This window comes from Myxine glutinosa, chromosome 6 (genome assembly GCF_964187855.1).
Source record: "Myxine glutinosa chromosome 6, kmMyxGlut1.1, whole genome shotgun sequence".
Classification (NCBI taxonomy): Eukaryota; Metazoa; Chordata; class Myxini; order Myxiniformes; family Myxinidae; genus Myxine; species Myxine glutinosa.
Genome location: NC_136266.1, coordinates 124,713,398 through 124,785,486, shown reverse-complemented (window position 1 = coordinate 124,785,486; position 72,089 = coordinate 124,713,398). Strand labels below are relative to the sequence as shown.

At 43.0% G+C, this 72,089-nt stretch overlaps 1 protein-coding gene across 5 annotated transcripts; it reads right to left on the bottom strand.

Annotated features, from left to right (window-relative positions):
• Positions 1-34,169: 34,169 nt before the first annotated feature.
• Positions 34,170-63,893, bottom strand: LOC137430259 (transformer-2 protein homolog beta). 5 transcript variants are annotated; one of them, XM_078780473.1, is made up of 5 exons: positions 63,840-63,893; positions 63,628-63,721; positions 41,347-41,532; positions 36,239-36,354; positions 34,170-36,085 (listed from the first exon to the last, which is right to left on the bottom strand). In XM_078780473.1, exons 2-5 carry the CDS (start codon positions 63,679-63,681, stop codon positions 35,722-35,724), a joined length of 720 nt encoding a protein of 239 aa, XP_078636599.1. In that variant the 5' UTR covers positions 63,682-63,721; positions 63,840-63,893; the 3' UTR covers positions 34,170-35,721. The 5 variants fall into 5 exon arrangements, with proteins under 5 accessions (XP_078636599.1, XP_078636602.1, XP_078636601.1 ...); XM_078780476.1 differs by having other exon boundaries at positions 63,550-63,721; positions 63,840-63,892; XM_078780475.1 differs by having other exon boundaries at positions 63,550-63,882.
• Between the last annotated feature and the right edge of the window lie 8,196 nt (positions 63,894-72,089).

The window sequence follows — 72,089 nt, the reverse complement described above, 5'->3', positions numbered from 1 at the left end:
GATAATGGTGTTATGATTAATATCACATAGGTTTTTTCTCATAAATAAATGGTTGGGGTATATGTTAATCAAATCAATCTTAATAAATTAACATCTTGTATTCAAAATCAAAAGCCTTGTATTATTAATGTTAATACAATTCAAAGAAAAGGAGCTGTATGAATTGATGTTTTACTCACACACACACAAGCAAAAACACTAAATGATGTTGGATCTCTTAAAATTAAAATGACGAAACCTATGTTAAAGAAATATTCAATAGACGAGTCAAGAGGAGTAGTGGGGCGGCTTAGCCCAAATATTCAAAAGAATTGTGCATTTTGTGATACAAGCACCAAATTTGGCACAAATGTACATTAATATGTTGCGAACATTTTCAGATATTGGGCCACTTGAAATTCCGTAATTTTTTTTTTCAAATTTCGTAATTTCAAATTTTTCGGGTGACACCGTCACAATTTCGGTCTTCGAGGCCGGCCGATAGGCAAAGTGTGACCGGAAGGGACGAGGTTCTCCTGACCACGTGGCCCTCGATCTGGGAAGCGAGAGGCGTTCCATTAGTGGACGCGCCCCTCACGCCCAACTTTTGGGCGGGCCCGGCAGGCCGTTTGTTTTGACGTTCCGTGACAGGCCCCGCACCCCCACCTCCGGGCCGACCGGAAGCTTGTGCTGAGTACATCATACCTGAACAACTCAGTGAGGCAGAACACAGCAGTGCACACCAGGGTGACCCCTTCAGTGCATAAACCAATTAACCTGTCCACTGCAGGGCATATAGAAATGAAGTTATTTTCTGCATATAATAATAATATAAGTTCAGTTCTATATAACAATTTCTGTTATCACCACTACCACTACAACTACCACTACTACAAGCTTTGTCTGGAATTTTGTGGACTAACAGACAAACAGACATACAGACAAGCTGGGATCAAAACATTACCTCCTTCCACCATTGAGTGTAGAGGTAAACATCATGGAAATTATATCATGCCCTAGATTTAATTCATGCTTACCCGTGTATTTGCTTCACTGGTTCACAAGGTCTTTTGCATACATGTAATTCAGACTCTCGTCTTCATTGCTGACCACACAATGTTCGCAACATATTAATGTACATTTGTGCCAAATTTGGTGCTTGTATCACAAAATGCACAATTCTTTTGAATATTTGGGCTAAGCCGCCCCACTATATCGGCTGGCCTCGAAGACCGAAATTGTGACGGTGTCACCCGAAAAATTTTAAATTACGAAATTTGAAAAAATTTGAAAAGAAAAATTACGGAATTTCAAGTGGCCCAATATCTGAAAATGTTCGCAACATATTAATGTACATTTGTGCCAAATTTGGTGCTTGTATCACAAAATGCACAACAGGTTTGCTATGCTGCTACACTAGAGGATTTCTCCCGTTTCTAATTCCTTTATTTGCTGGTTTAAGTGTGGCGGGAGCATTGACTGGTGGTATTTCAGCAGCGGTAAAAACTGCTAACGAAAGGAAGGCACAACTAAAAGCTCAAAAAGAATTGGAAAGACATAACAAGGAGTTGGAGAAACAAATTAGTGGAAGTGGTGTAATTGTAGATTTTGCTCAAAAACTTGAAAGTCTACCTGATAAAGCTAGATTGTTGGTTGGAGATATGCTTTCCTCTATCGCTCAAGCGGGTGTTAAACTAACTAAACGGGGTAATGGATTGTATCTTTCTCATAAATAAGTGGATAAATGGTTTAAACAATTTGGAAAGAATACAACGTCAAATATAGAACTAGCTAAGTATTGTAAAACACTAAAAATTGATAATGTGGTTATTTGTATGAGAGATGAATTAATACATATAAATAAGAATACAAAGAATATTATTATGAATTTAGACACACAGAATGGTTCTCATTGGGTTTGTATTCATAATAGTCAGGATAAATATTATTTTGATAGTTATGGTATGCCACCACCTGTTGAAGTAATACAATTCTTACAGAATGGTGTTTATCAAACATTTCAAGTTCAAGAAATTAATTCTAAATGTTGTGGTCAATTATGTTTATATGTATTATTTCAACTCAACAATAATGAAAATTTTTATGATATCATTTTTAATCTAATATAAATGACTTATGTTGGAAAAGATGGTTCTATCTTTGGAAAATCCTCTCAGGATATTGATTTATCAAATTATTATACAAAGGCACAGGCTGAACGACAAAAATATAGTGTAAGTAAAAATATTAATATGAAGAATACTTATAAATTAATCAATCATCCAAACCCTACAGATGCGAATGACTTAATTAGATTAAGTGATTTATCACAATATATATTTTTAAAGAAAACAGCACGTTTTGTTAAACAAGTAAAATTTACAACCACAACACCTGGTTATACTGACCATACACCTTTCCTCATTGAATTTAACTACCTGCTTACAATTGAATTTTATAAAGAAGGACATATAGTTAATATGCGAATTAATAAATGGGGGTATGATATGCCTGATTTAGGGTATAATTGGTCTTTTTCAATAAACATAGAAGACCTACATGATTTTAATCAGTCTCGTAAAGAAGAATATTATCCACTTGGTGAGGATAAGGATTTATGTGGAAGTACAATTAATAAACAACAAATACATGGTTTTAAGAAAAGAAAAATATATGATAGTATAGCGATGGTTAGCATGACAAAGAAGGAAGGTCATGAGATAAGGATAGAAAGCCAAGGAATACAAACCAATTTGGTAGTGGGAAGATGGGGTGGTATTACCTGTCATAATATTAATCTCACATATATTTCTGATACATAAATGGCAGGAAGAAGACTACAAGAGAATTATAATTTTTGTATTCAAGGATACCTACAAGAAAAGGGTGCTCGGTATTACATACCTTATGATTTGGAGCATATACATGGGAATTTTGTCATTAAAAACTGGCCTTATACTGATATTGTTAAACCCACAAATAGAGACTTGTTTAAAATATTAAATAAAAATGAACTTCTCAAAGTTATGAAATATAAAACTCTTTTAGAAATCGTCAACAAATCTTATTGGTATCCTATTATGAGAAAAATAATTATAGATACAAGAATATCTCAAAATCCAGATGAGTATATGTATAATATTCTTTGGGGTTCAAACTCAAGGGTAGCAAGGGATGAGGAAGGAGTTGAAGAAGAGAAGGAGGAAAGAAAGAAAAAGGAGAAGAAGTCTTTGTCTTTGTCTTTCCCTCGCGGTCCCCATGTGCTGTTTTTGTCTTTCCCTCGCGGTCCCCATGTACTGTCTTTGTCTTTCCCTCGCGGTCCCTATGTGCTGTCTTTGTCTTTCCCTCGCGGTCCCCATGTGCTGTCTTTGTCTTTCCCTCGTGGTCCCCATGTACTGTCTTTGTCTTTCCCTCGCGGTCCCCATGTGCTGTTTTTGTCTTTCCCTCGCGGTCCCCATGTACTGTCTTTCCCTCGCGGTCCCCATGTACTGTCTTTCCCTCGCGGTCCCCATGTACTGTCTTTCCCTCGCGGTCCCCATGTACTGTCTTTCCCTCGTGGTCCCCATGTACTGTCTTTGTCTTTCCCTCGCGGTCCCCATGTACTGTCTTTCCCTCGCGGTCCCCATGTGCTGTTTTTGTCTTTCCCTCGCGGTCCCCATGTACTGTCTTTCCCTCGCGGTCCCCATGTGCTGTTTTTGTCTTTCCCTCGCGGTCCCCATGTACTGTCTTTCCCTCGCGGTCCCCATGTACTGTCTTTGTCTTTCCCTCGCGGTCCCCATGTACTGTCTTTGTCTTTCCCTCGTGGTCCCCATGTACTGTCTTTACCTCGCGGTCCCCATGTGCTTTTTTTGTCTTTCCCTCGCGGTCCCCATGTACTGTCTTTCCCTCGCGGTCCCCATGTGCTGTTTTTGTCTTTCCCTCGCGGTCCCCATGTACTGTCTTTGTCTTTCCCTTGCGGTCCCTATGTGCTGTCTTTGTCTTTCCCTCGCGGTCCCCATGTGCTGTTTTTGTCTTTCCCTCGCGGTCCCCATGTACTGTCTTTCCCTCGCGGTCCCCATGTACTGTCTTTGTCTTTCCCTCGCGGTTGTCAGCTCTTTCACGAGCCTCGATTCAGTATAGAAAAAAAAAAAAGAAAAGGGAGAGGGAGGAGAAGGAGGAGAGGGAGATGGAAATCAGAGCGATTCAAAAAAGAGTGGATGTATTACAGCAAGAAGATCAATCTCAACTCACCGAAGAGGAAAATAAAGAAAGAATGAATGCTGTGAAAATATTGATATCAAAAATTGCTAAGATAAATGAGGAAGGAGTTAAAGAAGAGAAGGAGGAAAGAGAGAAAAAGGAGAAGGAGGAAAGGGAGAAAAAGGAGGAGGAGAGGGAGAAAAAGGAGAAGGAGGAGAGGGAGGAAAGGGAGCAAAGAGAGAGGGAGGAAAAATATAAAAAGATGGAAATCAGTGAGATTCGTAAAAGATTGAGTGTATTACAGCAAATAAATCAATCTCAACGCACCGAAGAGGAAATTAAAGAATTAACAACTCTTATGAAGATAATGGTTTCAAAAATAACGTCAATGTCTTCAATTTCAGGGAGGAGATTTAAACGAGAAAGTGGTGAAGAAGAAGAAGAAGAAGGAAAATATTATGTGATTGATGATGTTGGTGTCATTGACTTTAGTTAGTTTTTATTTGTAAATAAATGGAGGAGAGAGTGAAGGCATTCCTTAGGATTCTTTATGTTTTAAAAATTAAGATAGAAATGTATCTATCTATAATTCCAGTAATCTCTGTGTGTTTGTTTGTACGTTTGTACGTTTGTCTGTGACCGCTGTTTCTCGACAACCACGGGTCCGATATACTTTAAACTTGCCAGGTATATTGCTGGGGACCCGAGGATGTGCCTTTTCAAGGTTTGAAATTAATCGGACAAGTACTTACCGAGCTATGGCGATTTAGCCGTTCGCCGTTCGCTTTGGCGTTGCGAATGGACCAAACCATTGCATGTAAATAAAGGGGGGGGTTCTGTGGTCGTTGCGAATGGACCAAACCATTCATGTAAATAGAGGGGGGGGGGTTCTGTGGTCGTTACTGCCACGTGGTTTCAAAGTTTTTTTTTGTTGTTGTTGTTTGCACGCATGTTTTTTTGCACCCACGTACGGGCACGCCCTAGGATGTTTACACACACACACCCCTACACAAATTTTTTTTTTTTTTTTTTTTGGCAAGGAACGGGCACCCACGTACGGGCACGTCCTAGCTTATATATAGTACGGGCATGCCCTAGTATGTTAAAAACCAAAAAGGTTTTGATACTCTGTCGGAATTTTTCTGATAAATAAATATGAGTTATTGTCTCAAATGTAAAAAGAAAACTAAATCTAAAAATATCTCTTATGTTAAAGCTAAAAATAATAGAGTTTATCAAAAAGGAATATGTCAAGTGTGTGGCTCTAAAAAGTGCCAATTCATCTCACCTAAAAGAGGAGGAGATATACAAAAGTTTCTGTCAGGAAGTAAATTTACAACAACTGGAATTCCAGGGGAATTACACCTTCCAGGGTATTCTTTCTGTGGTCCAGGAACAAACCTGGATAAAAGATTAGATGAGGCTGACAATCCTAAATCTTGGTCTAAACCTACAAATAGGGTTGACGAAGTGTGTATGAAGCATGATATTGCTTATGGGAAAACCACTACGTTGACTGAAAAACATAAAGCCGACAGCGAAATGTTGTATAATTTGTCTTTGATACAAAATCCAACGTTGAGAGAGAAAGTTGATAGGTTTATTGTGAGAAATTTGATAAATGCTAAATTGAAACTTGGTCTTGGTTATTCCTCAAAAAACTATTAGGCTCTAATGATGTCATCAAGACTGAGGAGCTTTTGGCTGAAGAATTACACAAACCTATAATCACAAAGTTTAAAAGAAGGAAGGTTTATTCTAAATACACCGACCACATATGGTCCGCTGATTTAATTGAATTGAATAATGACAGGGGATACAGGTATGCTTTAACCGTTATTGATTTGAGGAGTAGATTTGCCTGGGTTGTCCCTTTAAAAAATAAAAGGGGTGATACTTTAATGTTAGCCTTTAAGCTAATATTTGATCGGGATAAAAGGAAACCAAAGAAGTTATGGACTGATGAGGGAACAGAGTTCTATAACAAAATATTCATGAAATTTCTTAAGGGGAAGGGTATTAAATTATACAGCACCTTTAATGAAGGAAAGGCAGTTGTTATTGAGCGTTTTAATCGTACTTTAAAAGAGAAATTATATAAAAAATTCACACAACTCGGTTCTCAAAAATGGGTGTATTTAATTCAGGATATTGTAGATAATTACAATAATACAGTTCATTCATCAACAAAATCAAAACCATCAGAAACATTTACAAAATTAGAATATGAAAAGGATATTAATTTGAGAAAGCCCAAGTTTAAAGTTGGTGATATTGTAAGAATATACAAATGGAAAAGTCATTTTGAGAAAGGTTATACACAAAAATGGACTCGTGAATTATTTAAAATCATTGATGTAATGGATACAGTCCCTTGGACCTACAAATTATATGATTTAAATGGAGAAGAAATCTTGGGTTCATTTTACTCGCAAGAATTACAAAAAACACAAGTAAGCAGTTAATACCCTTGAAAATAATAAATAAATAAATAAAATGTAATGGGGATACGTTTTTAAATCTGTGAACCCCAAACACAGAATCCCACAACTTTTTAGTTGGGGCTTAACTTTTGTGTGTGTATAATGGGGATACGTTTTTAAATCTGTGAACCCCAAACACAGAATCCCACAACTTTTTAGTTGGGGCTTAACTTTTGTGTGTGTGTGTATGTGTGAGTGAGTCATAATAATATACAAACCCTAACCCAACCCCAACCCTAACCCAACCCCATCCCTAACCCAAACCCATCCCTAACCCAACCCCATCCCTAACCCAACCCATCCCTAACCCAACCCCATCCCTAACCCAACCCCATCCCTAACCCAACCCCAACCTTAACCCTCACATTCAAAATCCCAACCCTAACCCAACCCCATCCCTAACCCTCACATTCAAAATCCCACCCAAACCCTAACATAATCTTTCTTTTCTTCTTTTTTTAAATACGTATTTCTTTTCTTTTTTTTTCCTCTTCCCTCCAATTCTGTCTTTCAAGGCTTTCAAGTTTGAAGAAGTAGAAATGGGAAGAAAGAATTTTCCAGCATTTTCTTCCTCGAACTTTCTTGATATTGCTTAAATCAAGCGTCATTAAACAAAGAACATTGTTCATTGCTTTAGAATGCAAAGAGTCTACCAGATGGACGGACCCCACAGGTAGAGTCTCCAAAATAAAACCAACTTTCCAAGTTCCCAAGGTATAACCACATTCCTGTTGAGCCTCCAAGATAGGTATCACATTCCGAGTCATCAAAACAAAACCCCCATTCCGAGTCTCCAAAAATAAAACCATCTTTCCAAGTCCCCAAGGTAGAACCACATTTTTCAGAAATATTGGGGGTTTCCGTGATAAGTCTCACATAGTATAACTGCGGACCATCAGGGAAAACTTCCCTTTCCCAATTTTTTAGGGTTTCTATGATGTGTCTCACATAGTATAACTGCGGACCATCAGGGAGAACTCTCCTTGCCCAATTTTTTAGGGTTTCTATGATGTGTCTCACATAGTATAACTGCGGACCATCAGGAAGAACTCCCCTTTCCCAATTTTCAGAAATTTGTGGGTCTCCAATGTATGACTTGTATTCTGGCTCATAAAGGTAGAACTTGTTCAGTGGGTTTTGTTTTGATAACTCACAACAAGTATCATCATGGTAAAACTCTTTTTCAGGATTTTGTGGATCTCCAAGGTATAACTCTTTGGCTGTGTCATCAAGGTAGAACTCGTTCTGGGGGTCTTGGTTGTTCAAAATGTCTTCAAACAAAAAAATAACTTCATCCCAAGTTGTGTTAAAAGCAGAATTTTCATTTCATATCTCAGATACAATTTCCTGTGAAAGAAAATAACAATGTATTAATTTAATACAATATTTTTATTTGTATAAATCAAGCTCTATGAATATTAAAATAAACTTTGTTAACTCTTACACGAGTCTCATCTAAAAAAAAAAATAAAAAAAATAAATTAAATTAAAATAAATAATTAAATAATTAATTAATTAAATAAATAAATAAATAAATAAAGAAACAAACTTACCTCCATTGATAAGAGGTTCGAGTCCAGTTCATCAATCTGAAGGTTGAGTTCTACACAAGTAGTAGGACTCCAAGGAATAGCAAAGTTATCCCATTCCATTTCGGCATAGTAGTCCATTCTCAAGTGAAGCAGAAAGCGTGTTTGAAAAAGCCTGTGTGGTCGGTGCCTTTTATAAGGACTGGGTGTGTCATTTCCTGTGGAAATTCCCTGGGCGTGTCTTAACTGGAAATGATGTGATGGGAATTCCCTGAAAATGATGTAATGTATTACCTGGAAATGATACAATGCTAAAGAGTTTATAAAGTGGGTGGGGCTTAGCAAAAGTGGGCGGTGCTTCACAAAAAGTGGGTGGGGCTTAGCAAAAGGGGGCGGGGCTTACCAAAAAGTGGACGGAGCTTAACAAAAGGTGGACAGAGCCTACCAAAAAGTGTGTGGCACTAGAGGCGCTCAAACAAGAACATTGAGGGAGGTTTACCATTTTATCTTAGCTCAGTTAAAATATCTTCATAAAGAACCAAACTCAAACATATTTTTTGTTAATATATTAGATGGTGAAGAGAGTGGCAAGAGAATTAAATTATTTCCCACGCATAAACAAATATTTGTAGGATCGATGTTTGAGTGGGTCAAAGATGATTCACCAGATGATATTAAGAGTAAAAGGTTAAAAGGTCCATAAGGTCAGAAGGATCACAGGTTCACACAGAAGGACCATTGTTTAAGTGGTCTAATGAATAAGGATAACATGTCAAAAGGTTAGAAGGTTCGTAAAGAACAGGGTGAGAGAAATAGAGGTGTTTAGGGGCAATGAGGGAGGGGAAAAATTAACATGTAAGTCAATGTGAAAATGAGTGTCCCAGAAGCAACATATATACACTACTCCTGCCCTATATGAAAAACAAACTTTGTTGATCACCATCAGTTGGGTCTTCACCACACAGGTTTGTGTAGGCGTGCCATGCCCCGATCAAAAGAGATGTCTGAGGACCACAGAAAAAGAGTTGTTGATTCTCATCGGTCTGGAAAGGGTTACAAAACCATTTCTAAAAATGTTGGGCTCCACCAATCCACTGTCAGGCAGATAGTGTACAAATGGCGAAAATTCAACGCCATTGTTACTCTTTCCAGGAGCGGTTGTCCAAAGAAAATCACTCTAAGAGCAAGGCCGACAATAATCCAGGTCACAAAGAATCCCAGGGTAACATCTAAGAATTTGTCGTCCTCTCTTGTATTAACTGTCAGTGTTCATGAGTCCACCACCAGGAAAACACTGAACAAGAATGGTGTGCATGGGAGGATAACAAGATGGAAACCACCACGCTCCAAGAATAACATTGCCGCCCGTCTCAAGTTTGCCAAAGACCACCTGGATGATCCAGAAGGCTATTGGAAGAATATTCTTCAGACAGATGAGTCGAAAGCAGAACTTTTTGGCTTAAATGAGAAACATTATGTTTGGTGAATACCAAGCACTGCATTCCAACATAAGAACCTCATCCCAACCGTGAAGCATGGTGGTGGGAGTATCACGGTTTGGGGCTGCTTTGCTGCCTCAAGACCTGGACAGCTTGCCTTCATTGACGGAAATATGAATTCTGGATTGTTCCAGCAATTTCTACAGGGCATCCGTCAGTGAGCTGGACTTTAACAAAGTGGGTCGTGCAGCAAGACAACGATCCTAAGCACACAAATAAATCGACAACAGGATGGCTGAAGCGGCAGAGATTTTCCGTTTTGGAATGGCCACATCAAACTCCAGACCTTGACACAATTGAAATGTTGTGGCAGAACCTGAAGCGAGCAGGTCATGCAAGAAAGCCCACAAATATCACCGAGTTGAAGCAGTTCTGTAAGGAGGAATGGGTCACAATTCCTCCAAGCCGATGTGCAGGACTGATCAGGAGTTACAGGAAACGTTTGGTTGAAGTTATTGCTCCTCAAGGGGGTGCCACCAGTTACTGAATGTAAAGGTTCACATACTTTTTCTGACAAAGATATCGAATATTTGATCATTTTGCCCAATAAAGAATTGAAAAAGTAGATTTTTTCTTGTGTGCTATTTGTTTAATCAGGTTCTCTTTATCTATTATTGGGACTTGTATGAAGATCTGATCACATTTTAGGTCAAATCTATGCAAAAATACATAAAAATCTAAAAGGTTCACAAACTTTTTCTCACCACTGTATGTTATATATTAAAATTGCTCTCAGTGTAGACACGTACACACACTGACACAGACTGATTACAATAGACTCCATCCCATCGGGAACGGGCGAGGCTCGCAATTATTTCATAACTCATCCACGGGTTGATGGTGCGCTTTTAGACCTGCCTACCTTTACATAAAGTGCACATTCTGTTTGCATAAAATATTATTTGTACTTCAATCCGCGACTTTGTATAAAGGCAAGAAAGTTGCAAAGTTGAACAAACATTATAATTTTGGACTTGTCGCATTTGATTTTCAAAAGGATAATTCCAGGAGATGTCAAAAAGCATGTTTTATTTCCCATCTGAGCTAAAAGGTTTTCCCCGGTGTGTACCCCGGTTTAGAATAGGTACACTGTATCCTTGCGTGTCGTAAGAGGCGACGAAAAGGGTTGGCGTCAGGAAGGGCATCCGGCCAGAAAACATTGCCTCAAAAAGAGAACCATGACAATTACAACCACATATGGGCAGGGTACAGCCCGAAGTACCCCTGGGGGACCCCACTCCCTCTCGTCAAAACTCAAGGTGTGGAACCCGATCGAAGCAACGGTGGAAATCATTCCATTTATGACGACGAAACATCTGATGCCCGACGTGGAGATCGGTTTCTGAGGTTTGGGACATGGAATGTAGGGACAATGACAGGGAGATCAGGAGAAGTGGTAGAAGTATTGGTCAGAAGAAGAGTGGACATATGTTGTGTGCAGGAGACGAGATGGAAGGGAAGTGGTGTGAGAATGGTGAAGGGTAGGCAGGGACAGAAATACAAGTTTGTGTGTCAAGGGTGCCCGGAGGGCGTGCATGGCGTTGGTGTCCTATTTTCTGAGGAGTTTGTAGACAGTGTGGTGAGTGTGACTAGAGTGAGTGATAGGTTGATGATGGTGAAAATGATGATTGGAAAGCTCTTGGTGAACGTCATCTCGGGATATGCTCGCAGGTTGGTGGGAGTGATGAAGAGAAGGACAAGTGCTGGTGTGCAATAGAGAAGCTAATGGAAAATGTGAAAGATGAGGAAGTTGTTGTGGTAGGAGGAGACCTAAATGGACATGTGGGAAGGAGTATGGACGGTTTTGAGGCAGTTCATGGGGGTTACGTATATGGTGTGAGAAATGGAGAAGGTGAAAGGATTTTGGAGTTTGCTAATGGAGCTGATTTGTTGATTTGTAATACTCAGTTCCAGAAAGAGGATAATAAGCTTGTTACATACATGTCAGGTGGGTCGACGACAACCGTTGACTACCTGATGGTGCGTAGGCGAAATAGGGGGCATCTCCGGGACACAAAGGTGATCCCGGGGGAAGAGGCTGTTTCACAGCACCACTTGGTTGTCTGCAACATAAGGGTGAAAGATGCGAGGAGAGCTCGGCGGGTGAGGTACGAACCGAGAATGAAGGTGTGGAGGTTGAAAGAGGTGACAGTAATGGAGGCATTAAAAGAAAGGCTGAGTAGGGTAGAGGCTGATGTGGTGGAGCTTGAAAGTGGTTGGATGTCAATGAAAGATAGTCGGTTGGGAGCCGTTGGTGAAGTATGTGGATGGACAAAAGGACCACCGGGGTGTGAAGAGAATGACAGAGATCTGTAATGTGGTGGTGAAAGAAGGCCGCAGTCCAGTGGATTGGGAACTGAGTATCCTCGTCCCTCTATACAAGGGGAAAGGTGACCCTCTGGACTGTGGCTCGTATCGAGCGATAAAGTTATTGGAGCATGGAATGAAGGTATTGGAAAGGGTGTTGGAGAGGAGGATTAGGAAGAAAGTGAAGATCGACAAAATGCAGTTTGGATTTATGCCAGGAAGAGGAACGACAGACGCGCTTTTTATTGTAAGGCAGTTGCAGGAGAAGTACATGGAGAAGGGGAAGAAGTTGTTTCTTGGGTTTGTTGATCTGGAGAAAGCATTCGATAGGGTTCCACGCGAAGTATGACATGGGAATTGAGGAAGTTAGGAATGCAGGAATGGTTGATCAGAGTAGTGATGGCAATGTACAAAAGAGCGTGCACAGCTGTAAGGATGAAGGACGGGAACAGTGGTGAGTTTGAGGTGAAGGTGGGAGTGCATCAGTGGTCGGTACTAAGTCCACTACTATTTGTAGCTGTGATGGAGGTGCTGGCTCAGAACGTAAAGGAGGGTTTACCGTGGGAGTTGTTGTATGCAGATGATCTGGTGTTGATTGCGGAAAGTATGGATGGACTGAAGGAAAAGATGAACAAGTGGAAGGAATGTATGGAGACAAAAGGTCTGAAGGTGAATATCGGAAAGACGAAGGTGATGGCAAGTGGTAAAGCATGTGGTGAGGTGGAAAGAACTGGGAAGTGGCCGTGTGCTGTGTGCAGGAAGGGTGTCGGAGTGAACTCCATTCAATGTACAATGTGCACTGAGTGGGTTCATCAAAAATGTAGTGGTCTGAGAGGGTGGCAGCTAGTGTGGCAGCTACATTCAAATGTAAGGTGTACACAGAGGGAGCTTCAGATGGAGGAAATGTTGAGCTAGATCTTGGAGACGGCGTGAAGGTGGAAGGTGTGAAAACATTTTGCTGAAGGAATTGGAGAGGGATGGTAGGGGGGGGGGAGATTTGAAGGGGAGGGGTTGGGGGGGAGATTTGAAGGGGAGGGGTGAGGGGGGAGTTTAGGAGGGGAGGGGAAAGGGGGGGGGAGATTTGGAAGGGAGGGGCAAGGAAGGAGTTTAGAAAGTGGATGATTAATGAAAGACGAACATTTATAACAAATTGGGTTGATTGTGATTTTCAAGTTTGCTATCCGTTTAAGAATGATAGAGGAGGGGTGGAATGAATGTGAATATAGAGCATGTTGTGAGGAAGAATTAAAAGATTGAATTTTTTTTTGAAGTGGTATGAGTTGAAGAGGAAATTGAAAAGAGCCTTTTAAATAGGAAGAAAAACAGCGTGTTGTAATAAACCACTGAATAAATCACTGCAGGGAAAAGTTTAAACATATTTAAACAGAACTGTGAAGAACAATCTTATATTCACAAAAATACCAACGGGGAGAGGGAGCCGAGAGGGACAACCACGAGTCACGTGAACAGGGCAAAAGGTGGAAGGCAAGGAGATAATGGGGGCGGGGCGATACAGCGCACGTGGACAGAAGCACACGATGAGACAACAGCACACGTGGAGAAAGGGAAATAAATGTTTTGTTTTTTACCTTCGCAAAAGCGGAAGGTTATGTTTTGATCGCTGTGTATTTATTTGTATGTCTGTGTGTGTGTGTGTATGTTATTCGCATAACTCAAAAAGTATTCAACCGATTCGCATGAAATTTGGTGGGATGATAGGTTATTATCCGGGAACCATTTGATTAGATTTTGGAATCGATCGGGTCAAAGGTCAAGGTCAAGGTCATGAAAAGGTCAAAATCGTCTTTTTACCATAGCGCGGTCAATTTGTGTCCAATTTGTATGAAACTAATGCCAAAATGTTCAGAATTCAATGCCCAATCTTGTGATATGCGACATGACACTCTGACGTCATAACCCTTGTTAGCGGTTGGGGGCCAAAGGTCAGGGGGGTCACGCCCTTGCAAAATGTGCGTTTTTTGTCATAACTCGGTCAATTCTTATCCGATTTGCATGAAATCAGCACCAAACTGTTCACTGTTCTGTTCCCTACACTCCCATGCCAAGTACAGAACAGTAGCTGCGGCGAAGGTATGCGCTCTACCGAGTGCCCGTTCTAGTTTTTTGTTTGTTTTTTTTTGGGTGGGGGGGGGGGGGGGGTTTAAACGTTAGACAAAGAGTGGATGTTCGGGGAGGTTCGGGGGAGAAGGGAAAAATCTAAGAACCAAGCAAAAACAGCGAAGGAAGGAACTTCCGAAATGTAGGAAAAGGCATGTAGGAAAATGTTCGGAGAACGCTTGGATTTGGAAGAGGGTCAGAGAGCAGTATTCAGGATTGCAAAGCAGATAGCGAAAGAGAGGTGTGGCATGATGGGAGTGAGTTGCTTGAAGGACGAAGTGGGACAAATCGTTATGGACCCAGATGGAATTAAAGGAAGATGGAAGAGATATATGGAAATGCTGTTGAATGCAGAGAATGAATGGGGTGGCAACATAGAGAGTAACCCAGTTTTAGGACCGGCAGAGAAGATAACTGAGAAGGAAGTTGAGGAAGCGATAAAAACGATGAAGAGTAGAAAAGCGGGAAGGCCGACGGGAGTTGTGGGAGATATGTTGAAGGCAGCAGGAAGTTGGGGTGTGAAGAGAATGACAGAGATCTGTAATGTGGTGGTGAAAGAAGGCCGCAGTCCAGTGAATTGGGAACTGAGTATCCTCGTCCCTCTATACAAGGGGAAAGGTGACCCTCTGGACTGTGGCTCGTATCGAGCAATAAAGTTATTGGAGCATGGAATGAAGGTATTGGAAAGGGTGTTGGAGAGGAGGATTAGGAAGAAAGTGAAGATCGACAAAATGCAGTTTGGATTTATGCCAGGAAGAGGAACGACAGACGCGCTTTTTATTGTAAGGCAGTTGCAGGAGAAGTACATGGAGAAGAGGAAGAAGTTGTTTCTTGGGTTTGTTGATCTGGAGAAAGCATTCGATAGGGTTCCACGCGAAGTATGACATGGGAATTGAGGAAGTTAGGAATGCAGGAATGGTTGATCAGAGTAGTGATGGCAATGTACAAAAGAGCGTGCACAGCTGTAAGGATGAAGGACGGGAACAGTGGTGAGTTTGAGGTGAAGGTGGGAGTGCATCAGTGGTCGGTACTAAGTCCACTACTATTTGTAGCTGTGATGGAGGTGCTGGCTCAGAACGTAAAGGAGGGTTTACCGTGGGAGTTGTTGTATGCAGATGATCTGGTGTTGATTGCGGAAAGTATGGATGGACTGAAGGAAAAGATGAACAAGTGGAAGGAATGTATGGAGACAAAAGGTCTGAAGGTGAATATCGGAAAGACGAAGGTGATGGCAAGTGGTAAAGCATGTGGTGAGGTGGAAAGAACTGGGAAGTGGCCGTGTGCTGTGTGCAGGAAGGGTGTCGGAGTGAACTCCATTCAATGTACAATGTGCACTGAGTGGGTTCATCAAAAATGTAGTGGTCTGAGAGGGTGGCAGCTAGTGTGGCAGCTACATTCAAATGTAAGGTGTACACAGAGGGAGCTTCAGATGGAGGAAATGTTGAGCTAGATCTTGGAGACGGCGTGAAGGTGGAAGGTGTGAAAACATTTTGCTGAAGGAATTGGAGAGGGATGGTAGGGGGGGGGGAGATTTGAAGGGGAGGGGTTGGGGGGGAGATTTGAAGGGGAGGGGTGAGGGGGGAGTTTAGGAGGGGAGGGGAAAGGGGGGGGGGGAGATTTGGAAGGGAGGGGCAAGGAAGGAGTTTAGAAAGTGGATGATTAATGAAAGACGAACATTTATAACAAATTGGGTTGATTGTGATTTTCAAGTTTGCTATCCGTTTAAGAATGATAGAGGAGGGGTGGAATGAATGTGAATATAGAGCATGTTGTGAGGAAGAATTAAAAGATTGAATTTTTTTTTGAAGTGGTATGAGTTGAAGAGGAAATTGAAAAGAGCCTTTTAAATAGGAAGAAAAACAGCGTGTTGTAATAAACCACTGAATAAATCACTGCAGGGAAAAGTTTAAACATATTTAAACAGAACTGTGAAGAACAATCTTATATTCACAAAAATACCAACGGGGAGAGGGAGCCGAGAGGGACAACCACGAGTCACGTGAACAGGGCAAAAGGTGGAAGGCAAGGAGATAATGGGGGCGGGGCGATACAGCGCACGTGGACAGAAGCACACGATGAGACAACAGCACACGTGGAGAAAGGGAAATAAATGTTTTGTTTTTTTTTTGTTTGTTTTTTTTGGGTGGGGGGGGGGGGGGGGGTTTAAACGTTAGACAAAGAGTGGATGTTCGGGGAGGTTCGGGGGAGAAGGGAAAAATCTAAGAACCAAGCAAAAACAGCGAAGGAAGGAACTTAAGTGAACAAACTTCGACGGGGGAAGCCTCAAGCGACAAGGCTACAAGACCGTGCACGCGGAACAAACAGAAAACGATTAATATATTACGAGTTACAGGAAATTCAAACCAAAACGAACTAGAAACAAACAATAACGCATGGATGATAAAATAACGAGTGGAAAGTTGACAAACACACGAATGGAAAAATAACTTAACTTTGGATGCCCGGAGTGAACTAAAGTCGCCACCTCGATGGAGAAACCGGAAGCAGAAGTCCCCAGTGTCTGTATTGTCACTCAAATACTGCCTCAAATCTTTGTTTCCTTGGTTGTGAAGTGTTTTTAATAACATTGTTGGTGAGGTGTTTTAAATTACGTGGTGGTGAGGCGTTTTGAATTACGTGGTGGTGAGGGTGTTTTGAATTACGTGGCGGTGAGTTGTTTTGAATTACGTGGTGGTGAGGTTTTTTGAATTACGTGGTGGTGAGGTGTTTTGAATTACGTGGTGGTGAGGTTTTTTGAATTCCGTGGTGGTGAGGTGTTTTGAATTTCGTGGTGGTGAGGTGTTTTGAATTATGTGGTGGTGAGGTGTTTTGAATTTCGTGGTGGTGAGGTGTTTTGAATTATGTGGTGGTGAGTTGTTTTGAATTTCGTGGTGGTGAGGTGTTTTGAATTTCGTGGTGGTGAGGTATTTTGAATTTCGTGGTGGTGAGGTGTAATCGTCCTAAACTTCCAGTCTGCACCTACCCCCACCCCCCCCCCCCCCCCCATATGTATGTGCCGAGGGGTTCTTTTTTAATTTATTTTAATTTTTTCAACTTAATTCTTCAACCTAAATTGCTTATAAAAATGTAATGTCACAAACACTGCAAATAAATTTGTGCAAAATAATTGTTTGTATCATGATTGGTGTAAATCATGACAATACAGCAACTCAGGTACAGTCATTATCCGCAGCTAAACCAAGCCCGTTCTTCTGGAACGACGCGTGGTGAGGCGAGCGCAGCGAGCCGAGCCAAGCTAGTATGGTATATTGTGTCAGGGTTTTGAGTCAAGGGGAGGAGGCGTGGGGAGCGAGAGGGGGGCGGGGGAAGGGCACATACACTTTAAACATGTATTTACAGTCACGTGAAAAAGTAAGTACATTAGTACACCCCATGTAAAGTTTTGACTTTTTCAACATATTTCAACATACAGCTATTTGATCTTCATTTCAACAATATTGATAGATAAAGGTGATATAATAGAACAAATATCATGAAACATTTACATTTTGTAGTCCATTGTATAATTTAAATAAACAAAAATGCAAATTTCGCGTGTGGAAAAAGTAAGTACACCCTTGGCTCTAATAGGTGGTATTGCCCCCTTTGGCAGAAACAACCTCAAGTAGGCATTTCTTATAACTGTCTACCAGTCTCTGACATCGACTGGGAGGAATTTTTGCCCACTCCTCCATTCAGAATTCTTTCAGCTGTGCGATGTTTGAGGGTTTCTTGCATGCACAGCTCGTTTCAAAATCCCCCACAACATCTCGATGGGATTTAGATCCGGGCTTTGACTTGGCCATTCGAGAACCCTCCATTTCTTTCTTTTCAGCCATTCCTTGGTGGATTTACTGGTATGTTTAGGGTCATTGTCATGTTGCAAGGTCCACCTTCGGTTGAGCTTCAACTTTCCGACAGATGGCCTCACATTATCCTCAAGCACCCTCTGGTACAATGAAGAATTCATAGTGGATTCTATGATGGTGAGCTGCCCAAGCCCTGATGCAGCAAAGCTGCCCCAAACCATAATATTTCCACCACCATGCTTTACAGTTGGTATCAGGTTCTTGTGGTCAAATGCTCTCTTTTGTTTTCACCAAACATGTCTTTGGGTACTGTGGCTAAATAGCTCTACCTTTGACTCATCTGTCCAGAGCACATTGTTCCAGAAGTGCTGGTCTTTGCCGAGGTGTTCATTGGCAAACTTTAGTCTGATGTTCTTTCTGGACAGCAAAGGTTTCCTCCTGGCACACCTCCCATGTAGATCAAATTTGTGCAGCCTCTTTCTAATGGTGGACCCGTGCACTTTGACATCAACAGTGGGAAGAGCTCCCTGTAGGTCCCGTGGTGACATTCTGGGGTTCTTCGAGACTTCTTTCAGCATCTGGCGGTCTGCTTTCAGGCTGAACTTGCTGGGGTGGCCTGGCCTGAACAAGTTGGCAGTTGTTTGGAATCTTCTCCACTTGTAGATGATCTTCCGGACAGTCGAATGATTGATTTCAAATTGTTTGGAGATCTTTTAAAATCCCTTCCCAGACTCGTAGGCATCTATAACCTTCTTTCTGAAGGCCTCAGAGATCTCTTTTGATCCAGGCATGGTGACGCCACACACTTCAACAACAAAGAGCAAACCAAACGAAATGTCTGAGGTTTAAACAAGACAGGTTCCTCCAAGATCCTCTCTAACGATGTTCTAATCATTTGCACCTGAGCTGGTGCACCTGATCCTAATTTTAGGTATTTGAAATAGTGATAAATGTAGGGGTGTACTTACTTTTTCCACATGCGAAATTTGCATTTATGTTTATTTAAATTATACAATGGACTACAAAATTTAAATGTTTCATGATATTTGTTATATTATATCACCTTTATCTATCAATATTGTTGAAATGAAGATCAAATAGCTGTATGTTGAAATATGTTGAAAAAGTCAAAACTTTACATGGGGTGTACTTACTTTTTCATGTGACTGTATGACTCCATGGTAAGATCTCCAACCTTTAATTGAATAAACAATGACTCAATGTTTCGATTAACAACATGTGACAAAGCCACACGCCTCCGTTAATCTTCCTCAAAGAGTGATAAAATCATCTCAACATCCCCTTATATGCAAAGTGGGCGGGGTATATGCAAATTGGGGTGGGCAAAGCTGGACAGCCAATTGAACCGTATCACACCGCTCTCGTGAACGGAGACGTTACTGACCAAATTCAAAAATCAACCACATATTAACGGCTCAAAATAATCCTGTAAGCAATACTGGATTATAACTCAAGTGTTTAGAAAATCAGGAACAATCATTACATTTAATTAGAAGTTAAACTTGTAAATAATTAAATTGTAAATTAAATTAAATCTATAAGTATATTAAAGCAAAAATTTTAAAGATAAAATAAAATTGCCATAATTTCAAGATCATCACATGTGGCCCTATGCGGTGAAGGGAAATGCGGGAAGGGGGGGGGGGTGTTATAGGGGGGGCTAAAAATGGGGGGGACCAGAGGGGGGGCGGAAGCGGATGGGGGGTTTGGGAGAGGCGTGTTTGGTGGGGGGAGGGGGAAAGGGGGAGGGGGCAAATTGTCCGAATAAAAACCTTGTGACATATTATGTGGACTCGTTCAAAGTACGGAATGCCTGCTTCGTTTACACAAGAGTGGGTCAAACGCTACCGGTAAGTCAACTACCTCTTGTGTGATCGAGGTAACAGTTTCTTCTGTGTGCCAAGCCTCCAAAACACGTCTTCTGTTTCTGTTGGGTGTGGAGCCCAAAATATCAACCCTGTCCCATAAAGGTGTGTGGTCTTCCTTAAGGCCGTGTTTGGCAATAGCAGATCTGCTGGGATAATTACATTCAAATGCTTTTTGGTGTTCAGCAATACGTTGACCTAAGGTCCTCCCGGTTTCACCCACATACTCAGCTCCACAACCACAGGGCACTACGTATACCACCCCTGACCTATCCTTCCTCGGAAGCTTGTCCTTGACCCTCATAAGAGCTTGGCGAAGGGTGAAAACCGGTGTGAAACTCACCCTCACTCCTGCCGATTTCAAAATTCTGCCGACCCTCTGTGAAACCCCCGGTACAAAAGGGAGAACACACCAACCCTTTGGTTGTTCTCTCGGTCTCAGCCTGTTGTGTGGGGAAGCCCTTATCGTTTTCCTGTTGGCTAGCAAGCTGTCAGGATAACCATTTGCCCTTAACACATTTTGAAGATGGTCCACCTCACTCATCTTGTCTTCAAAGGTAGATGGTAACTCACGTGCTCTTTTTGAGAGGGTGTGCACCACCGATCTTTTGTGTTCCATTGGATGGCAAGAATTGAAATCAAGGTAGCGATCAGTGTGTGTTGGTTTTCTGTACACCGTTACCTTTAAGGCTCCTTTGGGATCCCTTGCGACGAGTGTATCCAGGAAGGGAAGGGCTCCATTTTTCTCCTCTTCAATGGTGAAATTAATGGAGGAAAAAGTTTTATTTATGGTCTCATGTATGATGCCCACTTCATCAGAGTGACAGATGACAAATGTGTCATCCACGTACCGGAACCAAACACGCGGTTGCACTAACAGGGCTGGAATGGTGCGTTCCTCCAAATCCTCCATCACCATGTTGGCAATCACAGCCGATACCGGGGAACCCATGGCGGTGCCATAAACCTGCTTGTAATATACCTCATTAAATACAAAGTAGGTGGAAGAGAGGCAGGTAGAAAGCATGTCACAGACGTCCATCGGGCTTAAAGCTCCCGCAGTCTCTTTCCATCGATCATCTTCCATCAAACGCCGGTTTGCCACCTCAATCGCCAGGGCTATGGGCACGTTGGTAAATATAGACACAACATCAAACGAAACCATGGTCTCGTGTGCTTCGATGGTGAGCTGCTTCACTCTTTCAGCAAATGCTGTGCTATTGTGCACGGTTCGCTCTGTTGTCCCCACCAAATGCTTCAAAATGTTTGCCAAAAACTTAGAGCATATGACGGACCATTAATAGAGGAAACGATTAACCGTAGCGGAAAACCCTCTTTTTGCACTTTCGGTAGCCCGTAGGCCCTGGGAGCCACGCCCTTACTGCTGCACAGACGTTTGTACGCCGCAGCTGATAGTCTTCCAGTCGCTTTTAATCTGGCAAGCATTGAGTTTAACCTTAGTTCCTCCTTCTTAGTTGGATCTGCGGTTAACCGTTCATAAGTACTTTGGTCCGCCAACATATGCTGCATTTTGTTGGTGTATACAAGACGATCCATGAGCACCGTTGCCCATCCTTTGTCCCCTGGTAAGAACACCACATCATCCATGTTGCGTAACTTTCGTAATGCTTGTTGTTCTTTCGGGTCCAAATTGAAATTGTTGCGTGAAAATTTGGACCAAAGTACTTATCTCCCCCCCTGTTATGGCTGGAGTTCCCCAAGGTAGTGTTCTGAGCCCTGTGCTTTTTCTGGTCTTCATCAATGATCTCTCCGACTCTCTGGAAAATCATCTCTTTCTCTTTGCTGATGACTCCACTCTCTGCCGCTCCATTCCTCATCCCTCAGATCGGCAGTCTGCAGCCTCCTCACTCTCTGCAGACCTGGACAAAATCACAGACTGGTCAAACAAGTGGAACACGTCTTTCAATCCTGACAAATCTCACAATCTCACTATGTCTCTCCGAAAAGACCGACTGGACAACCCTCCCATCGACTTTCTCAACAATCCTCTCCAAGAAGTTCTGTCGCTCAAGCTTTTGGTTCCAAGCATTTCCAAGCTGGCCTCCAAAGCCAGTCACCGACTGGGCATCCTCCGTCGTGCGAAGTCCTTCCTTGGCACACCTGAGCTCCTCACCACATACAAGGCTTTCATCCGCAGCTCAATGGAGTACTGTTCCCTCCTCTGGGCTGGTGCTCCTGTCTCACACCTAGCACGGCTTCACGCTGTTGAAACCAACTTAATAGTCCGTCATTACTTGGCAAGAATTTTTTTTTTTACAAGTATGTTGATCACTCCTGGGTATGCGGGTGTCTTCTGATGCCTCAGGGAGATGGATGCCACTGCCTTGCATAATCCCAGGTCACCTGTGGACAAGGTGTCGTACCTGTCAGCCCCCCTTAGGGTAACGGTCCGCAGCCATGCGGTTTAAATGACAGATGGCTCTGCACATCTGGTGGATGAGAGTCCAGTCGACCCCAACAGCACGAGCAGAAGGAGGTGAATTCCCCAAAGGCCAACAGAGGGACGGAGATGAGTGGTAACCCCACGTTTATACCACACACACACCCATGTGTACCAGCCATAGAAAAGCAATATGATGGCAAACACCATCATTGCCCGAGGAGACTCGGCATCCTGATCACTCCTGTTTGTATGTTTGTCTGTCCGCTCACTTATACTTGCCTGCAGGTCACAATTTTAAACTGATCTTCACGACACTTCACCAAATGATCGAGTTGGTGGTCCGGCAGATTTTTGTGGTCAAAAGGTCAATATAGGCCAAAGGTCAACCATTTTATTCAGATTTCTAAAATCCTCAATTTTTCATTCGATTGACTTGCAATTTGAATAGGATTTACATATCAGCTAACTGAATTAAGCCACCAACTATTTTTAAGATCAGCATAGGCCAAAAGGTCAACAACAAAAGGTTTTCAGCTCTTTCACGAGCCTCGATTCAGTATACAAAAAAAAAAAAAAAAAAAAACCTTTTCATATCTCTAAAATCCTCAATTTCATCCCATTTTCTTAAAATATGAAGAGGATTTACATACATATCAGGTCAATGAATTCAGCCACCAACTATTTTTTAAGATCAAAATTGGCCAAAAGGTCAACATCGGCCAAATTCCTAGAATTGTCAATTTTGAGCCGATTAACTTGAAATTTAAATAGGATTTTCATATCAGCAAAACTGAATTCAACCAACAACTATTTTTGAGGTCACCATAGGTCCCAAGGTCAACATAGGCCAAAGGTCAACCACTTTGTTTCAAGTTTCTAAAATCCTCGATTTTCATCCGATTGACTTGAAATTTGAAGAGGATTTTGCATATCAGCAAACTGAATTCAACCACCAACTATTTTTGAGATCAGAATAGGCCAAAAGGTCAACTTAGGCCAAAGGTCAACAACAATTTCAAATTTCTAAAATCCTTAATTTTCATCCGATTCACTTGAAACTTGAAGAGGATTTACACATCAGCTAACTGAATTCAACCACCAACTATTTTGAGATCAGCATAGGCCAAAAGGTGAACAACCTTTTCATATTTCTAAAATCCTCAATTTTCATCCAACTTACTTAAAATTTGAAGAGGATTTACATATCAGGTCACTGAATTCAGCCACCAACTATTTTTTGAGATCAACATTGGCCAAAAGGTCAACATAGGCCAAATTCCTAGAATTGTCAATTTTGATCTGATTAACTTGAAATTTAAATAGGATTTTCATATCAGCAAAACTGAATTCAACCAACAACTATTTTTGAGGTCAACATAGGTCACAAGGTCAACATAGGCCAAAGGTCAACCACTTTTTCAAGTTTCTAAAATCCTCGATTTTCATCCGATTAACTTAAAGATTTGAAGAGGATTTTGCATATCAGCTAAGTGAAATCAACCACCAACTATTTTTGAGATCAGCATTGGCCAAAAGGTCAACATAGGCCAAAGATCAACAACCTTTTCAAATTTCTAAAATTCTCAATTTTCATCCGATTGACTTGACATTTGAAGAGGACTTGCATATCAGCTGACTAAATTCAACCACCAACTATTTTTGAGATCAACATAGGCCAAAGGTCAACGACTTTTTACAAATTTCAAAGATCCTCAATTAACATCCGATTGACTTGAAATTTGAATAGGATTTACATATCAGCTAACTGAATTCAACCACCAACTATTTTTGAGATCACAGACACTGAAATCACCGAGAAGGTCACCGACAACCCAACCATGCAACAGTTAGCACTGGTTTACATGTTACCAGTGGCAATCGCAAAAGACTGACCTCACCAGAAATTCCAGAAAAAACTGAAATGAGCTTTGTTTTGGCCTACTCAACACGCTTTGCTTTGGAAGAGGCCGCAATGGTTTCTGCACGATTAAGGACTCAAAATCTATTTTTTTTTTCACTTTCCTCACACATCGAATGACTGATCATCATACCTATGAATCGCTGTGTACATCGCTTTTGTCGGTGCAATAGTTTTCATATTAGGAGCATTGGAGTGATTTTTTGTCTCATATTATGTGCTTTTCCACGATGACCTCTCACGGATTAATTAAAGTATATACTCGAAAACTCTTTTCTTATTTGAGGATGGAAGCTGGTGTACTAAAATATAACTGTCGAAATGTGGAGTGAAATTTGCAACTTTTAACAAACAATTCTTATAACTAAGTGTAAAAGTGTATTTATCTATGGAAGGCTGTGCTCCCACCTTCTCCATATTCAGCGATTCTCCATATGGCGGATGTACCAAGTCATAGTGACTCAGGGGTCTTCCCCAAGAATGAAGAAAAAATTTGATTGCCGGAGATGGCATTTCCTGCATTCTTGGCAGTTTCTGCAGTTCCTTCCGTTCTTCCTTGTCCCAACAGTTCAGCAGATTTGGTGCAAGTTTGCAGATGGATCCATTCACGTTCATCTGCAAATAAGCACGTCCCCACTTCACATAATTATGACCTGCCCTTCAAATATTTGGAAGTATTTTGAAATATTTTGAACTTCAAACTTCAAATTCACAAATATTTTGAATGGATCAAAACATCTCAACAGCCACTGCCTTTCAGACTCGGAGTTTCGTCGACAATATTAAGCGCGACGTCTATTGCACGTCCTCCCCACATTGGTTCAATCTTCAGGCTTATATACGGAACATCGTTAAATGGCGGTCTCACAGACGCGCTTTGACAGCTGTGTAATGTTTACAATGTAAATAAGCATTTTTTTATGTTGCTATGTGCTGTTACTTTCCCAGCAAATGAATTCGCTATCGCAGTTTTTGCTTGGACGTTTTGTTTGTGTGATAGTGGATATGGCGGTGTTAGTCGCGAACCTAAGTCGGCTACCGTGGTATAATATTTAAAAGGTAATAAAATTTCCAGTGAAGTTTTTCACCTCATGTTATTATTACAATATACTAGCAACAGTACCCGCCCGAAGGGCGGGGCTTCAATTGGGAGGCGCAAATGATTATTTAAACGATTTATATAAACATCCGTTAAATATCACACGCAAATCATCAAAATCTAAACAGTATTTTTAGAATTTCAATTTAAACAAGTGTTACGCCTAGGTCCCCCGTCGGTGAAGTGATGCGAGTTGACAAAGTGGAAGACGCAAGGCGGCCATCTTCGATTTTGACGTGGCGACCCAATTTTCAATAGCCTTCTTCCTTATGCCGAGATACACCCACACACCAGATTAGAAGTTGGTACTTCGGTTATTTTTCAAGATATTCCGCACACAAGGTTCAGACATACATGGCGGCGGCCATCTTTGATTTTGACGTGGCGACCCAATTTTCAATATGGTTCTTCCTTATGCCTAGATACACCCACACACCAGATTATAAGTTGGTACTTCGCTTATTTTTCAAGATATTCAGCTCACAAGGTTCAGACACACATGGCATCAGACATACATGGCGGCGGCCATCTTGGATTTTGACGTGGGTTGCACCCACACACCAAATTCGAATGCGGTCCTTCGCTTACGCACGCACGCACAGACGGACGGACGGACACACGGACGGAGGGGAAAACCATAGTCCCCCTTTCGCTCCGCGGTGCGACGGGGGACACAAAACGACATCACTGTTCATATCGGTAAATATTATTCCATCGTGTTTCAAATCGTGATATCAACTGTACGCTTTTCTTTAGGAAAAAAAAATGGAATGATTTTGTACCTCTTCTTCAGCTTAGAACTTCAGGATAGACGACATTGCTGATAAAAGTTCCTTTTCTCTCTTTGAAGTTCTTGGCAAACATTTTTATATTGTCACTGCTGCCAACGCGATGCCATGGCATTATTCATTCATTCATTTAATGATCATTAAACATTATTCTTCCGCTCATTATACGTTCATTAAACGATTACGAAAATAAAAACGAAAAATATTACGAAATTACGTTCACACCGTCACGTCAAACACGACCGTGAACACAAACATCGTCACAACATCGTCCAAATGAAAACATCGTCACAAACGTTACGTTACGTAATTCAAACCGTGATCACATCGAATATTGGAGAGCCCATTGCCCAAACGATTTATTTTCTCTGGTACGTTTATCAAGTAATCAGATGTACGTACACGTTAATCTTACGGCCACCATGTTGGTGCTCGCCGTCACTGCGAAGCGAACATTATGCGGGAGTCCAAACCTGAAAATGCTGGAGGCCAAAGCTGAAATTGGAAAAACAACATAGCCATAGGAAAACATAGGAAAAGGGGATCCCAAAACATAGGAAAAGCAACATTTTAGTCTAGGGGATCCCAAGATTACCCACCCAAAATATCGTTGCGATCGGTGCAGCTGTTTGTGCGGCACCCAGGAAAATATCGTTATGCGGGAGTTCAAACCTGGAAATGCTGGAGGCCAAAGCTGGAATTGGAAAAACAATATAGCCTATGTTACTCAAGGGGATCCCAGGATTAGCCACCCAAAATATCGTTGCGATCGGTGCAGCTGTTTTTGCGGTACCTTCGAACGGACGGACAGACAGACAGACGGACATTTGGTGAATTATAGTAAGATTAAATGATTTTTTTTTCACTCGAGCTCTTCTCAACATTCGTCCACGTAGTCAGGTTCACTATGTTTTTTCGTTCAAAATCATGGTAGTTTAGCAAACCTATACATTTTTGGAAACGTTATTACATGGAAAATCTGAAAATCAATGTTTACATTTGCCAATTCCGACCAATTCGATTCGACCAATTCGACCAATTCCATTCGACCAATTCGACCAATCGTTTCGATCGACCATTCGACCATTCGACCAATTCGATTTGCCAATCAATTTGACCGACCTTTGCTTGTGTGGAACGGACTGTGAAAACGATGCGGACTATATTGTCGGATACGACACACAGGACAGTGATGAACTCTAAATGGCATATTCTGTAATCGTGTATGTTTGATGCCATTGACTGCCTGTGTATATTTTGTCATTGACTGCCTGGGTAGATGTGAAGTTATACTGACTGCATGTGTATATATGATTTTGCTGACTGCCTGTGTATGTTTGGTGATATGAATATTGTGACACATTTTGATGTTATTAACTGCCTGTACAAAATGATAACATGTATTTGATTATGCAACTTATCGCGAATATAAAGACAGTATTTTGCAATTCAAAACCTTTGATTCGTGTCTTACCATTCCCCATAGCACTAATTTGATACTTTCATTGGATTCCTTGTCCCTGAAAATATAGGTTTAGTATATTTTAAAAAGTTTTTAGGGTAATTAGAGGCAGAAATAGAACAAAATATGTATTTTACAGTGGGCATTTTGAAAATCCAAAATGGCCGCCATACAGGTATCTCTCCAAATGTAAACATTGATTTTTAGTTTCCTTATGCCATAACCTTTCCAAAAATGTATAGGTTTGCTAATCTACCATGATTTTGAACGAAATATAATTTATTGACATAGTGAACCTGACTAACGGTTCGATCGCCCGTCATGCGGTTTGGGGCTCTCATCTCTTGCACTGTTACTGTATCGTGCATACCGTAGTCCTTGTTTTGGGTACAAAGTAAATCATGAACCATTGTACCAACACCAGGTGTTTGAAACACCGACTTGCGGCTTTGATTCAGTTCGAGATTATTCCTTCGGTTTATAATGGGGGGTTGGGGAGGGGTAACACTTCAAAGGTAAACTCGAACGTGATGACGCAATACGATGGTATTGCTTTGTCCTGTCCAAGTGATGTGGAGCATTGCATCATGATGAGTTTATGGGTTTGCACATTTGTTTTTGATGAGCAAGTAGTCTTAAAGGTCTTTGGGCGCTTTTGGGTTTTTAATGGGCTTGGGGGTGGTCTGAAAGGGTCTTCAATGGTCCAAGGGGTCTCAGCAGTCTGAATGGTCAAAAGGTTTAAAAGGTACATTCTAATAGTACGTAATAAATAGACACGGCTTCACCGGCTGCTTGTTGTATCGAAAGGTACTCCAAGAATGAGGAATTCAACAATCTTCAACGTTTTTATTCAACCCAACATCGGAAGGCACGTTCTGCACAAATCCTTTCCAGTCTCTGTCCTCTCACCCAGAAACCCCTTCACTTCCCCTCGCCCCCTCCAGCAACCAGTCTATGCACAACATCACATATCCCTTTCACGTAAACAAGATTTTCAAACCTCTATTTTTTATCAAAACTTTTTCATCAATCCGGACTCGGTGTTGTAATGGCCAAAGCATCCACTCTGAGTCTGGGACGTCAACAGTTCAAACCCTGGCTGAGTCATACCAAATACCTTTGTTAAAAGGAAGCTGCTTCCAAAGACATTTGCTTCCTTGCTTCCCATTCAGCATTCACATTAATTAAGACCACAGACAATCCCCATAGACTGCCATCCATGGGGAGGGGGAAATTCCTCCTGAGGAATTCCCCCATCCTCCCCCTCCCCCCTGAGAGTGGTGAGAAAGGTGGGGCCATTGTAAACTGCTCTCTCTCTCTCTCATGCACATATTTATCCCATCTCGTCTTCAGTTGTCATACCCTTCCTCCCGTCCATGGTACACTGAAGTTTGGGGTGAGGCAGTTGCCATGAGACAATTTGCCTTCTCCTCATGGAAGGCAAATCCAATGGAAGGCAATCTCATTTCCTTTCACAAACCTCGGAACAAGTGTGTCTTCGGAGTGCCAGGAAGCATGATCTCTCCACTCTCAAACCTGTCTCCCTCCTCTAAATCCTGGTGGCGTCTGGTCAAATCTGTTTCTGGTGCTTGTTCCCTCTCCATCACCTCCCTTACCTCAAACGGCCACACAGCTGTCACCGCACATGAAAAAGCCGAATGCCTTATCTCTGTGTTTGCCTCAAAATCTTGTGTTCCGAACCCATCTCTCTCTGTACCCACATTACCCAGTCATACCCAGCTGTTCCTGGACTCTGTGTCCTTCTCTCCTGACAAGGTGGAGAAATTTCTGTCAAACCTCGACTCTAATTCTGCAACTGGACCAGAAGGCATCAGCCCAAGGGTCCTAAAATCCTGCTCTGCCGCTCTTTCACCCCCTCTCTCTGTTCTCTTCACCCTCTCTTTTGCTCAAGGTCATCTACCATCAGTTTGGAAATCAGCAAACATTACCGCTTTACACAAAAAAGATGCTAAAACAGATCCATGCAATAACAGACCAATCAGCCTACTCCCAATCATCAGCAAGGTCATGGAATCAATCATCGCATCTGACATCAAATCCTTCCTCTTCTCCAATGGCTTGACCTCGGATCATCAATTTGGATTCAGACCAGGTAATTCTACTCTGGACATGCTGCTTCTGCCGTCTCAACCATGGATGGAGGTCCTCAATGTCAAACAGGAAATCAGACCTGTCTCCCTTGACATATCACATGCCTTCGATACGGTCTGTCACCCCACCCTGCTCACCAAACTCCCCTCCTATGGTATGAATGGAAATCTCCACGCATGGCTTGCAGACTTCCTCTCTGGTCATAGTCAACGTGTGGCCCTGAATGGATTTCTCTCATCTCCCCTTCCTGTTCAGGCTGGAGTTCCCCAAGGAAGTGTTCTGGGCCCTGTGCTTTTTCTGGTCTTCATCAATGATCTCTCCAACTCTCTGGAAAATTCTCTCTATCTCTTTGCTGATGACACCACTCTCTGCCGCTCCATACCTCATCCCTCAGATTGGCAGTCTGCAGCCTCCTCACTCTCTGCAGACCTGGACGAAATCACAGACTGGTCGAACAAGTGGAACATGTCTTTCAATCCTGACAAATCTCACACTCTCACTATGACTCTCTGAAAAGACCGACTGGACAACCCTCCCATCTCCTTTCTCAATAATCATCTCCAAGAAGTTCTGTCACTCAAGCTTTTGGGTCTCACTATCTGCCATGGCCTTTCCTGGGAAAACCACATTTCCAAGCTGGTCTCCAAAGCCAGTCGCCGACTGGGCATCCTCCATCGTGCAAAGTCCTTCCTTGGTACACATGAGCTCCTCACCACTTACAAGGCTTTCATCCGCAGCTCAATGGAATACTGCTCTCCCCTCTGGGCTGGTGCTCCTGCCTTTCACGCTGTTGAAACCAAAGCTTTCAGGATCATTGGTATCTCCCGCGATGAAGCTAACTCCGAGGGCCTTTCACTCACTCACCACAGGCAGGTTGGTGGTTTGTCTGTCTTCTACAGACTCCTCTGCTGCCTTGCCCCCCCCCCCCACCCCCAGCTCTCTCTGTGCTCTGCCCCAAAATATACCTACAGGTCGCGCAAGATCTGCCAGCAACCCTCTTATGGTTAAACTGCCAAAATCAAGACCCTCTATTCACCTTCAGTCTTTCAGTCTTCTTTACTCCCACCTCTGGAACAAGCCCCATCACTCTCTTCAATTCCACTCCTCCCTCCAGGTCTTTAAAACAGCTGTTCACTACCATCTCTTATCTTCCCCCATCTAAAACCTTGATCTCTTCTACCCCCATTAATTCACCCAGGATCCACTTTGTTGAAATACCGACTTCTTTCTTGGAAGTCCTAGCAGTGTCCATGTGTTTAATACCTCTCCCACCCCCCCCCCCCCCATTACCATTCCTCCTCCCCTCAAGCCCTCTCTCTCCCATAGATCTCCCGATGTCCCTGTTCTCTCCTGTTGTACTTGTGTGCTTCCCTCTCTCTCTCCCCCCATCTTGTCTCCCGCTCCCTTTATTATCTGTTTCATGTGTCCATTTGTTTTTTTTTGTGATTAATGTTAGCTCGTACAGGAGCCTCGATCTTGTATATAAACTGTACATTGTTGTGACGTCGCTCGTACCCAGAGTACCTCGGGAAGTGTCATCACTTCCCCTAAGCTCAGTGGCCGTGTTTGTCTCATCTAACAGTCCTGTGTTGTGTCTCGTTTATTCTTCTCTATGTCCATGGGTCTGAGGTGTGTGTGGCAGCTTCTCTACGAGCCTTTTTTCCTGTTAAATTTTCTGTTTCAAAGAACTATCCTTTGGCGGAGTGGAAATGTCAGAGGGTGCTGCTACCTGGTCTGCAATTATTATAATTGAACCACGACGAGAAGTGCCTTACCTTTCCTTCTTAATCTGTTCAGAAAAAAACTCTTGCAATCTACATTGTGGTGTGTCTCACTCTCTTATCACATTGCTTTTTCTCCAATGATTATTCTTTTCTTTTTTTTTCTTTTTTTGTACACTGAATCGAGGCTCGTGAAAGAGCTAACATTTATTTCACAAACAAATCAACCAGACAAACAAAATATATAAAAAGAGGGAGCGGAAGACAAGATGGGGAGAGAAGGGGGCACAACAAACACACAACATTTTAAACACAACATTTGAGAGCAGGGAGATGTGTGGGAGGGAAAGGGCTTGGGGGGAGGAGGCGTGGGAAGGGGGAGGGGGGTGGGAGAAGTATAAAACACAAGGACACCAAGGACTTCCAGGACAGAAGTTGGTATTTCAAAAAAGTGGATTTGGGGTGAAATTAGCGGGGGTAGAAAAGATCAAGGTTTTGGATGGGGGAAGATAAGAGATGGTGGTGAACAGCTGTTTTAAAGACCTGGAGGGTGGAGTGGGATTGAAGAGAGTGAGGGAGTTTGTTCCAGAGGCAGGAGAAAAGAGGAATGAAGGAGTGAAGGTGAGCAGAGTCTTGATTTTGGCAGTTTAACCATAAGAGGGTTGCAGGCAGATCTTATGCGACCTGTAGGAATATTTGGGGGACAGAGCCCAGAGAGAGCTGGGGGGGGGGGGGGCAAGGCCAGAGAGGAGTCGGAAGAAGACGGAAAGACCACCAACCTGCATGCGGTGAGTGAGTGAAAGGCCTTTGGAGTTAGCTTTATCGCGGGAGATTCCAATGATTCTGAACGCTTTGGTTTCAACAGCGTGAAGATGAGCTAGGTGTGAGGCAGGAGCACCATCCCAGAGGGGAGAGCAGTATTACATTGAGCTGCGGATGAAAGCCATGTATGTGGTGAGGAGCTCAGGTGTGCCAAGGAAGGACTTCGCACGACAGAGGATGCCCAGTCGGCGACTGGCTTTGGAGGCCAGATTTGAAATGTGGTTTTCCCAGGAAAGATCATGGCAGATAGTGAGACCCAAAAGCTTGAGTGACAGAACTTCTTGGAGAGGATTATTCAGAAAGTGGATGGGAGGGTTGTCCAGTCGGTCTTTTCGGAGAGACATCGTAAGAGTGTGAGATTTGTCAGGATTGAAAGACATGTTCCACTTGTTTGCCCAGTCTGTGATTTTGTCCAGGTCTGCAGAGTGAGGAGGCTGCAGACTGCCGAACTGAGGGATGAGGAATGGAGCGACAGAGAGTCATCAGCAAAGAGATAGAGAGGATTTTCAAGAGTCAGAGAGATCATTGATGAAGACCAGAAAAAGCACAAGGCCCAGTACACTGCCTTGGGGAACTCCAGCCTGAACAGGAAGAGGAGATGAGAGAAACCCATTCAGGGCCACACTTTGACTACGACGAGAGAGGAAGTCCGCCAGCCATGCATGGAGATTTCCATGGATACCAAAGGAGGAGAGTTTGGTGAGCAGAGTTTGGTGAGCAGAGCGGGGTGCCAGACCGTATCGAAGGCACGTGATATGTCAAGGGAGACAGCTCTAATTTCCTGTTTGGCATTGAGGATCTCCATCCATTGTTGAGAAAGCAGAAGCAGCATGTCCAGAGTAGAGTGACCAGGTCTGAAACCAAATTGATGATCAGAGATCAAGCCATTGGAGAAGAGGAAAGATTTCATATCTGAAACAATGATGGATTCCATGACTTTGCTGATAATTGGGAGACGGCTGATTGGTCTGTAGTTGCTAGGATCTGTTTTTGCACCTTTTTTGTGCAAAGCGGTGATGTTGGCTGATTTCCAAGCAGATGGCAAATGACCTTGAGCAAAAGAGAGGGTGAAGAGAACAGAGAGAGGGAGTGAAAGAGCGGAAGAACAGGATTTTAGGACCCGTGGGCTGATGTCGTCAGGTCCAGTTGCAGAATCAGAGTCGAGGGTTGACAGAAACTTTTCCACCTTGTCAGGAGGAAAGGACACAGAGTCCAGGAGCAGCTGGGTACGACTGGGTACAGAGAGGGATGGGTTTGGGACACAAGATTTAGAGGCAAACACAGAGTTGAGGCATTCAGCTTTTTCACGTGCGGAGTCAGCTGTGTAGCCATTTGGGGTGAGGGAGGGGATGGATGGGGAACAAACACCAGAAACAGATTTGACCAGACGCCACCAGGATTTGGAAGAGGGAGACAGATAAGAGAGTTCGGTCTTGAGAACTGAGAGATATTGTTTCCTGGCTCTCCTGAGGGTGGACACACACTTGTTTCGGGCGTTGTGAAAGGAAATGAGATTTCCTTCCGTTGGATTTGCTTTCCAGGAGACGAAAGCAAGTTGTTTCTGGGCAACAGCCTCTCCACAAGATTCCGTGTACCATGGACGGGAGGAAGGGTATGACAACTGAAGACGAGATGGGATATATCTGTGCATGAGAGAGAGCAATTTACTTTGGAAGAATTCCCAGGATGAGTTGATGTCAGAGGCGGTAGAGATGGGAGACCAGTCCAGATGATTGATGGCTGCTTGCAGCCCGTGCCAGTCGGCCTGAGTGAAATGCCAGACTCGAGGACGCTGAGGAGGCTCTCTGAGAATGGTCAGAGAGATGTCCACTTTAACAAGCACATGATCAGATGAGCCGATTGGAGCAGAAGAGCAGCAGACATTTTTAGGGAAGTTATCCCGGGAAGTTATATATTTCAGGGAAGTTATATATTTCAGGGAAGATTTCTTCGATCTTTAGGTTCGGAATATTGTGCCCTCATCGATGTGATTATATGTACAAGCTCTGGCGTGTGTCAGATCAATGTAAAATAAATAAACTTTAAAAAAAAACTACTAACACAAGGTTTATTAATAACCACAGCAGAGTGTTTTCAATTTTTCTACTATTAAAATATTTGAGAATAACAAAAGATAATGTAGCACGAAAATGAAACCATATTTACATTCAAGAAAAAAATCCAATTGCGAGAGTGCAAGATTTATAAAGGGTTTCTTTGCCAATCAAAATGAAGAGTATAAATGTATATTTAAATATATGGGAACCTTGGCGTCAGGAAGGGCATCCGGCCATAAAAACATTGCCTCAAACAGGGAACCATGATTGTCATGGGGCCCGCAAGGCTAACCCCCACTCTAGCGGGGAAAAGTGGCCTTAAAACGATCATTCATTCATTCATTTTTTCTCACCGCACAGCCACCACAAGTTATCGCATTCCTCTTCCACCTGTACCTGGAAAATCAACGGTAATATTAAACTACAGCAATGCGACTGTGTCACCAATATGCCTCCGTGTAGTCCATGCCTGTGACAACGGGTAGATGCCCTCGTTCACTGTCCTAAAAATGAACAAGTTTGGTTTAAATCCCTTCAGCTGTTTTGAAGTATCACATTTTTACCACAGGACAGGTTTCACATCGATCGGTGACGCGTTTTCGTAGAAGGGATTTTTAAATATCGGCTTTCAAGCTAATATGGCTGCCAAACCACGTGACATATGACATCGAAATGTACACTCTGCATATGTATGGGTAGGGGATCACGTTTGTAAGGTTTCGTGTTGATCGGATAAGGTTCGTTTTTCTATCCAAGATGGCTGCCAAACAACATGACCGACGACACCTTCAATTTCAAACTAGATGCAGCAATGGTGTTAGATGACATTTGTAAAATTTCGCATCGATAGGGTAAGCGGTTTCAGAGATATAATCATTTAATATTTTCCTTCAATCCAATATGGCTGCCAAACCATGTGACCTATGATGTCATAAATTTAATATTTCCATACAAATGGGTCAAAGATCATGTGCATGCACTTTCAGATTTTTAGGATAAGGCATTCGATTAAAACATTTATGGCTGGTATACCACTTCACCGATGATGTCATCATCATGCTTTTGTTCCTCATTGAGAGTACTTGACAATGCACCAAGATTCAATTTTTTCCATTCAGCGGTTTTCGAGAAAGTTTTTTAATTATTTGCGTTTAATCCAATATGGCTGCCATAGCACGTGACCTATGACATCACAATTATCATAAAAACATTCTGCATGGATGCCACTCCTACCCTGAAAATTTAATCTCAATCGGACAGGTGGTTGCTGAGAAAAACGAGGTTTAGCCCGTACGGACGAACATATGGACGGACAGACAAGCCAAAAAAATAATGCCTTAGCCACCTTCAGGGGAGGAGGTATAACAAAAATTCACTTCACAAAACGTTCAACACACAGAATCAGGATCTGGAATGGAGGAGAACACGTACGCAGAGAGAAAGTTAAGTTCGAGATGGCTAAGAGGACCTGGAAAGAAACATATTCGTGTAGACCACGTGCAAATGAAAAAAGGTATCACAAACGTAGGAAACAAACCAAAACAATTCTTCACCAGATACTGGTTTTGTACCAGCGACGGTCTTTTGGAGCATCATAGTAATCATCCCTGTTGTAGTCATGGGGAGAACTCCAAGTGGAGCGGCTGCTGAAACCGTCACCGTATTCCTGACTGAGGTCGCGGTTATAGCCTCTGTAACCCCTGCTGTAATCGCGGCCGTATCCTCCATAGTGTTCTTGGTCATATCTTCTTTCATCTCTCCTGTTGTAGCCCCTGTCGCACCGTCGTTCAGAATCACCATCGTAGCCATAGCCTCTGTCATGGTATCCAGGTCTGTATGGTTCACGGTTCCATGGCAGGGATGGGCTGCCATCATAGTAACCTGTATCGCTACGAGAAGGTAATTGGTTTTGTCTGCAACAACAAATCAACAATGTGGGTCAATCAACTGACAGAAATGATGAAATATTGTTTGTGTGTGTGTGTGTGTGTGTACGCGCAGGCGTGTGTGTGTGTGTGTACGCGCAGGCGTGTGTGTGTGTGTGTGTGCTCTGTGATGACACTTACTTTGAAATTTTTCCTTTAAAAACGCCAGGTGTAGGTTCATGACCTTTTAGCGTGAGGGAGTAATCAACACGAATGTTGTGTCCATGTAGTTCCATTCCATTTGTGTGCTCCTTGGCCTGGAGGGAAAGCATGGGATTTGGACCTGGGATACCAACGCCAAAAGCTATGTACTCAGTTGGGAATGCCAAATAGACTAAAGTACAATTATGATACAAGACAGTAGTATAAAGTTTATTTTGGGAAATGCTAATGGTGTGTTTGCTCCTCTCAATATGTTGTAAAAAGTGCATTTCAAAACTGGAGCTAAAACAAATGTATGGCATTGTAAAATTACACTTCTATGCGCCAAGGCATGTGTGCAGCTCATGATCTACACACACATATATTGTCCTGTCTGTCGTGATTAAAATCAGCCTTGGACGAATAGCCAAACAGTTTTACTCCCGATGCTGCAGCCAGAAAAATGGTGGTATTTTTGTTGAATGCGGAATGAAAGAATGGGAAGCGTTTACCTGAACAGAACAAACGGGTTTATTCCGAAACCACAAAACATGCAAACATGACAGTAAATTCAACAAATACGAATTTAATGAAAATAACCCAAAGAATAAAATGAATGCTGAGGTACCTCCACACACGGACTCAAAAACGGACGCACAGGGGAAATATAAAATAAAATAATATGTTCCTTTTCATAGTGCACTTAACTCGTCATCCCAACGAGTACTTTGGTGAGGTTGGCAGTGGTGGCCAAGACCAATGCTTCCCGCGCTTGAGCGCCCAATATGGCGCAAGCCGATGACGTGGGGCGCATCAAGCTGTGAAACGGGCAGCCAAGACGTCCTCCTCTAGATTCCTGGCCAGCAAGCACAACGCGGCCCCCAGCTCCCCCGAAGAGCACCACAGCTGCCAAGACCTCCTCACTCCTATCTCTCAAAAGCTCCAAAAGCTCTCCTCAAAAGGACATAAAACTGCAAAGCTCCTTTTTCCAACCCAAGAGACACGCCCTTCCTCTTCTCTCTCAAAGCTTCTCGATCACCTCCCACCGACCAATCGCGAAGCTCTTTCCAACTCACCCCATGCTCGTCCCGGTCAATCATGACCTTCAGGGCGTGGCCTTTTCCTTATTAGGTCCTTTGGGCGGGGCTTAGTCCGATCGGCTCTACTTGGTGTTTGTCGGTGGTGGTTGTTGTTTAAAGGAGGTTTTCATGGCCCGCCTTGTCAGCAAAACGTAAAGGGAAAATTACAGAGGGGTAATCACGTACTGGGGAAAATTAGTCTTAATCCCTACACTAATGAACACAGCTTCACCCCTCATGTGAAAACACATTTAAACAATCTTAAGCTTCAGTTTCCCTACTTAAGTACATCGAGATTTCTCTTACATGCCCACGGTACATGCTATCTATCTATATAATAATAGCGTAAGGACTCGACTTTGTTATCCCTTTTACGCCGCACCCAGTGACCCGATGCCCACGGCACTAATGGATTTACGATCTACGAACCGCGCTCTTTGTTTATCACGTACAGCCATACTCGAAAAATCTGAATTAGCCGACGTTGGGGCCCAAAAGCATCCGATTAACTGCCGATATGACGCCATCTTACGACGCCATCGTATTGGCGTCTGCTGGGCGAAGGCGAAGCAAGCCATCCGCTGATTGGACAGGCGAAGGCGAAAGCAAGCCGTCCACTGAGTGGACAATCCAGAGCATGCATTTGTGCCGGTGTCGGCGATCGTTGTTCATATACGCACTCTTCATTCTCATCTTTCTTCCTAACTCTTACTCGGACAAGCAAATCTCCTATGCCATCCATAATGGTACACTCTATCCATACACCACATCCTCCCTTCCGTGGATGTTCCACGGGTTTCAGCTAGTAATTATATAATCCTACCTTTCCTATGGGATCTTTCTACCTATCCCAATAAACGTAACAATATATATACTGTATATATATATATTGTTACGGACCGCGGATAGGATGTTGTTTTGCCGAGCGGATGGCGCCGCGGCCCTAACAGTTACCCCAACTAACCCGATTCCTGGACATTGGCCAAAATCGCGCCACAGATATTCAATATGGAAACCTCTAAAGCGACCGAATGTAAAGAGGAAGAAGAAGACGTACAGAAGAATAACAGGATTTATTATTTACACACACTAAAGCAAAAGGATCAGTCAAGGTTATATACAGGGAAAATGGAAAAAGCAGGTGACACAGTGAAAATACTAGCTTAACTATACAAGCTTAACTTATTCCCTGGGACAAGACAAACAAAACAAACTCACGTACACAAGAAGGATGGAATGGCAGGAATGAATGCTGGAAGGAGGAATGGGAAGGTTCAGCTGGGGCAGATGGTTCGGGCTTGATCCCGCACGGGACGTTGGGCTGGACCTCGACGGCCACCGATGCCACCGCAATCTGGTTCCCGCGGGGTAACGGGTCGAAGCGGCCTGGTGGAGTCAATTGCTGGTGGAGCCAAAACTACCGGTGGGGCGCAACTCTTTCGTTGCACTTCTTGTTTCGCACTTCTGTCAAGGCTTCCCCGCGCTTCTGTTTCGCACTTCTGTCAAAGGCTTCCCCGCGCTTCTCTCGCACTTCTCCGAACTCATCTGCTGCCTCAATCGTCTGCTCGTGCCGCTGTGTGGACGTCGCGTGCTTTTTTTCATGACTCGTCTGAGGTGGGGGCGTCTTCTGCGGGTTATCTATGCCATGCCCCTGAACCTTCTCGATGTTTCTCTCCACACCCTCTCCAAGTCCAACCCCTTGCCCTTGGTTGGTTGAGTGGGGCTGACTCACTCCTCCCCTCCATGACGAGGTGGGGACACGCCTTTCCTCCCCGACTCGAGCACATGTTCAATGGCGGCAACCACAGCAAACCGCCCAACCCAGTCGGAAAAGGATGCAAAAAGGGGAATGCAGTTGGTAATGGAGGCTTTGAGGGAATTGAAAGGGGATCTATCTTATGTAATTCAGTGCAATGGAATATTAAGTTAATGGAAGGCAAATCCTTAGCCTAATACACATAATAAGGAAATAACTGTCAACAAAGATATATGGTGTCCTTCGTGTATGCTTTATGGAATTAACTACGGGAACGCCCTTTGATCTTTATACAACAACAAATGCAGGAAGGAGGGTGACATTTTACCACAATTTATTACACAACAATAAAAAAAACAACATTCTCATATCCACAACACTATATATATATATAATTATATATATAATTATATATATATATATATATATATATATAATTATATATATATATATATATATATATATATATATATATATATATATATATATATATATATATATATATATATATATATATATATATATTTATTTATTTATTTATTTATAATCGGGAGATTAAATCAGACGTGGACGTAGCTTCAGGACTTCGATCTTTAATTTTTGACAAGCTTTCGACCAACAAAGGTCTTCTTCTGAGTCGGCCCCTCCGTTGAACTTGGGGCCGACTCAGAAGAAGACCTTTGTTGGTCGAAAGCTTGTCAAAAATTAAAGATCGAAGTCCTGAAGCTACGTCCGCGTCTGATTTAATCTCCTGATTATTTATTCAATGCAAATGAGACGCCCTGCTCGTACTGTGGAGTTTCTACTATTTCTCACAGTTATATATATATATATATATATATATATATAAAATAATCGCCATGGTCTCTGTGTGGCTGTCTGTCTGCCTTTGTTCCTCATTTACGGCCACATCTTTTAAGTTACAAACTCCCAAACTTGGGGTACTAATTCAATTTTGTGTGGGGGGTAACATCACTGTAGCCTCACTCGGGAGTGTGTGTGGCCAGGAGGGGGTGGGGAGAGAGGCGTAAATTCTCTATGTGAATGTGTACCTTGACGTGCCACCTGGTAGTTGTGGCAGAGTGTATTACAATTTCCTTCTTTACCTGGGCAAAGCTAAAGCCAAAGCACTCTTTGCACAGGTAAATTTGTCCTCCTTCTCCCTCCCCCCACCCTCGTCCCCAAAATGGAGGGGCATGTCAAAGCTCCCCCCCAACCCTTCCCAGAAGATGTATATGCAGTATATCTCTTCAACTCCCCCTTCCTGTCACTCCCCCTCCATAAACCCCCATCTCGCCACCCCTTCTCTTCCCCTCCCCCTTCTAGCAGCAAGAGATATAACAAATAATTGGTCCGTCAGCAAAGCGACAGATAGGCTCTTCTAGTTGAAGTATAACCTTCCATGTGATGTTGTTGTTGTTTCGTATTCATCCTGTGCCTGCTGGTTACATCATTTTCTGTAAGTGTGGCTGTGCCACTGATGCAGTGCCCGTTAGCATTAAGCTTGTACTCATTTTGCCGACCTCGGAAGGATGACAGACTGATTCAACCCACCTGGTGTTAATTAAACGGCACGGCAGGGGCTCAAACTCAAAACCCTAAGATCCAGCCAGCCACTTTAAACGTTAAGCCAACACCAGGCTTACTTTCCATGTGACTTAGAAATATAGCCAGCATAACAAGATACAATGGCCTACTATTGGCCGAAAGCATCTCATGATCTTGAAAGTAATTTATGTCTAAGAGGACATGGGGACACTTGGCTTAACGGCCCATCTAAGATCGGTGTACAGTACTTTAACTTACTGGAACACGGGATGAGATCGTTTTCGGTCGGGAATCATAGCCAGACTAAACAGGCTGAGTCAACCCCCCCTGGCGTTAATTCAACGATCGACTGGGATTCAAACTCAGGATCCTCGGATCTGAAGCCAGCACCTTAACCGCTAAGCCAACACCAAGCTTTGGTCAGTCATTATATGAGTCTCAAAAGTTATTTGAGAGTTAATGGTGGGGTCAGGGGGCATGAAGTGATGTTCATGATTATTTATATGAGTGTCTCAATCATCAAATAATATTGTTGCAGATAATCTGCACAAGTACACAATTAGATTTGTATCATTAAAAACATCATTTCAACATCGCAAAGGATACATAAAATATCTAGCCATACTTTGCAGCTGACTTAGTTCTGTACCATAGCACCAAGCATGTTAGGAAATTATTGCAAATAAACTCAACCATACGTTTTCTGAATCTACTCAACAACCCACCTTGGTCGCCTCCTCTACAGTAGTATAGTGGACAAAGCCATAACCTCGAGAGCGGTACAGCTGCCGATTAAAAGCCACTTTCACATCCAGAATTTCACCGTAAAGTTCAAAAATACACCGCAGATCCTCCTCTGTTGTCTTCATGTTCATTCCAAATACTCCCAGGCACGTGGAAGGTGGGTTTGACTGTTACACACACAATAAACAGTGATAAACATACCGCAAGTGATTTAAGAAAATTAAGAACAACATGTTCGAGTAAAATGACTAATTTGTGGACATCAATAATTCCTGATCCAATGTACCATCATCATCGTGCTACTAGATTAGATGCAGCCAAAGAAGTGTCATGACAAGGAATACACAGAGTAGTGTTCCTTTGCCTCCTCCAGTGGTCGTGTGTGTAATTTCAGAGGAAAAAGCAAAGACTTGGAAATTTAGTCAGGGGAACGAGACATAATGGCCTGCTATTTTCCAAAAGCATCTCGTGATCCTGAATGTCCATGACGTTTAAGAGCAGATGGGACAGTTGGCTTAACAGCTCACCATGGATCGGTGTACTTAATGATGCTGTGGTCTTCCTGGAACGCAACGAGATGAGATCCTTTTAGGTCGGGAACCATAAGAGTTAGGGAGGGGTCAGGGGGTGAGGGGGAGTGGTGTTCATGATTATGCCTTTATATACAGTCACGTGAAAAAGTAAGTACACCCCATGTAAAGTTTTGACTTTTTCAACATATTTCAACATGCAGCTATTTGATCTTCATTTCAACAATATTGAAAGATAAAGGTGATATAATATAACAAATATCATGAAACATTTACATTTTGTAGTCCATTGTATAATTTAAATAAACATAAATGCAAATTTCACATGTGGAAAAAGTAAGTACACCCTTGGCTCTAATAGGTGGTATTGCCCCCTTTGGCAGAAACAACGTCAAGTAGGCGTTTCTTATAACTGTCTACCAGTCTCTGACATCGACTGGGAGAAATTTTTTCCCACTCCTACATGCAGAATTCTTTCAGCTGTGCGATGTTTGAGGGGTTTGTTGCATGCACAGCTCGTTTCAAGTCCCCCACAACATCTCGATGGGATTTAGATCCGGGCTTTGACTTGGCCATTCCAGAGCCCTCCATTTCTTTCTTTTCAGCCATTCCTTGGTGGAATTACTGGTATGTTTAGGGTAATTGTCATGTTGCAAGGTCCACCTTTGGTTGAGCTTCAACTTTCTGACAGATGGCCTCACATTATCCTCAAGCACCCTCTGGTACAATGAAGAATTCATAGTGGATTCTATGATGGTGAGCTGCCCAGGCCCTGATGCAGCAAAGCTGCCCCAAACCATAATATTTCCACCACCATGCTTTGCAGTTGGTATCAGGTTCTTGTGGTCAAATGCTGTCTTTGGTTTTTGCCAAACATGTCTTCTGGTACTGTGGCTAAATAGCTCTACCTTTGACTCATCTGTCCAGATCACATTGTTCCAGAAGTGCTGGTCTTTGCCTCGGTGTTCATTGGCAAACTTTAGTCTTGCCCTGATGTTCTTTCTGGACAGCAAAGGTTTCCTTCTGGCACACCCTCCATGCAGATCAAATTTGTGCAGCCTCTTTCTAATGGTAGACCCGTGCACTTGACATCAACAGTGGCAAGAGCTAGCTGAAGGTCCCGTGACGAGATTCTGGGGTTCTTAGAGACTTCTTTCAGCATCTTGTGGTCTGCTCTCAGGCTGAACTTGCTGGGGTGGCCTGGCCTGAACAAGTTGGCAGTTGTTTTAAATGTTCTCCACTTGCAGATGATCTTCCGGACAGTCGAATGGTTGATTTAAAATTGTTTGGAGATCTTTTTAAATCCCTTCCCAGACTCGTAGGCATCTATAACCTTCTTTCTGAAGGCCTCAGAGAGCTCTTTTGATCTCGGCATGGTGACGCCGCACACTTCAACAACAAAGAGCAATCCAAACGAAATGTCTGAGGTTTAAATAAGACTGGTTCCTCCAAGATCCTCTCTAATGATGTTCTAATCATTTGCACCTGAGCTGGTGCACCTGATTCTAATTTTAGGTATTTGAAGTAGTGATAAATGTAGGGGTGTACTTACTTTTTCCACATGCGAAATTTGCATTTATGTTTATTTAAATTATACAATGGACTACAAAATGTAAATGTTTCATGATATTTGTTATATTATATCACCTAAATCTATCAATATTGTTGAAATGAAGATCAAATAGCTGTATGTTGAAATATGTTGAAAAAGTCAAAACTTTACATGGGGTGTACTTACTTTTTCACGTGACTGTATATATTGTTGCGGATTCGGGGGTCGGCTCTCCCCTTATCAAGGGGGGGTTAATCCCCTTGTCTTTTAAGCTGGCCGTCCCCAAGTCCTGGAATCTATGACGTCACTTCCGGTCGGTGGTAAGTGGGGTTGTAAGCCTAATTAGTCATAGTACCTAAGTACTACCACCGGCCGTAAAGCGAGGAGATAACTCCCACCCGAGCCGCAGCGTTAATGGACACGCCGAGCGAAGCGAGCCACGACTCGGGCCGTTAACAAATACTAAACCCGATTATAGCGGTTCCGAAATCGTGCCACAGGTACTCAATGGAAAGAAAGGACGGAGGCGATCGGATTAGGGAAAAACCAAGAAATAACAAGGTGATTTATTTACAATCAAGAAGAAGAGGAAACGAAAGGAATGGACAAGAAAGAAGGAGAAGGACACAGTATCTTATCTGTGTATTTTATCTGTATATCTGTATCTTATCTCAGTATCTTATCTGTATATCCTCACATAACTGTATCTTATCTATACAGTCTTAACTTAACAACCCCAGGACAAACAGACACACTCACACGGGATGGTAGCTGGTAGGGGAGGAAGGTCCAGGCAGATGGTTCCAGGTAGGGCGACTCCGTCCAGGCTCCGGTACCGCGGGCGAAGAACGGCAGGCAGCATCGCGTGTCGCCGACCGCGAGCGGACCTTACATATATCGAGGGGCTGAGATGCTGCGTACGTAATACGTATTTCATGCCAACGCTCTCTCTCTCCCGATCAATGTTCGTATCAGGGCTTTCCGAAGCAGTTCGTCAAAGAGCTCTGCGCAGCTTCGTCTCTCAGCCAGACCCCACCAAGCGCTGTCTCCAACCCGAGTAGACTCTCACAACTTGATTATAACTGAACGAGCACCTCTCCCTTCTCATAACTTGACGAGCACCTCAAACCGACTCGACTCAAAAGGCTCGCGCTGGCGCTTATATCACGCGCCCCCAGATTACTCCGCGCTTCATAGAGCCACGCCCTTGATGGTGTTTCATCAGCCCTGGTTGGTTGGCGAGGGCTTACCGGCTCCGCCCTTGATGGTGGGTTGACAGGGCCACACCTTGTTCTTGTGCCCCGCCCCCTTTTTCCTCGGTCTGAGACCGCATGGTCAATGGCGTTTGGAGCGAGCGCTAAGGCGACGAAGGCTCAATGCAGCGAATGCTGCTAATCAACCCACATGACAATTTGGGGGAGAGACAAGCCCCGACTGTAGGGGCACATAATGGCGTAGCTTGGAGAGAGCGGCTGCAAAATGAATGGAAGGGCCTATTCTTATTTAATTGACACAACGCAGATTCAACTATTGGGAACATAGCCTTAACTAGACACATAATAAGGAAATAACTGACATTCCTATGGTGACCTACGTGTTGCTGTGGCCTATCTATGGGTGCTACCTTTGACCTTTTAATGAAATGATGAGAATTATTTACAAAAGTGATTATTTATTTACAAAAGTGTGGGTTCTCAAAACCGCAACAATATATATATATATAATATATATATATATGTATATGTATATATATATATATATATATATATATATATATATATATATATATATATATATATATATATATATATACAGTATATATATATATATACTATATATATATATATATATATATATATATATATATATATATATATATATATATACAGTATATATATATATATACTATATATATATATATATATATATATATATATATATATATATATATATATATATATATATATATATATATATATATATATATATATATATATATATATATATACATACATATATATATATATATATATATACATATATATATATTATATATACACACACACATATATATATACAGTCACGTGAAAAAGTAAGTACACCCCATGTAAAGTTTTGACTTTTTCAACATATTTCAACATACAGCTATTTGATCTTCATTTCAACAATATTGATAGATAAAGGTGATATAATATAACAAATATCATGAAACATTTACATTTTGTAGTCCATTGTATAATTTAAATAAACATAAATGCAAATTTCACATGTGGAAAAAGTAAGTACACCCTTGGCTCTAATAGGTGGTATTGCCCCTTTGGCAGAAACAACCTCAAGTAGGCGTTTCTTATAACTGTCGACCAGTCTCTGACATCGACTGGGAGAAATTTTTGCCCACTCCTCCATGCAGAATTCTTTCAGCTGTGCAATGTTTGAGGGGTTTCTTGCATGCACAGCTCGTTTCAAATCCCCCCCACAACATCTCGATGCGATTTAGATCCGGGCTTTGACTTGGCCATTCCAGAACCCTCCATTTCTTTCTTTTCAGCTATTCCTTGGTGGATTTACTGGTATGATTAGGGTCATTGTCATGTTGCAAGGTCCACCTTCGGTTGAGCTTCAACTTTCCGACAGATGGCCTCACATTATCCTCAAGCACCCTCTGGTACAATGAAGAATTCATAGTGGATTCTATGATGGTGAGCTGCCCAGGCTCTGATGCAGCAAAGCTGCCCCAAACCATAATATTTCCACCACCATGCTTTACAGTTGGTATCAGGTTCCTGTGGTCAAATGCTGTCTTTGGTTTTTGCCAAACATGTCTTCTGATACTGTGGCCAAATAGCTCTACCTTTGACTCATCTGTCCAGAGCACATTGTTCCAGAAGTGTTGGTCTTTGCCTAGGTGTTCATTGGCAAACTTTAGTCTTGCCCTGATGTTCTTTCTGGACAGCAAAGTTTTCCTCCTGGCACACCTCCCTCCCATGTAGATCAAATTTGTGCAGCCTCTTTCTTATAGTAGACTCGTGCACTTTGACATCAACAGTGGCAAGAGCTACCTGGAGGTCCCGTGATGACATTCTGGGGTTCTTAGAGACTTCTTTCAGCATCTTGCAGTCTGCTCTCGGGCTGAACTTGCTGGGGTGGCCTGGCCTGAACAAGTTGGCAGTTGTTTGGAATCTTCTCCACTTGTAGATGATCTTCCGGGCAGTCGAATGATTGATTTCAAATTGTTTGGAGATCTTTTTAAATCCCTTCCCAGACTCGTAGGCATCTATAACCTTCTTTCTGAAGGCCTCAGAGAGCTCTTTTGATCTAGGCATGGTGACGCCAAACACTTCAACAACAAAGAGCAAACCAAACTAAATGTCTGAGGTTTAAATAAGACAGGTTCCTCCAAGATCCTCTCTGACGATGTTTTAATCATTTGCACCTGAGCTGGTGCACCCGATTCTAATTTTAGGTATTTGAAGTCGTGATAAATGTCGGGGTGTACTTACTTTTTCCACATGCGAAATTTGCATTTATGTTTATTTAAATTATACAATTGACTACAAAATGTAAATGTTTCATGATATTTGTTATATTATATCACCTTTATCGATCACTATTTTTGAAATGAAGATCAAATAGCTGTATGTTGAAATATGTTGAAAAAGTCAAAACTTTACATGGGGTGTACTTACTTTTTCAAGTGACTCTGTGTGTGTGTATGTATGTATGTATGTATGTATATGTGTATATATATGTATATGTATATATATATATATATATATATATATATATATATATATATATATATATATATATATATATATATATACTGTATATATATATACTGTATATATATATATATATATATATATGTATGTGGCCTCTAAATGGCCTCTAAATGTGGCCTCTAAATGGCCTCTAATGGATGGCCTCTAAATGTGGTTATTTATATATATATATATATATATATATATATATATATATATATATATATATATATATATATATACAGTGGAACCTTGACTTACGAGTGCCCCAACTTACGAGTTTTTCGAGATACGAGCCGTCGCTCGGGCGGTTTATTGCTTTGAGATGCGAGCCGAGATCCGAGTTACGAGCTTTCGCCACCCGGTCACGTGGTTATCTTGCCGTGCACGTACAGTACGTATCTCTGTCGTATAGCGCTGCATTTTTTTTTTCGCATTTTGGTTATTTCGAGTTCACGCCGCCAGGTGGGTTCTGGTCACGTGGTTATCTTGCCGTGCACGTACAGTACGTATCTCTGTCGTATAGCGCTGCATTTTTTTTTTTCGCATTTTGGTTATTTCGAGTTCACGCCGCCAGGTGGGTTCTGGTCACGTGGTTATCTTGCCGTGCACGTACAGTACGTATCTCTGTCGTATAGCGCTGCATTTTTTTTTTTCGCATTTTGGTTATTTCGAGTTCACGCCGCCAGGTGGGTTCTGGTTACGTGGTTATCTTGCCGTGCAAGTACAGTACGTATCTCTGTCGTATAGCGCTGCATTTTTTTTTTCGCATTTTGGTTATTTCGAGTTCACGCCGCCAGGTGGGTCTGGTCACGTGGTTATCTTGCCGTGCAAGTACAGTACGTATCTCTGTCGTACAGCGCTGCATTTTTTTTTTCGCATTTTGGTTATTTCGGAAAATTTCTTAGTTTTAACCATGGGGCCTAAGAAAGTGAGTGGCAAGTGCAGTGCTGAGAAGAAGAAGAGGATGATGTGCTTGGATATAAAACACGCAATCGTCGAAAAACATGAACGAGGTGTCGAGGAGGACGTATATAACGGCAGAGGAGAAGAGCATGCCAGGCCACAACTTGTTCAGAATGCCGGCGATAGCTCGCCTTCTCTTTGTGGAAAACACGGTGAGATCCTTAACATCCAACAACTAATGGGACGCAAACGGGGCGCCCAGTTTAGCGGTACACACATTGATGAATCACCCTGCCTGTGATTCACCCATGACAGGTTATAGCTGGGTCGGGATTCAAACCCAGGCTGGACAGTTTAGACTTTAGAGTCAAGTGTGCGTACCTCCAGTCCAGGCCATCCTGCCAACTTGTATGCTGCATACAGGTGAAATATAAAGCGCGAGATATTTTTATATATACTGTATATTTAAAAAAAAATTGGTGTGGTTTTTGGCGGGCTGGAACGGATTAATAGCATTTCAATGCATTTCAATGGGGAAATTTGATTTGAGATACGAGCAATTTGAGTTACGAGCTCGGTCACGGAACGAATTAAACTCGTAAGTCAAGGTTCCACTGTATATATATACGAATTTGGCAGAGCAATATGTAGAGCAGAGTAGATCTGAGTAGGTAAAATGCTCCGGGATGTCGCGATAGCTTGAACCCACTATGTACCTTTAAGTTAGTATGTGTAGGAGTATGCCGGGATAATTGCGTATGTATTTCCTGTACGGGGACAGGAAATGCTAAGTAGACAGGGCGATAAGGGTAACTTTGTGTGTTTCCCACCCCTGTGGTCAATCCAATGTCCCTTTTGGCACCGCACCTAGACAGTAGGAATTCATGCCCCTCGCGCACCTACGTTAATTAATTCCCTTCCCTTTCACATCAATGAAACAACACCCACCAAAACGGGCAGGCTGAGACACACCCTGCCGAGACACGATGAGAAGGGGGTGGATCTTTTGACGTCATGGGGGAGGGCGGACGAATGGACGTCACGAGAGGGCGGGACGTGGGACTTGAGGGAAGTGATGACACCAAGGAGAAGAAGAAGAGTTCGGAGTTGGACACGAGACAGAGCAGATGCCATTTGGGGGAGCTGAGAGAATTCAGTCGTGATAGAGTACACTGGACATTTTCCCCTCTCGTTCCTTCCTGCCTTCGTTCCCTCCATCTTCCCTGCGATCGGATCGCATGCTTGCGTGGGCGGCTGTTGTGCCGAGGTTCGCCCCGTTGGTGGCCGTATTCGTGGCCTCGTGTGTACCATCGCCAACCACTCACGATCTCCAAAGCGCCGGGCAGAGACGACAGCCCCAGAAACCGTGGTCCTTCGGACGGGGCAAGCGTTTGAGAGTTGCGGTGCGAGAGGACCGGGGCCGGCGAGCGAGCCGCGTCGGGGAGACCCCTCCCGCCCACGTGTCAGGGCCTAGCTCTCCGAGGCCTGCACTATCTCCACGCCACGCTCCCAAGCGAGCAAAGCTAAGAACGCACCACACACACACACCCTCTTTGTTAATTTCGTCGTCTGCCCTGTGGTTTGTTTAATAACTCTGTCGAGTGGGAGTACTCCGTATAGGGGTTTTAGAGCATCACATTTCTTTGTTCTCGGAACCGTTAATAAATCGTTGTATTATTTTCTGTATATAATTGAACACAGTTTCCTGATTGAATTGATAGTTAAGGCTGCGGGGACTTGCGCTGTTTCCCTCCATTCCGCGCGCTTAGATTAGATTTTGAAATCCGCTATTGAGCTTCCGCCTCGGGAGTCAAAGCCTTCGTAATCGGCATCTGCAACTCTGGTGTTAATCGGAGTTGCGGGACAATATATATGACCAGGATGGCTGTTCGTTTGTCCTTCGCTGTTACGCTGATTGGTTGTGTGAGGCTCAGTGCATTGTGATTGGCTCCTGCCAAGATTATCTTATTGGCTTATTAAAAGTTGATATTCAAAATCTCATTCAATATTTTATGATCAGAACTCATGGTCTAAATAATTATGTTGAAATTTAGAGTGAAATCTAAAAGTAATTCGGAAAAATAAAAAATTTAAAACCCGATACATAGTTTAAAAATAGAGGCAATACCCCTGGCGCTCACCTTGTGGAATAAACAGTATACTACACTGACTAAAGGTATTTTAAACCAACTTCAATGGTTGCTAGAAGACAGAGCAGCATGTAGAACCACACTAACATAATCATAAGACTTTAAACAAACAAAAAAATACCTATTTTGGGGAGCAACCCCTTCCCCTCCCCCCACCCCCCCCCCCCACCACGCCCCGCAGCATATCTTTTCTGAATCGACTCAACAACCCACCTTGGTCGCCTCCTCTACAGTCGTATCGTGGACAAAGCCATAAGGATAGAGGACCCAAGGCCAGTTTTTTTTAATGCGGTGAACAAACTTTGGTACATCATGGGTGTTCAAGGTTGTGGTCAAGTTTCATCGAAATTGCAAGTAGTTTCTGAGAAAAACGCAAATACATATTTCGGGGTGTACCCCCCTCATAGACCACCTTACACCCCAATTTTTTTTAATGCTGTGAAAAACTTTGGTACATCACGGGTGATGAAGGTTGTGGTCAAGTTTCATGGGAATTGCTTGTGTATTTTCTGAGAAGAAAGCAAATGTCGCTTCCGGTTCTGCTGGCAAGGCTGTGTTTTTCCAAGCTTTCCACGCTATCAAAGTAAACTATTTTTCCGATTGTATTTTTGTGAAACCTGTATTTTTATTTTACTGTGTTTCTGTCGACTGTGTGTTTCTAGTAATATCTCGGTGTAAATCGTGCATACCTGTGTATAATAGTCAGTTGTTCCTGCCGCGTTTTCAGGCCTTGTTCCTCGAGGCTTTCCTGTCTCCTCAGCGTCCTTTTGTTGTGCATTTACTTTCGTTCTCTCACTCACTGTATTGCTTTTTCCTTTGTCTGTCTTTTCAGACATATTTCCATCCTTCCCAATTTTTTTTTTTTTTTAATCATAATTTCCTTCTCTCCCAGTGGCTTCCTCTCCACCAATCGTAACCACGTGTTTCACGCCACCAGTATTTTTTCTCTCCTTCCTTCATAATTCAATCCTCTCCAGGCAACACCTTTCCAATTTTAGCTTTCACCATACCCCTTCAACTTTCTCCGTCTTCCTCTGATCCACTTTCACCTAACCTTCAAAAAAATATTAACAAATAATTTAAAAAGTAGGACCCTCCCTCCCGTACCAACAAAATTGCTTATACACCTCCCGTTCCTTCGTTCTCTGCTCTCCTGGCTGTTAATCTCCGATTCTTCTGTTCCTGCTCTAAACCTGTCCTGGAATCCTTAATCCAACTTAGGAAGCCTTAATGCCCTCATTTAGGGAATTTCCCCAGATAGTTTTCATGGTTTAGTTTTAAAATGTTTAAACTTTCCCCCCTTAAGTGTTGTATTTTGTTGTATATCACAACACACTTTTCTTCTTTTTCTTTAAAAGGTTGTCTTTGCTCACCAAATCTCTTCACTTCAAATAAAAATTCAATCTGACAGTTCTGCCTTTCTACATTCCCTAAACTAACCTGCATTCCACCCCTCCTCCAACGTTTTCAAACGGATCTCTGACTTGAAAATCACAAGAAACTCATTTTGCAATAAATGTTCATTTTCCATTAATCGTCCAACACTTTCTAAAATGCAAACTCACCCCGCCCCTCCTAAACTCCCCCATCACACCTCCCTTTCAAATCTCTCCCTTCACCCCTCCCCTCCTGAACTGCCCCATAACCCTTCGTCTTCAAATCTCCCCTCTCACCCCTCCCCTCCCAAACTCCCCCCTTACCTCTCCCCTCCTAAATTCACCCCTCCCCTTCAAATCTCCCCACCCTCCATTTTTCTCCAATTCACAGCTCTCACCCCTCCTCCTCAAAGCGTTCTCCTCCCCACTTCCTCTCCCTTCCAACTCTTACCTACATCTCCTCCAACCCTCTTCCGTGCTCTTCCCCCCCCTCAAACAACACCTCACCTCATCAGTACCTCATCCAATCACCATCAAACCTTTTGTCCTCCTCATCTTCCCCTTTCTCCTTGCTCTTCTGAAATCTCTGACACTATCAACAGCTCTCCCTACCTCCTCATCCTCTCCCTCATCTTACCCTACCCTCCCTGTCCTGTATCCGATGCTCCCCCTTCCTTAAAGGTGTGGACATCAAACATCCGGGGCCTTCGCTCAAATCTGACTGATCTCTCCATACAGGTCGATTCTGACAAACCAGACTTAATCTGCTGAACAGAAACTTTTCTCCTTCAAGATGTCTCTGATTCCTTAATATATCTCTCCGCGGTTACTCCCTCCTCTGTTATGATAGACCTGAGCCTCGTTCTGGAGGTGGGGTTGCTATCTTTATCAAAAACTCTATTCCTCACTCTCCCTGCACTGCCCTCTCTCCACCTCACCCCCAGGAGTACCTCTGGCTACGGCCTCCCCTTCGCTCCCACCTTTTGTTCATATGTGTGTTGCACCGCCCACCAAACAGTGATGACTCCAGCTACATCTCGCTGTCTGATAACATGGACCAACTTCTATCGACTCATCCCAACTCTCTCTTCCTCATATGTGGTAATTTAAACTGTCATCATGCCAGCTGTCTGGGTGTGGGTACCTCGCACACCAGCCATGGCACCTCAGCAAAGGACTTCTGCGACCAACTGGGACTGACACAATCTGTCAATTTCCCAAACCGGATCTCAGTCAACGGAGCATCTTCTCTTCTAGACTTGATTATGACAAACTTCCCTGCAAATGTCTGCTGCTATTCTTCTGCTCCAATCAGTTCATCTGACCATATGGTTATTAAAGTGGACATCTCTCTGGCCATTCTCAGAGAGCCTCCTCAGCATCGACGAGTCTGGCATTTCACTCAAGCCAACTGGCACGGTCTTCAAAGCAGCCATCGATCATCTGGACTGGTCTCCCATCTCTACTGCCTCTGACATCAACTCATCCTGGGAATTCTCCCAAAGTAAATTGCTCTCTCTCATGCACAGATTTATCCCATCTTGTCTTCAGTTGTCATACCCTTCTTGTCATACGTGTCCATGGTACACGGAATTTTGTGGTGAGGCAATTGCCCTGAAACAACTCGCCTTCGCCTCCTGGAAGGCAAATCCAACAAAAGGCAATCTCACTTCCTTTCACAAAGCACAGAACAAGTGTGTGTCTACACTCAGGAGAGGCAGGAAACACTATCTCTCTACTCTAGAGACTGAACTCTCAAACCTGTCTCCCTCTTCCAAATCCTGGTGGGCGGTGGCGTCTGGTGAAATCTGTTTCTGGTGTTTGTTTCCCCTTCCATCCCCTCCCTTACCTCAAATGGCTACACAGCTGAAACCGCACGTGAAAAAGCTGAATGCCTCAACTCCGTGTTTGCCTCAAAATATTGTGTCCCAAACCCATCTCTCTGTGTACCCACCGTACCTAGTCGTACCCAGCTGTTCATGGACTCTGTGTTCTTCTCTCCTGACAAGGTGGAGAAGTTTCTGTCAAACCTCGACTCTGATTCTGCAACTGGACCCGACGTCATCAGCCCACGGGTCCTAAAATCCTGCTCTGCCGCTTTTTCACACCCTCTCTGTTCTCTTCACCCTCTCTTTTGTTCAAGGTCATCTGCCATCAGCTTGGAAATCAGCCAACATTACCGCTTTACACAAAAAAGGTGCAAAAATAGATCCTTGCAACAACAGACCAATCAGCCTGCTACCAATTATCAGAAAAGTCATGGAATCCATCATTGCTTCGGATATCAGAACCTTCCTCTTCGCCAATGGCTTGATCTCGGATCATCAATTTGGATTCAGACCAGGTCATTCTGCTCTGGACATGCTGCTTTTGCTGTCTCAATATGGATGGAGGTCCTCACTGCCAAACAGGAAATCAGAGCCGTCTCCCTTGACATATCACCTGCCTTCGATACGGTCTGGCACCCCGCTCTGCTCACCAAACTCTCCTCCTATGGTATCCATGGAAATCTCCACACATGGCTTGTGGACTTCCTCTCTGGTCATAGTCAACGTGTGGCCCTGAACGGATTTCTCTCATCTCCCCCTTCCTGTTCAGGCTGGAGTTCCCCAAGGCAGTGTTCTGGGTCCTGTGCTTTTTCTGGTCTTCATCAATGATCTCTCCGACTCTCTGGAAAACCCTCTCTATATCTTTGCTGATGACTCCACTCTCTGCCGCTCCATACTTCATCCCCCAGTTCAGCAGTCGGCAGCCTCCTCACTCTCTGCAGACCTGGACAAAATCACAGACTGGTTCAAACAAGTGGAACATGTCTTTCAATCCTGAGAAATCTCACACTCTAACTACGTCTCTCCAAAAAGACAGACTGGACAACTCCTCTCCCCCCCCACACCCCCATCTACTTTCTCATCAATCCTCTCCAAAAAGTTCTGTCACTCAAGCTTTTGCGTCTCACTATCTGCCATGATCTTTCCTGGGAAAACCACATTTCCAAGCTGGCCTATAAAGCCAGTCACCGACTGGGCATCCTCCGTCGTGCGAAGTCCTTCCTTGGCACACTTGAGCCCCTCACCACATACAAGGCTTTCATCCACAGCTCAATGGAATACTGTTATCCCCTCTGGGCTGGTGCTCCTGCCTCACACCTAGCTCGGCTTCACGCTGTTGAAACCAAAGCTTTAAGCATCATTGGAATCTTCCGCGATGAAGCTAACTCCAAGGGCCTTTCACTCACTCACCGCAGGCAGGTTGGTGGACTTCCTGTCTTCTACCGACTCCTCTCCGGCCGAGCTCCCCCAGCTCTGTCTGTGCTCTGTCCCCCAAATATTCCTCCAGGTCGCACAAGATCTGCCAGCAACCCTCTTCTTGTGAAACTGCCAAAATCAAGACTCTGCTCACCTTCACTCTTTCATTCCTCTTTTCTCCCACCTCTGGAACAAACTCCCTCACTCTCTTCAATCCCACTCCTCCCTCCAGGTCTTTAAAACAGCTGTTCACGACCATCTCTTGTCTTCCCCAATCCAAAACCTTGATCTTTTCTACCCCTGTTAATTTCACCCCAGATCAACTTTTTTGAAATACCGACTTCTTACCTTGAAGTCCTAGCAGTGTCCATGTGTTTTATACATCTCCCAACTCCCCCCCCCCCCCCCTTCCCATGCCTCCTCCCCCCAAGCCCTCTCCCTCCCACAGATGTCCCTGTTCTCTCCTGTTGTACTTCTGTGCTTCCCTCTCTCTCTCCCAATCTTGTCTCCCACTCCCTTTATTACATGTTTTTTTTTATGTGTCCGTTCGTTTTTGTGTGATTAATGTTAGCTCTTACACAAGCCTCGATCTTGTATACAAAAAAAAAAAAAAAGCCTATTTTGGGGGGCAACCCCCCTCTCCCATAAACCCCCTGAGGGCCGATTTTTTAATGCCGTAAACAAACTTTGGTATATCACGGGTGGTGAAGGTTGTGGTCAAGTTTCATCGAAATAATGTTTGTAGTTTCAGAGGAAAAAGCAAATTCCTATTTTTTGGGGGGGGGGGGGGGGGGTCAAACCTGGATCCACTTCGACCACTGGTAGACCCCCTTATACCCCGATTTTTTTTTAATGCTGTGAACAAACTTTAGTCACAACATAACAAATATCATTTGTGCCAAATTTGGTCACAATCCTATCATCGGTTTCAGAGAAGAAGTTTCAAGTGTTTCCAGACTGACGGACGATGTGCCATTGCATAAGCTCTCCTAAACTTCGTTCCAGTGAGCTAATAATACGCTCTGTGGGACGTGAGGTAAAACTGCTCGAAAAATAATTTTATGTTCTACTCACAATCGCCATGAGCTCCCTTTGACTTTTCTCTTCAGTGTAAACAAGACCGAAAGTCTAATAGCGGCATAGCTGGGCTTGTTCGATACTTTAGGTTTAGGTGAAGAGGACAGAATGACCTGGGTGGAGATACCAGCTAACAAATAATGTAAGTATTAAATTATTTTGAAGTACTCTATGTCTCTAAGCTGTCTGTCACCATGGAAGTGAAGAGATTGGATTGAGACACTGGTTTATTCTATATGTTGGTCAGTTAGTCAACACTATCAAAGTGACCTCAGCACCATCCCGACACGACACCACTGTGTGTGTTACGGAATGAGGTGTTTTACCGCGACCGGAGTGCAAATCCTGCCACCAACCTTCTTGAGAGGACCCAGTGAGTTGGTACTCATTTTGCCAACCTCGTAAGGATGAAAGGCTGAGTCAACCCCACCTGGTGTTAATTCAACAGCTGACCGGGATACGAACTCAGAACCCTGGGATCCCAAGCCCTCCAACCTTACCGTAAAGCCAACACCAGGCTTAGGGTGGTTGGAGGCAGTCATAAGAAATGCTTCAATGTTTGAAGAGCTCTTAATCAAAGCTTTAATTCTATATATGATCTGGGGGGGGGGGGGGGGAGGGTGGGATGTGGGGGGGCACAGAATTATATATATACAGTTGTGATATTTTGTGAACCAATAGTAAAATATATAAAAAACTACACAGAAGGAACCCACAAACAACAACAACAACCACAGCCACGATAACAATCGAGTGTTATAAAATATCCTTATTTTAACGTGTTTTACTTCATGCGTTTCATGTGTTTGTGTTTTACACTGAATGAAAAATGTAAAGGTAGAGCATGCAGATTGTGATGGATGACAGGTTCGACGATATGTCTGGCCTGAACGGAATAGGAATCAAAATGGCGGTGTGTGGAGTCAGCGGTCATACCGCCGTAATGACATCACATCACCAGTCATGTGACCAGATCCTCAACTCTGATCGGTGTACGTTTCGAGGAACATACATACAGACAAACACTGTTATAGATGGCTTTTCCCTGTGGGCTACACTGTAAAAAGACCAACAGCGACTACTAAAAGCATCATCAAATGTCAAAAGGTTGCCTATCCCATCGACATCACAGGCGTTCTGAAGCACACAGTTTGTGTAGGGCTTACGCCTCAAGCCTACTGGTCTATAAGATATTTCCTTTATTATGGCCCAGTGGAATTGGAAACAATCCAAGCTATACAAACATGATGTATTATATATGCACAATTGCACATAAGCAATAGCAATGTTTTGGCTTCATTACATAACCCGAATTATTTTTTTGAGGCATCGACTCAAGCAATCAAGCCAGCGTTCTGTGCCTCTGCACCGCTCGCATGTTTTTTTAGTGGAAGCTAATGTGGCTTTGCTTATACATCGCCCACGTTATATATAGTTTTAATTATTTCTGAAGCAATCGAAGCTGTGCTTATACACCGTATGTTTGTGCATTTCACATTTACGCCTGAAGCCCGTTCCCGTTTCCCATTCTCTTTTTGCAAATAATTAATCGGACGTAATCCATAACTTTGTGTATAATCCTCTGTGTTTTGTTCAGTTTTGTGCACCCATCATGATGGTATTTTATAGGTTTATTAAAAATTGAAATACATGATTATTTTATTTTATTTTACACCATATTTTGAAATTATTTTATTACCGGCTAGAGCCACCAGTAGCGATTTTTTGGGATTCGGATTCTACTTTTTGTGTCAACATCATTGTCTATTCTGTGTTCTTGCTCTTCCACGAGCCTTGGTGATGTATAAAAAGTAAAAAAAACTCCAATACTCTTTTATTAAGCATCTCTTTATTAATCAGTTGTTTATTAATAAAGAAGTGCCAAAAGTGCATAAGGTTGCCGTCCATCTTGTGGCTGTTATTGATACGGGTCCCAGCGGAGTGTTTATTTGTATGTCCTCACAGTACAACATCTTCTTTCATTGGCAATGTATTTCGCTTCCAAACTGTCTGTTTGCGGTTTTGAACTCCAACTCCTGCTCTGTACCTTCACTTATTAAATACCATTGGAAAGGTAATAATCGATTTACTTGCTTGAAAACCCCGTTTGAACGTTTGCGTTTGAACACGGGTGAAGATGAGTGGGGAAAAGAGTGGAGATAGGGGATAGGAAGGGGAGACATGGGAGGGAGAGGGAAGTGGGTGAGAGACAGGGGAGTGGGGTAAAGAGATAGTGTGGGAGGGAGGAGAGAGGGAAGGGGGATCCTATGCTAGCTTTTCCCACGAGGGTACTCTTTCTAGTAATCAAACAATATCATTACTGATAGTCTGTACATGTACCCAATTAGATTTGTATTTTTACAAAATATATCTGTGGTCTGTGAAAATGCATGGGAATCCTTAAGATTGTGCAAGTCAATTTCAACACTCACTAGCCGTAGATGTGTTCAAACATTTACATAATCAATTATTATTATTATTCGGTAATTGGTATGCAGCCGATGACTGCTGGCTGCATCAATTTTCTGGGAGCGGGTACGCCGCTGATGCAGCACCTGTTACCAAATAAAAAATAATAAAATATTACCAGTAAGCTGGTAATCATTTTGTCAATCTCTGAAGAATCTCCCATGATGAAGCTACCTCCGAGGGCCTTTCACTTACTCACCGCAGGCAGGTTGGTGGTCTTTCCATCTTCTACCGACTCCTCTCCTGCCTTGCTCCTCCAGCTTACTGGTAATATTACTGGTCTCTCTGGGCTCTGTCCCCCAAATATTCCTAAAGGTCGCACAAGATCTGCCTGCAACCCTCTTATGGTTAAACTGCCAAAATCAAGACTCTCTGCTCACCTTCACTCTTTCATTCCTCTTTTCTCCCGCCTCTGGAACAAACTCCCCCACTCCCTTCAATCCCACTCCTCACTCCAGGTCTTTAAAACAGCTGTTCACCACCATCTCTTATCTTCCCCCATCCAAAACCTTGATCTTTTCTACCCCCGCTAATTTCACCCCAAATCCTCTTTTTTGAAATACCAACTTCTTTCCTGGAAGTCCTTGGTGTCCTTGTGTTTATACTTCTCCCACCCCCTCCCCCCCCATTTCCACGCCGCCTCCCCCCAAGCCCTCTCCCACACATTCCCGATGTCCCTCACAAATGTTGTGTTTATGTGCTTCCCCTTCTCTCCCCATCTTGTCTACCGCTCCCCTTTTTATATACTTTGTTTGTTTGTCTGTTTGATTTGTTTGTGTGATAAATGTTAGCTCTTTCACGAGCCTCGATTATGTATACAAAAAAAAAAGAAGAAAAAGAGTCAACCCACCAGTTGTTATTTCAGCGGCACAACAGCGGCTCAAACTCAAGACCCTAAGATCTTAAGCCAGTCATCCCAAACGTTAGGCCAACACCAGACTTACATAATCAATACAGTATTGCCATTACTTAGTGTTTTGAGTGAGAAGTTCAATGTGAAGGTATTTTTGTAATTACATAATTTTTCATAAACTCGTGTTTGGTAACAAGAAGCATGATGAATGTTCATTGTATAAATATATATAATCATTTATTAACCATTAATCACAATGTTTTGTAATTTGTCCCTAAATGCCAAACGTGGACAAAACGGTTGATTGTATTAAATAAAGTCAAAAGCAAAAGCTGATTCCTTAATATCTCTTCCTGGTTACTCCCTCCTCCGGTATGATAGACCTGAGCCTCGGCCTGGTGGTGGGGTGGCTATCTTTGTCAAAAACTCTCTTCCTCACTCTCCTTGCACTGCTCTCATTCCTCCTCACCCGCAGGAGTACCTCTGGTTACGGCTTCCTCTCCGCTCCCACCTTTTGTTCATATGTGTTCTGTACCGTCCCCCAAACAGTGATGACTCCATCTACATTTCACTGTCTGACAACATGGACCAACTTCTATCCACTCATCCCAACTCTCTCTTCCTCATATGTGGTGACTTCAACTGTCATCATGCCACCTGGTTGGGTGTGGGTTCCTCTCTCACTAGTCATGGCACCTCTGCAAAGGACTTCTGTGACTCACTGGGATTGACACAATCTGTCAATTTCCCGACCCGGATCTCAGCCAATGGAGTATCTTCTCTTCTAGACTTGGTTATGACAAACTTCCCTGCTAATGTCTGCTGCTCTTCTTCTGCTCCAATCGGTTCTTCTGATCATGTGCTTGTCAAAGTGGACATCTCTCTGGCCATTCTCAGAGAGCCTCCTCAGCGTCGACGAGTCTGGCATTTCACTCAGGCCGACTGGGACGGTCTTCAAGCAGCCATCAATCGTCTGGATTGGTCTCCCATCTCCACTGCCTCTGACATCAATTCTTCCTGGGAATTCTTCCAAAGCAAACTGATCTCTCTCATGCACAGATTTATCCCATCTCGCCTTCAATTGTCTTACCCTTCCTCCCGTCCATGGTACACTGAATCTTGTGGTGAGGCAGTTGCCCTGAAACAACTTGCCTTTGCCTCTTGGAAGGCTAATCCAACTGAAGGAAATCTCAGTTCCTTCCACCAAGCTCGGAACAAGTGTGTGTCTACCCTCAGGAGTGCCAGGAAGCACTATCTCTCCTCACTCAAGAATGAACTCTCAAACCTGTCTCCTTCCTCCAAATCCTGGTGGCGTCTGGTCAAATCCGTTTCTGGTGTTTGTTCCCCCTCCATCCCCTCCCTTACCTCAAATGGCCACACAGTTGACATCGCACGTGACAAAGCCGAATGCCTCAACTCTGTGTTCGCCTCGAAATCCTTAGTCCCAAACCCATCTCTCTCTGTTCCCACCTTTCCCAGTCGAACCCAACTGCTCCTGGACTCTGTGTCCTTCTCTCCTGACAAGGTGGAGGAGTTTTTGTCAAACCTCGACTCTGATTCTGCAACTGGACCAGACGGCATCAGCCCACGGGTCCTAAAATCCTGCTCTGCCGCTCTATCTCACCCTCTCTCTGTTCTTTTCACCCTATCTTTTGCTCAAGGTCATCTGCCAGCATCCTGGAAATCAGCTAACATTACCGCTTTACACAAAAAAGGTGCAAAAACAGATCCTTGCAACTACAGACCAATCAGCCTGCTCCCAATTATCAGCAAAGTCATGGAATCCATCATTGCTTCGGATATGAAATCTTTCCTCTTCTCCAATGGCTTGATCTCTGATCATCAATTTGGTTTCAGACCAGGTCACTCTACTCTGGACATGCTGCTTCTGCTGTCTCAACAATGGATGGAGGTCCTCAATGCCAAACAGGAAATCAGAGCTGTCTCCCTTGACATATCAAGGGCCTTTGATACGGTCTGGCACCCAGCTCTGCTCACCAAACTCTCCTCCTATGGTATCCATGGAAATCTCCATGCATGGCTTGCGGACTTCCTCTCTGGTCGTAGTCAACGTGTGGCCCTGAATGGATTTCTCTCATCTCCCCTTCCTGTTCAGGCTGGAGTTCCCCAAGGAAGTGTGCTGGGCCCTGTGCTTTTTCTGGTCTTTATCAATGATCTCTCTGACTCTCTGGAAAATCCTCTCTATCTCTTTGCTGATGACTCCACTCTCTGCCGCTCCATTCCTCTTCCCTCAGATCGGCAGTCTGCAGCCTCCTCACTCTCTGAAGACCTGGACAAAATCACAGACTGGTCAAACAAGTGGAACATGTCTTTCAATCCTGCCAAATCTCACTCTCTTACTATGTCTCTCCGAAAAGATCGACTGGACAACCCTCCCATCTACTTTCTCAACAATCCTCTCCAAGAAGTTCTGTCACTCAAGCTTTTGGGTCTCACTATCTGCCATGATCTTTCTTGGGAAAACCACATTTCCAAGCTGGCCTCCAAAGCCAGTCGCCGACTGGGCATCCTCCGTCGTGCGAAGTCCTTCCTCGGCACACCTGAGCTCCTCACCACATACAAGGCTTTCATCCGCAGCTCAATGGAATACTGTTCTCCCCTATGGGCTGGTGCTCCTGCCTCACACCTGGCTCGGCTTCACGCTGTTGAATCCAAAGCTTTCAAAATCATTGGAATCTCCCGCGATGAAGCTATCTCTGAGGGCCTTTCACTCACTCACCGCAGGCAGGTAGGTGGTCTTTCTGTCTTCTACCGACTCCTCTCCGGCCTTGCTCCCCCAGCTCTCTCTGTGCTCTGTCCCCCAAATATTCCTACAGGTCGCACAAGATCTGCCAGCAACCCTCTGATGGTTAAACTGCCGAAATCTCGGCTCTCTGCTCACCTTCACTCTTTCATTCCTCTTTTCTCCCGCCTGTGGAACAAACTCCCACACTCCCTTCAATCCCTCTCCTCCCTCCAGGTCTTTAAAACAGCTGTTCACCACCATCTCTTATCTTCCCCCATCCATAACCTTGATCTTTTCTACCCCCACTAATTCACCCCAGATCCACCTTGTTTGAAATTCCAACTTATTTCCTGGAAATCCTGGCAGTGTCCATATGTTTATACCTCTCCCACCCCCCCCCTTCACATGCCTCCCCCCCCAAAGCCCTCTCCCTCCCACAGATCTCTCGATGTCTCCATGTCTCTCGGTCCCTGCTCTCAAATGTTGTGTTTGTGTCCTTCCCCCTCTCTCCCCATCTTGTCTACCGCTCCCGATGTTATTTGTTTTATGTGTCTGTTTGTCTTTCTGTGTGATAAATGTTCGCTCTTTCACGAGCCTCGATCTTGTATACAAAAAAAAAAAAAAAAAAAAAAAAAAAAAAAGCTAAAAGCATAAATATGCCTAAATCACTATTTATTACTCAGGAGGTAGCCTGGCGTTGGCTTAACGGTTAGGGTGCTGGCTTGAGATCCTCGGATCCAGAGTTCATAATCCCGGTCGATCGTTGAATTAATGCCTGGGGGGGGGGGGGGGGGGGGGGGTTGACTCAGCCTGTCATCCTTCCGAGGTCGGCAAATTGAGGCTCACTGGTAACCTTGAGTACCAGCTCACTGGTAACTTGGCTCACTGGTAACCTTGAGTACCAGCTCACTAGTAACTTGGCTCACTGGTAATTGGGGCACTGCATCAGCGGCACAAACGCGCTTCCAGAAAAATAATGCAACCAGCAGCCATAGACTGTATACGAAACAACACAAGTTACTTTGCACAACATACACACACCTGTTGCTACTACTAACCAAATAAATGGTGAAATGCACTCTCCTAGTTTAACTTATTTAAACTGTGGAAGGAAGAAATCCAAGTGACGAGTCCACACCGTGTTTTATTCATTCTCCCTAAATGTGCAAATGTACAGAGTGTGAATGAAGGAATACATATATTTCTTTCGACATTTCATTCGCAGGTGCAACTTGGTGGTGTCATAACCTGAGCAGTGCTGAAGGCGGGTTACATGCGATTGGATATAAATAATAAAATAGACGAGACCAGCACATTCTTAGCTTCCAAAACAAGACGAATGAATTTATGATTGGCGTGTGAGTAAAGGGTTTATATGTGTCTGAAGCTTAATAAACAACCCACCCCTCACCCCCACACTCCCCACAGTGTGAGAACTAACGAAAAATCGATGTTTAACGAATTAATGAAGAATTGAATTGCTAAACTAGCTGAGGATGCAGATCCTTGTTACAAACACCTGGTGTTAGTACAATCGCTCATGAACCAGGTTGCAATGTAAAGGAAGTGAGAGTGATCGTCCCAAATGAGACCGAACCGTTGCGGGAGGAGGAGGCCGAGAGGAACTCGAGTTCTGGTCCGAATCGCTCATGGCTCGATTTGATCCGGAGTATGAACAGGGACGGGAAGAGCTGAGTGGACAGTGGGAGGAAGATGGGATGGGGTGGGGCAGGGATGAAGCAATGAGAAAAGAGACCCCTGTACTGTACTGTCGTCTAATGAGATCTACCGCACTGTCTCGTACTGTACCGGCTGCAGCGATTACACGTCACGTGTATGATGTACTTCCGGTGACTTCATATTACGTCATACTCGATAAAAGGTTCAAGTTTTCGAGAGGATATATCATTATGTCCGCAACTGCAGAGAGATTAATGGTTTAACATCCCCTTATAATGATATGGAATGGATGCCGTGCTTCATAACTCAGCACTCTCTGTGGAAGGTGAATTTAATAAATTGTTTTTTAAATAAAATAATTGAACAAAAGCCTCATCAGCTGAGGAATTATGTTCTTGCGATTAATATAATTTTCCCTTACAAAAAGGTTATTTAAAATCGACAGGATGTTCATTCCGATCCGATCTCATTGTGGTGTTTTACTTAAAATAGAGTTAAAATATCATAACACAAAGAAATTAGGTTCCTCAAGCATAAAGATATGCAAGCTGAACAGTTGGTTCACAAAAACTGCTCAAATGCATTTTACGTTACCACTGAGAACAATACCGTCATGGCCGATATAATACGGCCCAGTAGCCTTGACATTTTCCTTATGGAAATCGCTCCAAACAAGGCATAAAGGCACTCTCGGTAAAGGGCTAAGGGAAGGTTAGAAAAATATAAGGATGAAGCAAAATGAAATAAAAAACTGCCTTCGGCCACCTTCGGGGGCGGAGGCATAATAAATAAACAAGAAGACGTCATGCGTAGCACGATACTTGCAAAATCCCCCCCCACCCCAAAGTTTTCCATTGATACAACAAATTGTCCATTTCATGAAGATTAAAATTAACAATCTTGATCAAAGCTCGGGTCAACAGGATGAAAATTGACGATTTTGGAAGGTTGACCTTGAGTTGACCTTTGACCTTTTGACCTCAAAACTAGTTAGTTTCCCTATTTTGTGACTCGACGTGCAAATGCTGTTCAATTTTCAAGTCAATCGGATGAAAATTAAGGATATTAAAAATTTGGCCTATGTTGACCTTTTGGCCTATGTTGACCTCAAAAATAGATGGTGGTTGAATTCAGTGACCATATATATAAATCCTCTAAGAAGTTCAAGTCAATCAAATGAAAATTGGTGATTTTTAGAAATGTGGCCCATGTTGACCTTTTGGCCTATGTTGACTTGTTGACCTTCTACCGACTCCTCTCCGGCCACCCTCCCCAAGCTCTCTCTGGGCTCTGTCCCCCAAATATTCCTGCAGGTCGCACAAGATCTGCCTGCAACCCTCTAATGGTTAAACTGCCAAAATCAAGACTCTCTGCTCACCTTCACTCCTCTTTTCTCCCACCTCTGGAACAAACTCCCTCACTCTCTTCAATCCCACTCCTCCCTCCAGGTCTTTTAAACGGCTGTTCACCACCATCTCTTATCTTCCCCAATCCAAAACCTTGATCTTTTCTACCCCTGCTAATTTCACCCCAGGTCCACTTTTTTGAGGTGACTTTTGACTTCTTTCCTGGAAGTCCTTGGTGTCCTTGCGTTTTATACCTATCCTGCCTCCCCCCAGGCCCTCTCCCTCCAAAAACATCTCCCGATGTCTCTGCTCTCGGGTGTTGTGTTTGTGTGCTTCCTCCCCTTCTCTCCCCATCTTGTCGACCGCTCCCCTTTTTATATACTTTGTTTGCTTGTTTGTTTGATTTGTTTGTTTGATAAATGTTAGCTCTTTCACGAGCCTCGACTCTGTACACAAAAAAAAAAAAAAAAAAAAATACTTGGTGGGTGAATTCAGTGAGCAGATATGCAAATGCTGTTCAATTTTTAAGTCAATCGGATGAAAATTGAGGATTTTAGAAATTTGGCCTATGTTGACCTTTTGGCCTATGTTGACCTCAAGAATACTTGGTGGTTGAATTCAGTGACCAGATATGCAAGTCCTCTTCAAATTTCAAGTCAATTGGATGAAAATTGAGGATTTTAGAAATTTGGCCTATGTTGACCATTTGGCCGATGCTGACCTCAAAAATACTTGGTGGTTGAATTCAGTGACCAGATATGCAAGTGGTCTTCAAATTTCAAGTCAATCGGATGAAAATAGAGGATTTTAGTAATTTAGCAAATTTGGTGACCTTTGGCCTATGTTGACCTTTTGACCTATTGACCCCAAAAACAATAGACTTCTTGCTTTTGACCAAGTCTACCATTTGGTGAAGTTTGGTGAAGATCGGTTGAAAATTGTGACCTGTAGGCCGGTGACAAACAAACAAACAGACAGACAAACAGACAATCAGACAGACAGACAGAACCACAAACACAACCGACCAATATACTTGAAAAAATCTTCGATTTTGCAAGTAATAAATAAATAACAAGAAAACATCCAGGACGTAGGAGTAGCAACAGTCAGGTAAAATGTGATTAAAGCTGAAAGATTTAGGACGTAGGAATCGACATTCCTTTTGAAGCTGAGTAGATCGTAGGATAACGGGAAGCACGTTACAGGTAGTGAATTCCAGAGCGCGACAGCACGAGGGATAAAACTATCTGCATAGCCTTTCGTTCTGCACTTTGGATCAAATGTAGTGTATGGGTGTGCAGAGATGGCAAACGGAGTCTTGCGTCCAAATACTCGTATAGGAGGAACCAAGTTAGAAAGTCCAACAAAACATTTGCCATGAAAATTTCTGGAGAACAAACCAAGAGTGGAAACTGACCTACGGAGCGAGAGAGAGAGCAGTTGAAGAGTTGAATCCATCTCCGCACCAACCAGGTTAACTATGCATTTCTGGAGCCTATCAAGTAAAGATAAGTGGCAGGCCGGTGCTCCACTAACAATTTAGTTGTCTTTGTGTTGAAGGTTACCAGCCAGTCATGCCCTCACTTCAACATATTCTCTAAATCATTGCCCAGTGAAACCCCAACCTCATTACGAGTGGCATCGAGTGAATCAGCAGATGTACAGTAAAGTGCGGATTCATCAGCATACATTGCTAGCTGAGACAGAACATTACCCCGAAGATCATCGATATAAACAAGGAACAGAGTGGGACTAAGGACAGAGCCCTGTGAGACACCAGAATTGATGGAGCAAGTAAGAGAAGATTGACCCGAGCAAGTACCACCTTCATCTTGCGATTTGTGAAGAAAGCCTAAGTGATTGAATGCATCACTCAAAATCACTCCTGATCAAGTCAGTGAAAATGTAACCAGGTAACTTGAAAGAAACGGAGGAGATGCCACTGTCCAACCAACAGTCAGATAGAGTTAGCAGGTCAGGTGAGTTAAGTGAATGTAAGGCTTCAATTGGGAGGCTCAAATGAAAAGGCAGATTATTATCAGAAATTGAAGGGTTTTTTTTATTTTAAACGATTTATATAAACATCCGTTAAATCATATCACACGCAAATCATCAACATCTAAACAGTATTTGTAGAATTTCAATAAAAGCCACATCAGTTCATATCGGTAAATATTATTCCATCGTGTTTGGAAAAACTGTAAAATTGGAAAAAAAATTGGAAAAACACGACAGCCTAATTTACTCCAGGGGGTCCCAGGATTACCCACCCAAAATTTTGTTGCGATCGGTTCAACCGTTTTTGTGGTACCTGGGAGCAGACAGACATTTGGTGAATTATAGAAAGATAAACCCATTATCTGTTGCATGTTACTTTGTGTTCTGTCTCGTTACCCTCACCAGAGGAGAGGGTATTGCATTTGAGTCCGTTTGTTTGTCTGTCTGTCTGTCTGTTTGTCCGCACAGAATAAATATGATTTTCTCTGCAACCGTTGGTCCGATTGACAGGAAATTTTCAACATAGGTGCAACTCCACCTGTATAATTTTTTCTGATAATTAGGACGTCATAGGTCACGTGGTTCGGCCGCCATCTTGGAATTTTTTTTTGCACCTCTATATCTCGGAAAGCGCTGAATAGAAAAAATTGGACATGGCTCATTGTAAAGAACTCTCCATGGGGAATAAAATATGTTAATGATGATGCCATAGGTGCCTGCATTATAACGTCATAAGTCGACAAGTACAAAACTTCATCCGATAAAGATGAAATTCCTTGAGCATCATGTAGGCCATGGGCCAGGTAGGGTCCATCTGCACCCCCCCCCCCCCCTCCAAAACCCTCCGACCCCGTGTCTTTCTGGACCATTGGGGTCCCCTGAAGTGGAAATCAACTGGTAACAGTTAATAAACTCGGACTCACTGTCCATTTGGGACCCATATTTGATGGTATCCCCAAAACACCCATTTTGTCCTCGATATCACGCCATATTCAACACTCTTATTTATTTCAGTGTCTGTGATGGTTAACACTGCTCCATAGCACTCATATATGTATGAAAAGAAAGCTGATCATCTACTTATCATAATAAAATATCTACAGACACGTGAAAAAGTAAGTACACCCCATGTAAAGTTTTGACTTTTTCAACATATTTCAACATACAGCTATTTGATCTTCATTTCAAAAATATTGATCGATAAAGGTGATATAATATAACAAATATCATGAAACATTTACATTTTGTAGTCCATTGTATAATTTAAATAAACATAAGTGCAAATTTCGCATGCGGAAAAAGTAAGTACACCCTTCGCTCTAATAGGTGGTATTGCCCCCTTTGGCAAAAACAACCTCAAGTAGGCGTTTCTTATAACTGTCTACCGGTCTCTGACATCGACTGGGAGAAATTTTTGCCCACTCCTCCATGCAGAATTATTTCAGCTGTGCGATGTTTGAGGGGTTTCTTGCATGCACAGCTCATTTCAAATCCCCCCACAACGTCTCGATGGGATTTAGATCCGGGCTTTGACTTGGCCAGTCCAGAACCCTCCATTTCTTTCTTTTCAGCCATTCCTTGGTGGATTTACTGGTATGTTTAGGGTCATTGTCATGTTGCAAGGTCCACCCTCGGTTGAGTTTCAACTTTCCGACATATGGCCTCACATTATCTTCAAGCACCCTCTGGTACAATGAATAATTCATAGTGAATTATATGATGGTGAGCTGCCCAGGCCCTGATGCAGCAAATCTGCCCGAAAACATAATATTTCCACCACCATGCTTTGCAGTTGGTATCAGGTTATTGTGGTCAAATGCTGTCTTTGGTTTTCGCCAAACATGTCTTCTGGTGCTGTGGCCAAATAGCTCTACCTTTGACTCATCTGTCCAGAGCACATTGTTCCAGAAGTGCTGGTCTTTGCCTCGGTATTCATTGGCAAACTTTAGGCTTGCCCTGATGCTCTTTCTGGACAGCAAAGGTTTCCTCCTGGCACACCTCCCATGTAGATCAAATTTGCGCAGCCTCTTTCTAATGGTAGACTCGTGCACTTTGACATCAACAGTGGCAAGAGCTCCCTGTAGGTCCCGTGATGACATTCTGGGGTTCTTAGAGACTTCTTTCAGCATCTTGCGGTCTGCTCTCGGGCTGAACTTGCTGGGGTGGCCTGGCCTGAACAAGTTGGCAGTTGTTTGGAATCTACTCCACTTGTAGATGATCTTCCGGACAGTCGAATGTTTGATTTCAAATTGTTTGGAGATCTTTTTAAATCCCTTCCCAGACTCATAGGCATCTATAACCTTCTTTCCAAAGGCCTCAGAGAGCTCTTTTGATCTCGGCATGGTGACGCCGCACACTTCAACAACAAAGAGCAAACCAAACTAAATGTCTGAGCTTTAAATAAGTCAGGTTCCTCCAAGATCCTCCCTAACGATGTTCTAATCATTTGCACCTGAGCTGGTGCACCTGATTCTAATTTTAGGTATTTGAAGTAGTGATAAATGTCGGGGTGTACTTACTTTTTCCACATGCGAAATTTGCATTAATGTTTATTTAAATTATACAATGGACTACAAAATGTAAATGTTTCATGATATTTGTTATATTATATCACCGTTATCTATCAATATTGTTGAAATGAAGATCAAATAGCTGTATGTTGAAATATGTTGAAAAAGTCAAAACTTTACATGTAGTCCTTGAGCCAACCGGCCATATTTTGAAGTGAATGCTCCGGCGGGGGGAGTAATTCTCATTATGATTTTCCATTAGACCAATGTCTCAAGTGTCAGAAAAGGTGTGATGGACATCTGAGAACGGTAGCTTAGTGCCCGGATGGACGCCATCTTTGAAACCACCCAGCTCGAAAATGCCCATTTGGTGGGGTACATTGTTGCACGTGTATCTGGACTTCTATACTAGCTATCGATGTGCGGTTGACGACTAAATATACGTCCGATGTGTACCGTCTAAATAAAAAATAATATGAAGCATTTTGTTTTAGATTAATTATTATAAAAATCAATTATCGAAAAAAAATCATATATTTTTCAATATTTTATTATTAGACTTGTACTTTTTTTAGTGAAACAACACTGGTATGATTTTCCAAATTATGTATTGTGCTACACCGTTTATCTGTCTATAAAAATAACTCAAAAACTAAAACATATCATCCACCACGAGTTTACACAAAAAATATATGAAAAGGCATGCACTTTCCACAAACCGAAACTATGTCAGTTGGAATTTCCCGCCGATAATCAACCCACAGAACCCAGTGCCGAAAGTGACGTCAGTCTATTCTATATCTATATTCTATATTCTATATCTCAGTCTGAGATTTGTTGCGGTGACCTGATTAATTTCTGAGGGGGGGGGGGGGGGGGGGTGGGTGGCTTAAGAACTAAAAGTGAACATGTTAGATGGCGCCACATACAACTCTATTATAGAGTTGTATTGTGGCGCCATCTAACATGTTCACTGACTTGGATGAGTTTGTCTATGTAAGCTGGCAAGCTTTTCGGATATCGGAGTAATCTAACGTCAGTCTTTTTGTTCTTTCAGCCTCTATCGTCACCTCTATATCTCCGAAAGCGCCAAATAGAAAAAATTGAGACATGGCTCATTGTAAAGAACTCTCCAAGGGGAATAAAATATGTTAATGATGATGTCATAGGTGCCTTCATTATGACGTCATAATTCGACAAGTACAAAACTTCATCTGATCAAGATGAAATTTCTTGAGCATAATCTATGAATAAATTAGTTTAGAAAAAGAGTAATGATGACGTCATCGGTCACGTGGTTCGGCCGCCATATTTGTTTTAACACAAAAGCCTTAAAAACCACTGAAAATACATCCTGGTGAGGGTTTGCAATCTCTGATTGCTCTTTTTCTTGTTTATTTGTTGTGGGTTTGAGGAAGCCCAGTGAACTCCGTACAGGTAAACCCTTGCTACCGTCCATCCCACGCGTGTCACTACCACCAAGTTGGGTATATGCCTCGGAGTAAAGCTCGTTTCGGTCATCCGTCACCCAGGGGTCTCAACCCCGGTGACACGACAATATCTTTCCCACCAGTGACTCAGTAACGATTTCTATCACTGAAAAATAAAGCATCTGATTTGTTTATTTTTGAGAGTTTATTTTCAAAATAATGTTACAAAATGTCACAGTAATGTTTCTGTTGCAGTCATAACCTATTGTGCAATACATAACTCATTCGTCCTACTTATAGCTCTTGTCCGTCATGAAAACGCATAATCTGGCCCTCAGCCCCCACAGAAATCTTGCATTTTGATAACGATCTGATTATTATCAAATCTGCTCGGAATTTGTAAGTGATGTTTTTCAACTCATTTGTGTCAAGTTTGACGTCATGTAGCACAAACACTTTTAGTCTTATGTCTTTTATGCAATGACATCATTGCCACATTGACCTTTCACCTATATAGTCAAATGAAAGGTATATGGCAAGTTTAGCAGTGGAGGTTAGGAAACCGAATACAATAGAAGCAGGTTCATTTTTGGGAGGAAACCCAAAGATGTAAGCCTTCAAAGAAAGGGTCATCCGCAATTTATGGGAAATAAAATGTAACCAATAAAACAAAGGAGTAAGACTTTCACAATTAATGAAGGCATGAAACAATACCTACCTTTCCGGACAAAAGGGGCAACCACCAGAAATGGGGGGAGAAAAAACGGATAACAGCATTGGAAGGAACAATCCAGTGGGCCAAACACCACTGGAGGTCACCTGTTCTTTTAGATACAAGTCCAACATACAGTGCATTCAGAAAGTATTCAGACCTCTTCACTTTTTTCACATTTTGTTCTGTTGCAGCCTGTTGTAGAATGGGTGAACTTCTAATGAAGAGATTTCTCAAGACGAGAATCAAGAAGACGTCACTACAGTTCCACTGAGATTTATTCAATCATCGTATGGAGAGAAGCCAACACTATTACACACTTATACTTTACATGGAAATACAGACAGAAAACGACGCGTTGTTCATTCACAGGCAATCTCTGA

What these genes read in the sequence shown, in the direction of transcription:
- LOC137430259 (XM_078780473.1), bottom strand. Translation starts at nt 63,681, where the DNA reads ATGAGCGATTCGGACCAGAACTCGAGTTCCTCTCGGCCTCCTCCTCCC. An exon ending in GGCCTCCTCCTCCCGCAACG is followed by an intron (nt 41,533 to 63,627) that starts GTTCGGTCTCAT and finishes TGTGTGTAACAG; the next exon opens with TCAAACCCACCTTCCACGTG. An exon ending in CTGTAGAGGAGGCGACCAAG is followed by an intron (nt 36,355 to 41,346) that starts GTGGGTTGTTGA and finishes CTTTCCCTCCAG; the next exon opens with GCCAAGGAGCACACAAATGG.